The 71,700-nt window shown below is 47.7% G+C and overlaps 1 protein-coding gene and 1 non-coding gene across 2 annotated transcripts; both read right to left on the minus strand.

Moving 5' to 3' along the window:
- Window positions 1-17,770: 17,770 nt before the first annotated feature.
- SLC25A3 (solute carrier family 25 member 3) lies at window positions 17,771-40,693 on the minus strand. Its single transcript, XM_060256032.1, has 8 exons — window positions 40,407-40,693; window positions 40,120-40,311; window positions 34,646-34,770; window positions 32,485-32,664; window positions 32,210-32,391; window positions 27,108-27,280; window positions 18,135-18,245; window positions 17,771-18,053 (listed from the first exon to the last, which is right to left on the minus strand). Exons 2-8 carry the CDS (start codon window positions 40,286-40,288, stop codon window positions 17,893-17,895), a joined length of 1,101 nt encoding a protein of 366 aa, XP_060112015.1. The 5' UTR covers window positions 40,289-40,311; window positions 40,407-40,693; the 3' UTR covers window positions 17,771-17,892.
- Window positions 31,824-32,061, minus strand: LOC132589486 (small nucleolar RNA SNORA53). Its single transcript, XR_009556622.1, has one exon. It is a non-coding gene; the product is annotated as a small nucleolar RNA SNORA53 (small nucleolar RNA).
- Window positions 40,694-71,700: the final 31,007 nt, after the last annotated feature.

The following is a 71,700-nucleotide window of genomic DNA, read 5'->3' on the forward strand; positions in this document are numbered from 1 at the left end:
TTTCTTTAACTGGTTCCTAAGCCTTAACAACTTTCTTCCATCAAAACAAGGTAAGTAGATTTCATTCATAAATTTATCTTGGTATTTATCTTTGTTGGAATGTAATTTCAGCTAAAAAGGTCAAGGTAGCCCCCTGTGCAAGCACCAGTCGTTTTCGACTCTGGGGTGACGTTGCTTTCACAACGTTTTCACGGCAGACTTTTTTTTTTTACGGGGTGGTTTGCCAATGCCTTCCCCAGTCATCTACACTTTCCCCCCCAGCAAGCTGGGTACTCATTTTACCGACCTCGGAAGGATAGAAGGCTGAGTCAACCTGGAGCTGGTTACCTGAACCAGCTTCCGCTGAGATCGAACTCAAGTCATGAGCAGAGGGCTCCGACTGCAGTACTGAAGCTTTACCACCCTGCGCCATGGGTATTAACAGTCTTATAGGAAATGATCGCTTAATTGGATTGCTTGCAAGTCAGTGCACTGCTGTTCTCATTCGCAAAAATTGTATTTTTTCTTTTTTTTACTTTGGGGCTCTTTACTCTTATGTCTGCAAATGGTGTTCTTCTGAAGGATAGAAAAACAGGACCAAAGAGTAAAATAACTAGGAAAAGAAGGGACAAAGCCTCGCCTTTCTTATTTTTTAATATGTTGCAAAAATCATGTAATTCTGTCTGTGTATGAATTTGTCAAAGCTCTATAACGGGGTGGCCAAAATGTGGCTTGGCCAATGAGGTGGTGGGGGTTTGAGAGCCATATTTAAACCTGGATCGAGGTGGCGTGGCGGTGCTGATGTTGTTAGACCTGTTGGCTGCATTTGATACGGTCGACCATCAGTTACTGACCCGCCGCCTCGCCGACGTAGGGGTTAGGGGGTCGGCCTTACAATGGCTTTCCTCCTTCCTCAAGGGACGAGGACAAAGGGTGGCAATCGGGAGCGAGCTGTCCCAGAGCTGCACACTAGATTGTGGGGTGCCGCAGGGAGCAGTTCTTTCTCCGATGTTATTTAACATCTATATGCGCCCCCTTGCCCAGATTGCCCGGAGGTATGGGCTTGGGTGTCATCAATATGCAGATGACACCCAACTCTACCTGCTAATGGATGGCCACTCTAGCTGCGTCCCAGGGAATTTGGACCTGGCATTGCAGGCCGTGGCAAGTTGGCTCAGGCTGAGTGGACTGACTGAATCCGATGAAGACAGAGGTCCTTCGCGTGGGTCGCAGCGCTCTGGGGAGGGAAATTCCTCTCGCGGTTTTTGATGGAGTGCCGCTGAAAGTGGTGCACCTGGTCAGGAACTTGGGGGTTCTACTGGAGCCTTCATTATCAGTGGAGGCTCAGATAGCAGCCACTGCCAAGTCGGCGTTCTTTCATCTGAGGCGGGCAAGGCAGTTGGCTCCCTTCCTAGAGCGTCGGGACCTAGCAACAGTGATTCATGCAACCGTCACCTCAAGACTGGATTACTGTAATGCCCTCTACATGGGGCTGCCTCTGTGCTGAACCTGGAAGCTGCAGCTGGTGCAGAACACGGTGGCTAGGCTCCCTAAGTGGGAGCACATACAGCCGGGGCTGCCCGGACTGCACTGGCTGCCAGTTGTTTTCCGGGTTCGTTACAAAGTGCTGGTTATTACCTTTAAAGCCCTATATGGTCGAGGACCTGCCTACCTGAGGGACCGTCTCTCCCCATATGAACCCCAGAGAGCACTGAGGTCAGCGGGGAAGAACAAACTGGCTATCCCTGGGCCGAAGGAGGAAAAATTACAGAACACCCGTACACGGGCCTTCTCTATTGCAGTTCCACATCTATGGAACCATCTACCGGAAGAAGTGCGGGCCCTGCGGAGCGGAGCCTTGAAAAGTTCCGCAGGGCCTGTAAGACCATCCTTTTTGGGATGGCCTTTCCCTAATTGAACAACTGAAGGGATTCCCCTTAAGTGAGACCGGCCGTTATATATCTATTAGCAAAATAGCACCAGGGGAGGGACGGTGGCTCAGTGGCAGAGCATCTGCTTGGGAAGCAGAAGGCCCCAGGTTCAATCCCCGGCATCTCCAAAAAAGGGTCCAGGCAAATAGGTGTGAAAAACCTCAGCTTGAGACCCTGGAGAGCCGCTGCCAGTCTGAGAAGACAATACTGACTTTGATGGACCGAGGGTCTAATTCAGTATAAGGCAGCTTCATATGTTCATATGTTCACCAGAAATATTTAATGTCTAATTTTAAACTGGAATGTTTTTAAAGTTATATGCTGTTTTTAATACTAATTGTATAATTTATTGTATTACATTGATATGTTGTTAGCCGCCCTGAGCCTGCTTCGGCGGGGAGGGCAGGATATAAATAAAACATTATTATTATGAAATGCATTTAAAGTTGCTTTCTTTCTACTTCTTCCTCCTCCCTCTCTCCCCATCTATTTTCCTTCCTTCCATCCTTCCTCCCTCCCTCCCCTAACCGCAGTGCAGAAGGTCCCAGCAATGCGAAGTTGAAACACTAGTTCTCTGCACTGCTGTTAGTGTATGAAATTAACATTGTCCCCAGGGTGACCTCATTAAACACTGTTTGAAACACTGTGAAGAAGCAGATAATGGCGATTGGTCTATCTTGTGGAAGCCAGCTAATCACATGATCTTCAGTACATCAGTCCAAAGAAGTATATTCCCTTGAAAAAAGACTGGAACAGACTGTTTTGATTTTAATGAAAATATTGGTCATTTAAAAAAAAAACTGACTACTGTTTGGTGGAGTGGTTAAAAGTGTAGACACTACTCTGGGAGAATCGGGTTTGATACCCCACTCCTTCACATGCACCTGCTGGTGTGACCATGGGTCAGTCACAAGTTCTCCTCAGAGCTGTTCTCTCATGAGAAGTTTCTCTCTGAGCTCTCTCAGCCCCACCTGCCTCACAGGGTGTCTGCTGTGGGGAGAGGAAGGGAAGAAGATTGTAAGCCACCCTGAGGCTCCAAGTGAAGGGCAGGATATAAATTCAGGTCTTCTGAGAGTCAGCATGGTGTAGTGGTGAAGTGTGCGGACTCTTATCTGGGAGAACCGGGTTTGATTCCCCACTCCTCCACTTGCAGCTGCTGGAATGGCCTTGGGTTAGTCACAAGTTGTCTCAGAGCTGTTCTATCAGGAGAAGTTTCTCTCTGAGCTCTCTCAGCCCCACCTGCCTCACAGGGTGTCTGCTGTGGGGAGAGGAAGGGAAGAAGATTGTAAGCCACCCTGAGGCTCCAAGTGAAGGGCAGGTTATAAGTTCAGGTCTTCTGAGAGTCAGCTTCGTGTAGTGGTTAAGTGCGTGGACTCTTATCTGGGAGAACCGGGTTGGATTCCCCACTCCTCCACATGGGCCTGCTGGTGTGACCTTGGGTCAGTCACAAGTTGTCTCAGAGCTGTTCTCTCAGGAGCAGTCCTCTCTGAGCTCTCTCAGCCCCCCACCTGCCTCACGGAGTGTCTGCTGTGGGGAGAGGAAGGGAAAGGAGAGATTGTAAGCTGCTCTGAGACTCCCAAGTGAAGGGCAAGGTATAAACCCAATCTCCTCTTCTCCTTAAACAAACTTAAGGGGCCTTTTTTTCTCTTTCAGCCTTTCCTTCCCTTCCAGAATGGGACGTTCCAGAGGTCCGACTATTATCTGCATCCCCTGTGGTTATCCCGAGGGCTGCTGCCGCCCACTGAGCAATTGGTGCCAACCTCGCTGTCGCTGCCCACCTTGCCACAGCTGCCAACCTTCTTGTTACTGCCAGCCGTGCTGTGCCCGGTGCACGAATGCCGGTGGCCGGAACAGGAAAGGCTGTTGCCGGTACAAGGACGGATGTTGCAAGACCAAGAAGGGCCGTTGCTGAACCTTTAGATCTCAGAGCAGCCCCAACCCAACACGGGCAGCCCGAGAACTGACGCAAAACCAGTTTCCCGTGCTCGTCCCGGGCTATGAAACTATTGCGATTTCTTCTACTGCAACGGTTGCATTAGCACAATGCAGGGGTGGCCAACAGTAGCTCTCCAGATGTTTTTTGCCTACAACTCCCATAAGCCCCAGCCAGCATGGCTGATGGCTGGGGCTGATGGGATTTGTAGGCAAAAAAACATCCGGAGAGCTACCTTTGGTCACCCCTGGCATAATGTATTCAGGGGAAAAATGGGGGGAAGAATATTATTTAGGGCTGCCAAGCCCTCGGGCTGGGTGGGGGTTCTCCCGCCCTGGAGGTTCCCAACCCGCAGGCACACATTGGGCCAGTGGGGGGAACTTCTCTCAACGGCACCGGCGCGATGACGTCACCCGAAAATGATGTCATCGCGCCGGCAACATCGCTTGCCAGCCACTCTAGGCATTTCCGGGAAAACTCTATGGCTTTCCCGGATGCTCTCGTGATTTGGGAGGGGAAAACTCTACGGTACCTATTGCGCACACAAAAAAAGTCCCCCATCAGAAGCCGCGGGGGACTTGGGAATCCTAATATCATTTGTTCTGTACAGTTGCATCTGCCATCTTTTTCTTCTGTTGATAAAGTGAGGAAATTGGGGGGGGGGGGAGTCTACCTAAAGGTCCGGGCTGGATTAACAATTAGGGCAAGTAGACAATGGCCTATGGGGCCCTACACATTTAGGGGTCCCCGGGCTGGCTCCCCCCCTAGTTTCCCCCCTGCTTGCAGCCCTCCCAACCTGCACGCACAGCCAGCAACTGAGCTGCTTTTTGCTCAACGTGGCAGATGCGGTTTAATGTGGCCAAGTGCAAAGTAATGCACATTGGGGCCCAGAATCCCAGCTACAAATACAAGTTGATGGGGTGTGAACTGGCAGAGATTAACCAAGAGAGAGATCTTGGGGTCGTGGTAGAGAACTCACTGAAAATGTCAAGACAGTGTGCGATTGCAATAAAAAAGGCCAACGCCATGCTGGGAATTATTAGGAAGGGAATTGAAAACAAATCAGCCAGTATCATAATGCCCCTGTATAAATCGATAGTGCGGTCTCATTTGAAGTACTTTGTGCAGTTCTGGTCACCGCACCTCAAAAAGGATATTATAGCATTGGAGAAAGTCCAGAGAAGGGCAACTAGAATGATTAAAGGGCTGGAACACTTTCCCTATGAAGAAAGGTTGAAACGCTTGGGGCTCTTTAGCTTGGAGAAACGTCGACTGCGGGGTGACATGATAGAAGTTTACAAGATAATGCATGGGATGGAGAAAGTAGAGAAAGAAGTCCTTTTCTCCCTTTGTCACAATACAAGAACTCGTGGGCATTCGATGAAATTGCTGAGCAGATGGGTTAGAACGGGTAAAAGGAGGTGCCTCTTCACCCAAAGGTTGATTAACATGTGGAATTCACTGCCACAGAAGGTGGCGGTGGCCACAAGCATGGCCACCTTCAAGAGGAGGTTAGATAAAAATATAGAGCAGAGGTCCATCAGTGGCTATTAGCCAGTGTGTATATGTGTGTATATATATAGCCACAGTGGCCATATATATAATTTTTTGGAGCCACTGTGTGACACAGAGTGTTGGACTGGATGGGCCATTGGCCTGATCCAGCATGGCTTCTCTTCTGTTCTTATGTGACACAGGGTGTTTTCGCACTCACGTTTTACTGGCGCCACGACCCTCCTGACGCCGGCGAATCTGCATGGATTTCGCAACAGAAGCGCCGGCGCTCCCAGAAGCGCCGGCGCTTTCCGTCGCTAAGCCAGCGCAAACGTTTTCCTGCATCTTTGCGATTTCCGTTTGCGCTGGCTTAGCGATGGAAGTAGCCGGCGCTTCTGGGAGCGCCGGAGCTTCTGGTGCGAAATCCATGCAGATTCGCCGGCGTCAGGATGGTCGTGGCGCCAGTAAAACGTGAGTGCGAAAACGGCCACAGAGTGTTGGACTGGATGGGCCATTGGCCTGATCTAACATGGCTTCTCTTATGTTCTTATGCCTGGTGAGGCTGCTGCTGGCGTCATTGCCAAGTTTGCCTCTCTCTGCCTCTCCCCCGCAGCTTTGCCAAAGGGGCTTTTGAGAAGCTGCCTGCAGGCTGCAGTGGGGGCAACAGGCGGCGGGGCAGGCTTTCTGACTCCGAGATAATTTGCAAGCCCGCCCCCCCCCCCCCCGAGATTTTGACTGCCTAGGGGCCTCCACGGGGTTTAATCCGGCTCTGCTACAGGTAGCCGCTCTCAGTTTGGAAGGTCTGAGAAAGACCTGTTAATGACAGGATGGCTTTGAAGCCATCCATTCATAAGATTGCATTATGTCGGAAGCAGCTTGACAGTACTTAACACGCCCAAAGTCTTGTGCATGGCCCATCACACGGGTGGCCCGGGCTAGCCTGATCTTGGCAGACTTGCCAACACTGTTGATCTCTTGTCATAGAATCACAGAGTTGGAAGGAGTCGTAGAAGCAATCTAGTCCAACCCTCCCCCCCCCAACACTTGTTCAACACTCTAACCCAGGGGTGTCAAACTCATTTATGATGAGGGCCAGAGGTGACATCAATGAGATCTTGTTGGGCCAGACCATATGGACCTATTTCAGATTAGATAAAGATATAAACTTTATAAAGATCACAATTAAAAATTTTTCTTAAAAAAACAAAAACACCCTTAAAACATGTTTAAAACATTAGCACTCGTCGGTCTTAAAGGTGCTTTCTTCTTATTTCTCCCATGGGATCCAGGGGACTGGGCAAAGGAAGCTCTGGCTCTTTCCCTCCCTCCCCCCAGGGGACCAGGAGGCGGAGGAGCCTCAGCCAATAGAAGGCTTGAGTCAGTAGTTTTTCAGCTAATTTTGGTTCTTTAAAAACAAGTGGCCTCACACTTGTGCACTTCAAAATGTCTTTTTTTTTTCGGTTTCAGAATGGGCAGGTCTTTGCTATCCCGGACGTTCAGATATATTGACACTGCTTTGGAAACATGCTTAAGAAGATAAGAGAAGCCATGATGGAAAATAAGAGAACCCGACAAGAATCAATGACAACATGCAAACGGCCTAATACGCAAAGGAGTTCCTATTACCGAAAAAGTCTTGGTTACACACATGAGGTGGAACACTAGCAGGAGCTCCTTTGCATACCGGACCACGCACCTCCGATGTAGCGGATCCTCCAAGAACTTACAAGGCTCTTTTTTCTGCTAAAAATGGCCAATTTGTGGTTCGTTAGGAATCAATTCGGCAACTGCGGCTGCACTCAAAATAAAAACAAAATGGCCTCCAGGCGACATCATTGCGCTGGGCACCTCATGGTGCGCCTGCAGTTTCTAGCCCTCCATGGTGAAATTCCATTGATAATTGATGGTTATAGGGTCCTGCCTAACCCTGGTCTGTGAAGTATCATGGAGTACCCAGCTTTGCTAGTTTGGTGTAGTGGTTACGTGTGTGGACTCTTATCTGGGAGAACCGGGTTGGATTCCCCACTCCTCCACTTGCAGCTGCTGGAATGGCCTTGGGTCAGCCATAGCTCTGGCAGAGGTTGTCCTTGAAAGGGCAGCTGCTGTGAGAGCCCTCTCCAGCCCCACCCACCTCACAGGGTGTCTGTTGTGGGGGAGGAAGGTAAAGGAGATTGTGAGCTGCTCTGAGACTCTTCGGAGTGGAGGGCGGGATATAAATCCAATATCTTCTTCTTATTATTCTTATTCTTTCCCTCCCCCCCTTCTTGCTTTATTGCCTGAATAGTAGAAGTAGTGAGAAATGAAACTAACTTGAGAAGAAGTAATCAGCACCTTCCCATACATTCCTGGTAGGGAGTGCGACACATCTGGGGAAAGCAAGGACAGAGTCCTGATAACACTGTGAGAATGTAGACATTTATGATAGTTTGTGTGTGAGAGCTACCCTGCACCCCCATCCTTTGGAATCCTTCTGAAGTAAGCCTTAAAAGTACTGTATCAATGTGTATGCAGCATTACTCTGAAGAATCTGTTACACAGAAAGTATCGGTCTATCAATAAACGTAGTCTTTGTATCAACTTCGACTCGTCATTGAAACCGTATGCTTGACACTAAGGGCCATTCCATGCTTTCCTGAACCAAACAAACCACAATTTGTTTGGAAAATTAAAAAAAAAATGAACTGATGCACCAAATCAGGGATTGAGCGAACCACAAAATAAAAGTAATCACAAATGTTCTGGTTTGTGCCCATTCCTTGTGCTGAGTAACGTCAACGATACCATGAGTGGCTTGAAAAGCACATAGGGAAAATAAGTTTGGTTCTTCTTGATGCTACTCAAGTGCAGGAGAGGATATAGAATGTCCACTACCATTTCTGAGTGCGGATCATGGTGACAAACAAGTGGAAAATATGCTCCAAAATTACTGATTGCCTCCTTAAGAAAATTAGGATATAAGATTTTGGCACATGCTAGAATGATATTAGACTTATTAACAACACTGCCTTAGACTTATTAACAACACTGCCTTGCATAGATTAATCTCTCTCAACAAAAGGCAGTGGTCCAGAGGAGGGCGAGGGGTCTGGAGACCAAGTCCTATGCAGAAAGGTTGAAGGAGCTGGGCATGTTTAGCCTGGAGAGGAGGTGGCTGAGGTGATATGATCACCATCTTCAAGTACTTGAATGGCTGTCATCTAGGGAATGGTGCAGAATTGTTTTCTGCGGCCACGGAAGGTAGGACCAGAACTAAAGGGGTGAAATTAAATCAAACGTTTCCGGCTCAACATTAGTAAGAAGATATAGGATTTATATCCCGCCCTCCACTCTAAAGAGTCTCAGAGTGGCTCACAATCTCCTTTACCTTCCTCCCCCACAGACACCCTGTGAGGTAGATGAAGATATTGGATTTATATCCCGCCCTCCACTCCGAAGAGTCTCAGAGCGGCTCACAATCTCCTTTACCTTCCTCCCCCACAGACACCCTGTGAGGTGGGTGGGCCTGGAGAGAGCTCTCACAGCAGCTGCCCTTTCAAGGACAACCTCTGCCAGAGCTATGGCTGACCCAAGGCCATGCTAGCAGGTGCAAGTGGAGGAGTGGGGAATTGAACCCGGTTCTCCCAGATAAGAGTCCACACACTTAGTCACTATACCACACACTTAGCCATTACACCAAGCAGATGCTCTACCACTGAGCCACCATCCCTCCTGGCAAGATGTTTGAAAGCCACAAGACAGGAAGTAAGGAGGGAGGGAGGGGAAAGAAGGCAAATAGATGGGGAGGAAGAGAGAGGCGGAAAGAAGAAGAGGATATTGGATTTATATCCCACCTCGGAGCAGCTCACAATCTCCTTTAACTTTCAAACTCCCACAACAGAACCCTGTGAGGTAGATGAAGATATTGGATTTATATCCCACCCTCCACTCCGAAGAGTCCCAGAGCGGCTCACAATCTCCTTTACCTTCCTCCCCCACAACAGACACCCTGTGAGGTGGGTGGGCCTGGAGAGGGCTTTCACAGCAGCTGCCCTTTCAAGGACAACCTCTGCCAGAGCTATGGCTGACCCAAGGCCATGCTAGCAGGTGCAAGTGGAGGAGTGGGGAATCAAACCCGGTTCTCCCAGATAAGAGTCCGCACACTTAACCACTACACCAAACTGGATCTCCACACCAAACCAGCTGTCCTGACCGTTAAATTTGCAGAACTTCCTGACCGTTAAATTTGCAGATGATACTAAATTGGGAGGGGTTGCAAATACATTAGAAGACAGAAACAGGATACAGGATTATATTGACAGGCTGGAAAACTGGGCTAAAACCAATACAATTAATTTTAACAGGGATACATTTAAAGTTCTGCATTTAGGTAGGAAAAATCCAATACATGGTTATAGGATGGGGGAGACTTTTCTTGGCAGTAGTCTGTGCGAAAAGGATCTACAGGTCTTAGCGGACATATGCTGAACATGAGTCAGGAGTGTGATGCATTGGCTAAAATGGCAAATGCAGTTTTGGGTTGTATTAGCAGAAGTATAGTGCCCACATCACATGAACTGATGGTATCACTTTGCTCTGGTAAGAACTCACGTGGAGTATTGTGATCAGTTTGGGGCATCACATTTTAAGATGTATACTGACAAGCTGGTATGGGTTTAGAGGAGGGTGACGAAGGTGGTGAGGGGTCTGGAGACCAAGTCCTGTGAAGAAAGGCTGAAGGAGTTGGATGTTTAGCCTGGAGAGGAGGTGGCTGAGAGGTGATAAGATCACAATCTTCAAGTACTTGAAGGGCTGTCATCTAGAGCAGGGGTCCCCAACCCCTGCTCCGTGGCCTGTTAGCAACCGGGCTGCTGAGTGAGGCAGAGATCTTTACTTACTCCTTATTTAAAGACCCCCATGTGGGGGGCAGGGATGGGGTGTGGGCATGGGGGAAGCAAAACCTCCAGCATCCCCACCCCCACCAGTCCATGGGAAAATTGTCTTCCACAAAACCGGTCCCTGGTGCCGAAAAGGTTGGGGGCCACTGATCTAGAGGATGGTGCGGAATTGTTTTCTGTGACCACAGAAGGTAGGACGAGAACCAATGGGTTGAAATTTAACCAGAAGTTTCCGGCTCAACATTAGGAAGAACTTCCTGACCGTAAGAGCAGTTCCTCAGTCGAACAGGCTTCCTCGGGAGGTGGTGGGCTCTCCTTCCTTGGGAGGCTTTTAAACAGAGGCTAGATGGCCATCTGCCAGCAATGAGGATCCTGTGAATTTAGGGGGAAGAACTTCCTGACCATTAGAGTGGTTCCTCAGTGGAACAGGCTTCCTCGGGAGGTAGTGGGCTCTCCTTCCTTGGAGGTTTTTCAACAGAGGCTAGATGGCCATCTGCCAGCAATGAGGATCCTATGAATTTAGGGGGAAGAACTTCCTGATCATTAGAGCTGTTCCTCAGTGGAAAAGGCTTCCTCAGGAGGTGGTGGGCTCTCCTTCCTTGGAGGTTTTTAAACAGAGGCTGGATGGCCATCTGACAGCAATGAGGATCTGTGAATTTAGGGGGATGAACTTCCTGACCCTTAGAATGGTTCCTCAGTGGAACAGGCTTCCTCGGGAGGGGGTGTGCTCCCCTTCCTTGGGAGGCTTTTAAACAGAGGCTAGACGGCCATCTGACAGCAATGATGATCCTGTGAATTTAGGGGAGGTATTGTGAGTTTCCTGCATTGTGCAGGGGGTTGGCCTAGATGACCCTGGAGGTCCCTTCCAACTCCCATTGAGTCTCACTCCACATAAAATGGTAGATGCTTGCTGCCTATTGGTTCACCCACCCTGAACCTAAAGCAATAAGGGAGAAGATCTGGGGAAATCAAACAAAAATTAAAAAATCAGCTGGCTTCTGATTCTTTTGAATTCTCCCAAATCCTTTAAAACTCTGTTGCCATGAAGGAAGTTAAATCTTAGATTAAGGGTATCATGGAACAAACACTTCCCCCTATTCTTTATTTTGGAGTCTTTAGAAGTCCTGTCCAGGATTATAATGTGCAAAGCATTAGCCCCATATAGGGAAGAGAATATTGACCCATCGCAGCATCCTATGTGGGCATTCGTAAAGCCCAGGGGTGGCCAGACTTAAGGTAAGAGCTACATAGAACAAACATCAGATGTTTGAGAGTTGCAAGGGAGGAAAGCAACTTTAAATGCCTTCTCCAAGCAGGCCAATGGGGCAGTGGAGGCTTTGAGAGCCGCACAACGTGTGAAAGAGCCACACGACTCCTGAGCCACAGTTTGGCCACCCCTGATACAGACAGTCAGTGAAACGCTTTGGGATGATCTTGTAAAATAAGAGCATATCTTGGTCTTAATGTCTTTCCACGCAGCTGAATATTCACCAATGGACAGACCTGGAGAAAGAGAAGCAGTTAGCAAGCCCTCATATTCAAAAGTTAAACGTCAATCTAAAATCAACTCTGCACTTTGACTTCAAAGAGGAGAGGAAATCAAACAAAGAGGGCCACGCTTAGGTCTACCTCCCTTGGCGTTGGGGATAGCAGGACTAAAAAGATGCAAAACCAGACAAACCAACCTTCACACCAAGTCTCTTTAAGCAAGGCAATATTGTGGGGCAACGAATACACTTTTGGACTTTCCAAGCAATGAAGATCGAATATGGTTAAGACGACTTCTTCTGGAACACAAGGGAACGATGCTGAATCTGACATTTTGGGACCAAGAAGCATGGCGTTCATTTCCTGTGTTGTGGTAAGCCAGTCCATGGATGAACATTTAAGTAATCATCTAAGTCAGGATTGTCAAACACGCAGTTCAGGGGCCACAGAGGGCTCCTATCAGGCCCCCGAGCAACCGGCGGTCATCTGCTTCCTTCTCCCTCTCTCTTGCTTCCTTCTGCATCACAGCTTGCTTTACCAGGCTTGCTCAATCGCACAGGAGCTACAGAACAAAACCTCTGCTTTCTCCATTGGCTGAGGCCTTGGGGAGGAAGGGGGGGGGGACATAAGAACATAAGAGAAGCCATGTTGGATCAGGCCAACGGCCCATCAAGTCCAACACTCTGTGTCACAAAGTGGCAAAAAATTTTATATACACACATACACTGTGGCTAATAGCCACTGATGGACCTGTGCTCCATATTTTTATCTAAACCCTTCTTGAAGGTGGCCATACTTGTGGCCGCCACCACCTCCTGTGGCAGTGAATTCCACATGTTAATCACCCTTTGGGTGAAGAAGTACTTCCTTTTATCCGTTTTAACCTGTCCGCTCAGCAATTTCATCGAATGCCCACGAGTTCTTGTATTGTGAGAAAGGGAGAAAAGGACTTCTTTCTCTACTTTCTCCATCCCATGCATTATCTTGTAAACCTGTCACCCCGCAGTCGACGTTTCTCCAAGCTAGAGTCCCAAGCGTTTCAACCTTTCTTCATAGGAAAGTGCTCCAGCCCTTTAATCATTCTAGTTGCCCTTCTCTGGACTTTTTCCAATGCTATAATATCCTTTTTGAGGTGCGGCGACCAGAACTGCACACAGTACTCCAAATGAGACCGCACCATCGATTTATACAGGGGCATTATGATACTGGCTGATTTGTTTTCAATTCCCTTCCTAATAATTCCCAGCATGGTGTTGGCCTTTTTTATTGCAGACGCACACTGTCTTGACATTTTCAGTGAGTTATCTACCACGACCCCAAGATCTCTCTCTTGGTCAGTCTCTGCCAGTTCACACCCCATCAACTTGTATTTGTAGCTGGGATTCTTGGCCCCAATGTGCATTACTTTGCACTTGGCCACATTGAACCGCATCTGCCATGTTGACGCCCACTCACCCAGCCTCAACAGATCCCTTTGGAGTGCCTCACAACCCTCTCCGGTTCTCACCACCCTGAACAATTTAGTGTCATCCGCAAACTTGGCCACTTCACTGCTCACTCCAAACTCTAAATCATTTATGAACAAGTTAAAGAGCATGGGACCCAGTACCGAGCCCTGCGGCACCCCACTGCTTACCGTCCTCCACTGCGAAGACTGCCCATTTATACTGACTCTCTGCTTCCTATTACTAAGCCAGTTTTTGATCCACAAGAGGACCTGTCCTTTTACTCCATGACTCTCAAGTTTAGCTTGCTGTGCCCAACTCTCTCAATTGCACAGCAGAGCTACTGATCCAGAACTTCCTTCTATTGTCTGAGGCTCCCCACCACCACCAGTCCCCTGGGGAAGGAAAGAGCGAGAGCTTCCTTTGCCCAGTTCCCTGGATCCCATGGGAGAAATACAAAGAAAGCATCTTTAAGATCTACAAGTGCTAACATTTTAAGCATGTTTTCACGTTTTTTTTTTAAAATTGTGTTTGTCTGTGTTCTTTATAAAGTTTATAAGTTACTACCTAATCTTAAATAGGTACACACATGGCCCGGCCCAACAAGGGTTCATTTATGTCAGATCTAGCCCTCATAACAAATGAGTTTGACACCCCTGATCTCAGTGCCCTTGAAGCCTGCAAATCAGTTACTTGTAGATCACAGGCTTTGTAAGGGATTGAGTTAATTCTTTTACGGACAATAAGTCCCTAGTGATGAGCATGTGTAAGATGACTGCAGAGTTATACCCCGCCCTACTCTCTGAATCAGAGACTCAGAGCGGCTTACGACCTCCTATATCTTCTCCCCCCACAACACCCTGTGAGGTGGGTGGGGCTGAGAGAGCTCTCCCAGCAGCTGCACTTTCAAGGACAGAGACTCAGAGCGGCTCACAATCTCCTTTCCCTTCCTCCCCCACGACAGACACCCTGTGAGGTGGGTGGGGCTGAGAGAGCTCTCCCAGCAGCTGCACTTTCAAGGACAGAGACTCAGAGCGGCTCACAATCTCCTTTCCCTTCCTCCCCCACGACAGACACCCTGTGAGGTGGGTGGGGCTGAGAGGGCTCTCGCAGCAGCTGCCCTTTCAAGGACAGCTCTGTGAGAGCTACGGCTGACCCAAAGCCATTCCAGCAGGTATATGTGGAGGAGTGGGGAATCAAACCCGAGTCTCCCAGATAAGAGTCCGCAGCCCTGGCTCCACTCAATGCACAGCAGCCAAGAAGGTCTGAGCGCCTGCTCCGGCTGCAACGCCACTGAGGATGTTCTCCGCAGCTGAGAACGAAACGTCTGGAAGGAAAACTTTCTCCAGTAGAACACGGCACTTGATCCCGAAAGATTCTACAAACCCTAAAGAGTCCGCACACTTAACCACTACGCCAAACTGGCTCTCTTAAGACCATGCATTATCCATAATAGTATTTTATTATGTAACAAACAGGTGTGTTTGGCTGGTGATGGTTCACACCCTCTGTGGGAAGTGTGTGGAGCAATATAAAAGGAGATCACAAACGGAGAGCTCTCCACCTACTTACCTAGGTTCATAAGCCTGTGAAGTTTCTCCCAGTGAAAGGAGACAGAATATTTCCAATTTGCCATTGTTAATTTTCTATTGTTATCCGTGCACAATGTATTTTCCCTTCGCTTCTATGGTCAACTGTTGTGTACTTGTAATCACTACATCTACAGAGAAACCATTACTGTAGCTAAAATACTAAGTAAAATGCCTGTTAAGATCCAAAAACATATGAAAAAATAAGCATTAACACCACCATTGTGCCTGTTGACATAAGTATACTCTCACTTCAGCTCAGCCTTTCCAACACAATTATGCCTCATTCATTCCAAGCTGGTAAACAAAATTGTTATTTCTGTTCCAAAGTTATACTGTCTGAAGTGCCATTTGAAAGAGGGAAAAAGCCAGAAGGTTCCTGCTCTCCCAAACCGAGTTCCTGGACTGGGCAAAAAGCCAAATTAGATCCTTGTGATCATGGGACAGACTGACTTTTAGAACAAATATTTCCATGCTACTTGGGACAGCTCAGTCGCCGAGAAAACTAAATTTTGGCAGGAAAATCTGCCTCATAGAGAGGAAGGCGTCAAACAATGCCGGGAGAGTATTTTAACAGGGAGAGTATTTTTTTTGTTCATAGAATCAGAGTTGGAAGGGACCTCCATGGTCATCTAGTCCAACCCCCTGCACAATGCAGGAAATTCACAAATACTTCCCACTAAATTCACAGGATCCTCATTGCTGTTAAATGGCCATCTAGACTGTTTAAAAACCTCCAAGGAAGGAGAGCCCACCACGTCCTGAGGAAGCCTGTTCCACTGAGGAATCTCAAAGCAGCTCACAATCTCCTTCATCTTCCTCCCCAACAGACACCCTGTGAGGTAGGCGAGAATGAGAGAGCTCTTACAGCAGCTGCCCTTTCAAGGACAACTCCCGCAATAGCTATGGCTAACCCAAGGCCATTCCAACAGCTGCAGGAGTGAGGAATCAAACCTGGTTCTCCCAGATAGGAGTCCGCACACTTAACCATTACACCAAACTGGCTCAATAGGAAGAATGGTTGGGGAATCTGCTGGAAAGACAGAAAATTGCTTACCTATATAAGGAACTCTGATTTAACTTCAGAAGAACGTAAGAGAAGCCATGTTGGATCAGGCCAATGGTCCATCCAGTCCAACACTCTAGTGGCCCCAAAAAATTATATACACACACACACACACACACTGTGGCTAATAGCCACTGATAGACCTCGGCTCCATATTTTTATCTAAACCCCTCTTGAAGGTGGCCATGCTTGTGGCCGCCACCACCTCCTGTGGCAGTGAATTCCACGTTAATCACCCTTTGGTGAAGAAGTACTTCTTTTTATCCGTTTTAACCTGTCTGCTCAGCAATTCCATCGAATGCCCATGAAATACTGAAGTTAATATTGTCAACAAAGAAATACTTCACGTTTCAAATTTGAGTTAGCCAGACATCCGGTACATTAAATCTCAGCTATGGTAGCATGAAGCTTGAAAAAAACGGTGTATATACAGTACAAAAAAGCTGATATTAGTCCTCTGCTTTTGCATACAGCAGACAAAACTTACAATAGCGGATAATTTACGTAACTGAATTTATTTGATGAAGAACGCAAAGGCGGTTTTCTTTGGTAAGATTTTTGCCTTGAAGTTAGGAAAGAAAACATAAAAAGCACTTTTGTCAAATATCGCATTTCAATAGAATCTTAAAAATGGTATGGGGGGAAAAGACCCCAAAACGGTGACAGAGTTCAACACAGTGCATCTGTATGTTTTGGGGGGAATCGACCTACAAACGAGTCCCTATGTTAATAAAAGCCAAAGTAATCAGCCGACACGAGTTTGGTTTCGAATAACCACATGCGCGTTTTAGTCTAGCAGCTACATAAATTGTAGCAAGGTGGCACTACTAGCAAACGATCATTATAAGCTTAGCCTGATGCCATTTTGCGCGACTTCTCTTTGGAAAAAGACTCAGATCCTGCTTTAACGATAGATGTATACATTAAAAACAAAATAACTTAGCATCTTTTATGTAGTTCAAGGAAAGTGCAGAAACCATTGCAATGAGCAGTTAACACTAGCATGGGGATGTGCCCATATATCAGGGGTGGCCAACGGTAGCTCTCCAGCTTTTTGCCTACAACTCCCATCAGCCCCAGCCAGCATGGCCATGCTGGCTGGGGCTGATGGGAGTTGTAGGCAAAAAACATCCGGAGGGTTACCTTTGGCCACCCCTGCCATATATACAAATCCTGATTTAGTGTGCGGAATATAGACCCCCCCCCCCGCCAAGCAGCTGTGTGCATCCTTTTATGGGGCAGCTTCCATCCAGTAGAGGAAGGAACGTGCGACTTCTTTCTGTGGGCGTAGCGCCATCATCTTATAGTTTTCAAGAACATCTTACTTGTTCAGGGAAAACCGAGACATTCTGCGCCACCCCAGAGGACAACAGTGCTTACGTGGTGTCGTGTGTGCCTGCTATGCTTTAAATTTTTGACGGCTCCCTAGGTTAATAATAGGCATTGCGCAAAATATACAGATCCTCAGACTCGTCTATTAACCCAGCATTTTTAATACAGAGGTTAAAAAATGCTTTGAATCAAGCACTTATGTGATAACCAGGGCTTTCTTCGTAGCAGGAACTCCTTTGCGTATTAGGCCACATCCACAGGATGTAGCCAATCCTCCAAGAGCTTACAGTAACCCCTGTAAGAAGAGCCCTGTAAGCTCTTAAAGGATTGGCTGCATCAGAGGGGGTGTGGCCTAATATGCAAAGGAGGCCTTGCCACAAAAAAAAGCCCTGATGACAACTGTTCTAACAAGGCAGCCAACTCAGCCCACAATGCACCAAGGGATCTGACCTGTATCGGTAGTGTCAAATTTGCATTATTTATTTGCCTTTACCCATTTTAAAGATGGCTAATAATGTCATCGATTCAGCAGGCAGAATCATTCACAGGAATGGCTCTCTTATCTGCTTCTGCAGCCGTCAGGAAGCCATTTCGTGCCGCCGGAGAAACATCTAGGTGACATATGAAGTACAACGTTAGTCACTCTGGTATGGGTTTATTCTGACCGACGGTGACAGTGAAGTCCCAAGAAAGAAGACTTTATTCTCCGACACATAATACATCTAAAGTTGCTTTGCTATCAAGCCAGTCCATGATCCAATTTATTCAGTCAGCCCGAGCTTTTTCTTCAGAGTTTCTGGCATCTCCGGCGGGGGTGGGCGAGGAAGCCGGAAATACACTTTCACAGAGTCGTAGATGAACCACTGCAACGCCGTCAGGGTGCCTATCATGATGATACGGGCAACCAGACCCTTCCATACGCCTGCGGAACACAACAGAAGAGTTTTAGTAATTTGTAGGGTTCCCGCTTTGGGCTTAGCTCCGCCGTCGTTTGAACCCTCACCTTTGAAGCCAAGCCTTTTCAGCACTTCGACGGCTGAACTGCCCTTTTCTTTGTTCAGTACGGACACGACGGAATCAGCGGGGTGGGAAACGATGGCACAGAAAACACCAGCTAAAAAAAAAGGGGGGGGGGAGAACCACATTTTGATTAATTTGTTATCCATTAATTTTATGATTAATATCTCATTCTAGACGGATACCTCACACCACATGTTAATCACCCTTTGGGTGAAGAAGTACTTCCTTTTATCCGTTTTAACCCGTCTGCTCAGCAATTTCATCGAATGCCCATGAGTTCTTGTATTGTGAGAAAGGGAGAAAAACAGGTTTCCTACCTGTAACTGATGATCTTCGAGTGGTCATCTGTGCAGTCACACTGATGGGATATAGGCGCCCGCGCCGATCTCGATCGGTATTCTTGAAAGCTGCGGATTTCCGCGCCCCAGGCCCAGTGCGCATGCGCAGAAGCCCCACCGCGCATGCTCACAGGGACCGGAGCGGACATCCCGCCAGTTCCTTCTGACCGCTGCGTAAGCCCGTATAGATGGACCGGCAGCGGAGGGGAAGGAGGGCGGGTAGTGTGACTGCACAGATGACCACTCGAAGATCATCAGTTACAGGTAGGAAACCTGTTTATCTTCTTCGTGGTCTCTGTGCATCACACTGATGGGAGATTAGCAAGCCAAAGTCCTACCTGGAGGAGGGTGCAACGGTCCATCAGCGAGAAACCTCTTGAAGCACCGCACGGCCCACTGATGAGCGTCTACGCCAGTTCAGGTCCAGCGCATAATGGTTGATAAACGTATGCGAGGAGGACCAAGTGGCAGCATCACAAATGTCTTTCAGTGGTATTCCTCTCATAAAGGCTGCCGAAGTAGCTAGGGCTCTCGTGGAATGAGCTCTAATCTGTCTTGGCAGAGGTTGCTTGTTCAACAGGTAGCACAGTTTTATAGTCTCGGTTAACCACTTAGAGATTCGCTGCGACGAAACTCTTACACCTTGCGATGTTGTGGAGTACGAGACAAAGAGTCTAGGGTCCCTTCGTCCAGGTCCCACTCTATGCAAGTAGAATGAGAGAGCCCTTTTCACATCCAGTGTATGGAGTCTCCTTTCGGAGTCTGTACTTGGATTAGGAAAGTATGTGGGTAGGCATATTTCTGCATTCAGGTGAAAAGCAGACGTTACTTTCGGAAGAAATGTTACATCAGGACGTAAGCACACTCCTTCCGTACTGAATTTTAAATATGGGTCGTCGCAGCGCAGCGCTGCCAGTTCACCAACCCTGCGAGCAGAGGTAACGGCCACCAAGAAGGCTGTTTTCCAGGACAGTAATTGCAAGGAACATGTCGCCATGGGTTCGAAGGGTTTTCCCGTTAATGCCCGTAGTACCGCTGGGAGGTCCCAAGCAGGGGCTGGGATTCGCACCGCAGGGTACAACTTGGCCAGGCCCTTTAAGAACCGTTTAGTATCAGGGTGTGAGAACACAGAGTGGCCTTCAAGTTGTTCATGGTTAGCCGATATGGCTGCTAAGTACACTCTCACAGATGACACCGTTAGTCCCCTGTCAAGGAGTGAGAGCAGAAAGTCCAGGATTAGTGGGAGGCCTGCTGTCTTGGGTTCCCTGTTAGTTTTGTTCACAAATTGGATAAACCTTGTCCATTTATAATCATATGATTTTCTCGTGGATGATTTTCTACTATTCAACATAACGTCCCGGGCTCTATCGGACAATGTCGTCACACCAGCCTCCATGCCGTGAGTTTCAAGTGAGGCACGTCGTGGTGAATCACTCGTCCCTCGTGTGACAGTAGAAGGTCTGGGCTCATCGGAAATTGGTGGAACATTCCGCGAGACAGCCTCAGTATCGGAGAGAACCACTGCTGTCTGGGCCACCACGGTGTGATGAGAATCCCCTTGGGGTGTTCGAGTTGAATCTTGTGAATCACCCTCGTAATTAGCGGGATTGGTGGAAAGAGGTACACATGCAAGCGAGTCCATGGGATCAGTAACCCATCTCCCAACGACAGAGGGTCTGCACCCCCTCTGCAGCAAAATTTGTCGCATTTTGCGGTGTTGCGTGTGGCAAAGACATCCACTTCCGGTGTGCCCCACTTCTGGAACACCGGTAGGAGGAACTCCCAGTTGAGTTCCCACTCGTGGAGTGAGGCCCCTCCCCGACTGAGGTAATCCGCACAGGCATTCAGATTGCCCGGTAGGTGAGTGGCTACTAGGGTAACGTTCGACTCTCTGCAAATTTCCCAAATCTGTAGCGCTAGAAGGCATAACTTCCTTGAGACTGTGCCGCCTTGTCTGTTTACATAAGATAGGGCTGTGGTGTTGTCTGTCAAGATCGCTACCGTTCTCCCCACAATCTGGTGTCTGAATGAGAGAATGGCATGATGTATGGCCAGCAGCTCTAGGAAATTGATGTGGCAGCGCAGAAGGCCCTGAGGCCATCTGCCCCCCACACACATATCGTTCGCATGTGCTCCCCAGCCCCATAAGGATGCATCCGTCGTTATGGTGAATGTGGGAGTCTGCCTGTGAAATGGGGCTCCCTGGAGGAGGTTCTGCTTTTCCTGCCACCAGTATAGAGTCCAGATTACTGACGTTGGGACCGTCAGTTGGCGTGAGGGGAGGTCTGTCTGACAGTTGAACACGCGCAGAAACCATAACTGTAGCATTCGCATGTGGAATCTGGCGAATTTCAGTACTGCCGTGGTCGCTGCCATTAAGCCCAGGAGGCGTTGGACTTGGAACGCTGTGACTGTATGGTTGACTAAGAACACATGTATTAGGGATTGGATATCCTCCGCTCTTTGTGCTGGGAGGAATGCCCTGCAAACTTGTGAGTCCAGAATGGCCCCTATGAATTGCACCCTCTGAGCGGGTTGCAGTGCCGATTTCTTTAGGTTGACCTGTAGGCCTAAGGTTTGCAGAAGGGTTAAGGTGACTTCTATGTGCTGTAGTAGTAGGGGTTTCGAACTCGCCACCAGCAGCCAATCGTCTATGTAAGGAAAGATAGTGATCCCTTGTAGACGTAGATGAGCTGCCACCACCACCATGGTCTTTGTAAAAACTCTCGGTGCCGTGGAGAGGCCAAAAGGCAAGGCTTTGTATTGGTAGTGGGAGTCTCCAACTGCAAACCTGAGGAACTTCCTGTAGTCGTGGTGTATAGTTACATGAAAGTAGGCATCTTGCAGGTCCAGTGTGGCCATCCAATCCCCTTGGTTCAGTAGGGGTAGGATGTTTTGTAGGGAGACCATTCTGAATTTCTGGTTTGGTATGAAATGGTTCAGGCCTCGTAGGTCCATAATGGGCCGAAGGCCTCCATCTTTTTTGGGGATGGTGAAATATCGGGAGTAAAAACCTTGTCCAATCTGGTTGACTGGTACCCGTTCTATTGCATCTTTCTCGAGCAAGGATTGAACCTCTGTCTGTAGTGTGAGGGACACCCTGGTGTGGATGACGGTGGGAACTGTAGGGTTTTCTCTGAATTCTATTTGATAACCCATCCGGATTATCGACAAGACCCATTTGTCCGTAGTGATTATGGACCATGCCTGGAAATAAGGGAAAAGTCTGGTATGGTCCGGGTCCGAAGGGGAAGGGATAAAACAGGGGGAAGGGCAGTCAAAGACCCTGTTTGGACGGTCTACCCCCCTTTTGTCTGGATGACTGTGATGAAGTAGGTGAGTACTTCGTTTTGGGGGTGTACGGAGGTTTGGAGTAAGGTGTGGAGCCCTTGGGTCTCCATTGTTGTTCTGTAGGCTGCTTGGGGAACTGCTTCTTGTTCCACGGCTTGTTCCAGGAGCGTCTCCCTTGGGGTCTAGATGAGATGGGGACCCCTAAATTGCGTGACGTTTTAATACTTTTATCCATCTCCTGCAGTATGGTATCGGTATTGGAGCTGAATAATCCGCTTCCATCGAATGGGAGATCTTCGATGCAGGATTGTGTATCCTGCTGGAGCGCCGTGGACCGCAACCAAGAGTGACGTCTTAGGGTGATCGCTGAGGTAAGTGTCTTTGCTGCAATGTCACCTGCGTGTTTGGCAGAATTGATTTGCTGTTTTGCTAATGCAATGCCTTCCCTTTGGATTTTCTTCATTGCCTGTTTGGTTTGTTCTGACAGGTCTGGTAGAGCCGACAATTGGTCCCACAGGGCATATTGATAACGGCCCATACACGCTCCATAGTTTGCAACTTTTACTCCTAACGAACCTGCTGTGTAGAACTTTCTGCCTAGGTTGTCTAGTTTCTTCCCTTCTTTGTCTGGGGGAGAAGCATTTGTCTTTCTGGCCTTTGAGGACGATGCCACTACTACAGAGTTTGGTTTCGGGTGGGTAAATAAAAACTCTGCTGTGGATTCCTGGACTCGATACATATGGTCCAGCCTGCGGGAGCTTATTGGTGTTGAAGCTGGTTTGTCCCAGGACGATTTTGTGGTGTGGAGCATGACCGTTGTAAGCGGTAAGGCGATGGCCGTCGAGGTGTCTAGCTGGACGACATCGAACACGTTGTCGGTGACTACCGGTTCTGGTTGGACCGTCGGTAGCGACAGGGTGTGTGCCATCCTTCTAATTAGATCCCCATACGATTTCAAGTCCTCGGATGGGGATATGGGGAGCTCCTCGCCCACTTTACTTGATGGAGCCGGTTCCTCTGGGGAGGAGATGTCTTGGTCTTCCCGGGGAGAACCTTCCTCAGATCTGGGGGAGCCTTCTACCGAGCCCGAGTGCTGCGAGGAATGTTTGGGCGTCTCTGGAGCCTTTGGTGACTCAGGGGTCTTTCGACTCTCCGAACTTCGCCGTCGTGGGGAAGTCTTTTGTGTCCTTGGCGGTGTCGTGTCAGGTGGTTTTGACACCGACGCCGACGGAGTGTGCCTCGGCTTGTACGACGTCCGGGATCGTACTGATGCTTCAGACTGCTGGTCCCAATCCAGAGGTCTGGGTGTGAACCAGGGGAACATGGAGGGCATAGGGCACGACCCGTATAGGTATTGCCACTGCCGCTGATCCCATGACATTGGGGGCGGTGGTTTCCGAGGAGATCGATCTCTGACGCGGGATCTCTCCTCTGAATCTCGGGATCGATGTCGACCCCGGGGACTACGCCGAGGGCTGGTTGAGTAGTCGCGCCCGCCGTCTTCTCTAGGTGTAGTGGGTCGATCCTTTTTGGGGCTTCGGTTCCGCCGATGATCGGGGCTGACCGATGTGTCTCGGGTCGGTGTTCGGGATTGAACAGTGTCCTCCACCATATGTGTATCTGGTGGACTACCTTCTGCCCCCGATCGTTGCGATAGATCAAAGTCGCGGTCCGAGTCGGAGGATATGGCGATTTGCGTCGACATCGATGCCAATACCGGGGGGCTTGAACGGCGGCGAGGGGAGGTGAATAGCTTCAACGGTGGAACTCTCGCTGCCGATTCCGATGGCGATGGCGATGTCGGGAGCGAAGTCGCGGACGACCGATGCTTATCCGACTTTTTCTTCTTCGCTTCCGGCTGAGGTCCCTTCTCCTCCCTTGGCCGTTTTGCAGGAGTGGAGGAGGCGGACCTTGATGCCGAGCCCGACTTCGTGGGGCGATCGGCGTCGGGGGCGCTCTTGTCGGTGCCGAGCGACTCCGACGTTGACGGCTTGTGCTGCGCCGTCGACATCTTCTTAGGCGACAGAGCTTTTTCCATCAGTGCCGCCGCTAAACGTCCCGCGCGGTTTTTCTTCGTTTGGCGGGAAAACTTCGCGCAGTGAACACACGCGTCAGGGATGTGTGTCTCTCCCAGGCAAAAAAGACAAAGAGCGTGCCCGTCTGGGGGAGCGATTTTGCTACCGCAGTTCCTGCACCTCTTGAAAAATCCCCACCGCTTTTCCATGCGGGGGGGAGGGGGGGGGGAAAGGGCGGGAAGAGAGAACTGAGGAGAAAAGTCCCGAAACAAAATGTTTCTTTCCGCCTCTTAGTCTTTAAAAAGACTGTTGTGTGGACTAAGCCAAATAAAATATCTGATAAATCCAACGATAGCAACTTCCAAGAAAGGATTCCTACCGACCGTAGCGAGAGATCGACTGATCCAAGCGGCGGTCAGAAGAGAACTGGCGGGATGTCCGCTCCGGTCCCTGTGAGCATGCGCGGTGGGGCTTCTGCGCATGCGCACTGGGCCTGGGGCGCGGAAATCCGCAGCTTTCAAGAATACCGATCGAGATCGGCGCGGGCGCCTATATCCCATCAGTGTGATGCACAGAGACCACGAAGAAGATAAGGACTTCTTTCTCTACTTTCTCCATCCCATGCATTATCTTGTAAACCTCCATCATGTCACCCCGCAGTTGACGTTTCTCCAAGCTAAAGAGCCCCAAGCGTTTCAACCGTTCTTCATAGGGAAAGTGTTCCAGCCCTTTAATCATTCTAGTTGCCCCTTTCTGGACTTTCTCCAATGCTATAATATCCTTTTTGAGGTGCGGCGACCAGAACTGCACACAGTACTCCAAATGAGACCGCACCATCAATTTATACAGGGGCATTATGATACTGGGTGACGGCCACAAGCATGGCCACCTTCAAGAGGGGTTTAGATAAAAATATGGAGCAGAGGTCCATCAGTGGCTATTAGCCACAGTGTGTGTGTGTGTGTGTGTGTGTGTATATATATATATATATATATATATATATATATATATATATATATATATATATATATATATATATATATATATATATATATATATATATATATAAATTTTTGGCCACTGTGTGACACAGAGTGTTGGACTGGCTGGGCCACTGGCCTGATCCAACATGGCTTCTCTTCTGTTCTTATGTGACACAGAGTGTTGGACTGGATGGGCCACTGGCCTGATCCAACAGGGCTTCTCTTATGTTAACCTATGTTCCCTCTAAGCTGCAGTGTCTTGTGAGCAAAAATTCTACTTAGCGAGCTACCGGTATTAAAATTTATCTCATTACATATACTACCCCATCTTCCACTATATTTTTATTCTTTTTTTCCAACGGCAAACTAGAATAATTTTTGTGTGTGTGTTACAAGTTTAAGTCAACCCCCTGAGAAACTTACGCCCTCATTTTAACCCAGAGCTAACATTACCACAGACTCTCATTTATTGCACTTCACACCCAGGATACTTAATGGGTTTAGTACATGCACATAAATCTGCTTTGTTATTACCCTTCGTTGCTGTTCCAGCTCAGTTAACACTAAAACACACACACATGACCCCAACTTGTGATTCCTTTAATCTGCTAAAAAACATCTCAATGACTCTGCATACTAACTCACTGCCCGCTTTCTCTATATTTAGGACTGCTTGCCATTCCATGCTATGGTCTGATGAAGTGTGCTTAGAGCACACGAAAGCTTACATTCGGAATAAAACTTTGGTCTTAAAACGCAACTTGACTCTTGCTTCGCTCTACCGCTTCAAAGCAATATGGCTGCCCACCCGTATCTATCAGTATTAAAGTTGTGAGCTACTGCATAAATTAAGTGTGCTCAGGGGTCATCCTTCCTGAGCGAAGACAAAAAAATCTGTCAGCTGGAGGCTAAAAATCTGTGAACTAGCACACGCTAACTCAGCTTAGAGGGAACACTGCTCACAACTGCTGAGGACTGAGACGAGACAAATACTTGTTCCAAAAGCCACAGAAGTATTTTCTTAAAGTATGTTAACGGTTTACATATCTGAAAGCATACAAAGTACATTTCTCAAGGACTGAGACGAGACAAATACTTGTTCCAAAAGCCACAGAAGTATTTCCTTAAGTATGTTAACAGTTTACATATCTGAAAGCATACAAAGTACGTGTCTCAAGATTTGGTTTCCCCCAAACAGAATAGGCAAAGCGAATGCCCGTCCGATGTAGGGATTTTCGCCCTACAGCGGGAACACCTTTTAAAGGTTATTTTACTGTCTCTTCCTTCCATACGCCCGGGGAGGGGGGGTGGGGGAAGGGAGGTCTGAGGTAAAAGCGGGGAAGATATTTATATATATATATATTTTTTTTTTTAAGAAGATAAGAATATAAGGAGATAGTGAAGGATGAAATAAAGAGGATACTGAAGAAACGGGAGGCTAGATATCTGAGGTAAGTGAGGAGCGCAGCGAGGTAAGACTATCCCGGGCGGCGGTTGGAAAGAAACTGAGTGGGTGGGGCGCCTCCCTCGCGCTACAGGCATGCGCAGTGGATGCCTGCTCCCCAGAGCGAGAGGGAGTGCGCGCCAAAAATAACGCCTAGGCTAGCTTTTAAAATCTCCGAGGTAGGGTTCGTCCTGACGGGAAAACCCATGTGTGGGACTGCACAGAGACCACGAAGAAGATCTGTGAGCTAGCACACGCCAACTCAGCTCGGAAAGAACACTGGTCTTTGTCGCAAGCTTTCGATCCAGAGGGAACTATGTAAAAACAGAATGCCGTATACCAATCCTTGGACAGAAATGCAAAACTCCTGTTATTTAAATCACTTGTATCACTACCTTTTTTGCCATCTCATGCAACAAGAAGTAGTTCAATAAGCACATTCCTTTGAGGTATTACTGCAACAGATTTCTAAAGTTTATTTAGTTATTAAATTCGGCTTTTATATTCCCCCCCCCTCGCAAGCAGGCTCAGGGTGAACATAAGAGACACCATGTTGGATCAGACCAGTCCTCCATCCAGTCCAACACACTGTGTCACACAGCGGCCAAACCAACCCCAGGTGCCATCAGGAGGTCCATCAGTGGGGCCAGGAGACTAAAAACCCTCCCACTCTTTCCCCCCACAAGCACCAATACAGAGCATTACTGCCCCAGTAAGAGAGTTCCAACAATATGCTGTGGCCACTGATGGACCTCTGCTCCACAGGTTTATCCAATCCCCTCTTGAAGCTGTCTATGCTTGTAGCCGCCGCCACCTCCTGTGGCAATGAATCTGCAGACAACAGAAGTTGTGGAGTACAACAAAAGTTGCTAAATGTTTCCTTACCGATGTAGCCTGCTACAAATGTAACCACCAGCTGCTCTGCCTTTGAACATTCACTTCTTGGTTTGGGAACCACGTATTTGTACAGAGCTTCCACGGTTCGTTCAAAACAGGCAAATTTCATCATTGTGTATGGGATCTGTCTCATCCACAAGGGAGCAACACCTTTATAGAAACTTTAAAAGAGGAAAAAACCACCATTACTTTTTGTTCTTCTGCTCTAGAATTAAACAGACAAGGGGGGAGGGAGTCTGTGTTTGCCAATAAGCACCTCACCAGGTGAACAACCAAATCCACACATTTAGCATGAAATGTGCATACCGGAAAAAGCCAGCATCAGTACCTCATGCTTGTCTAAAATATTAAACAAATATATGTGCGAATTTCTTTCTAGATTGCCAGAGATTGGAAGCAACCCACAAGTCCTTGGGGAACTTTATGTCTGTGACTGAAGGGCAGACGTCCTGTCCCCCTCCAACCCACCTTAATACCTGTTTTGAGAGTGTGCAGAGCAGTTAATAACCAATCAAGGCCTACAGATGGCTGGAGAAATGAGACAGGTCAGATAGAGTCTGCATTTCCAAGGTGCTAGCTGAGAGAATATGACTCAGGAAACCATCTAGCTTTCAGCGGCTGCCTTGTATTTTTATTTTGATTATTTTTTTAATTTTGTCTGTAAACAAGCTAGATCAGTAAATGCTTGTAGACAAGAGCCTGACGTGGAAGGCTGGCAGTCCTCTCACAAGAAACTCTGGAAGACTTTGACTTTTTACAATGAATGTGTTGGGAATAAGACTGAAATTGCCCCATTTATAAAGGAAACAGTCCAATAATCTGCAGTTTCTGAGAGGACTGCACAGCTACACTGTAAGAATCCCGAGTTAAAGAGAGGCTAGTCCTTACTTCAAGTATAAAAAGCTTGGCTGTTCAACCAAGGAGAAGACACTGAAATGTTTTAACTTGATGGGCCTAGCAAGAAGCTGTGTTATTTAAACAGAAGAAGAAGAAGATATTGGATTTATATCCCGCCCTCCACTCCGAAGAGTCTCAGAGCGGCTCACAATCTCCTTTACCTTCCTCCCCACAACAGACACCCTGTGAGGTAGATGAAGACATTGGATTTATATCCCACCCTCCACTCCGAAGAGTCTCAGAGCGGCTCACAATCTCCTTTCCCTTCCTCCCCCACAACAGACACCCTGTGAGGTAGATGAAGATATTGGATTTATATCCCGCCCTCCACTCCGAAGAGTCCCAGAGTGGCTCACAATCTCCTTCCCCTTCCTCCCCCACAGCAGACACCCTGTGAGGTAGATGAAGATATTGGATTTATATCCCGCCCTCCACTCCGAAGAGTCTCAGAGCGGCTCACAATCTCCTTCCCCTTCCTCCCCCACAACAGACACCCTGTGAGGTGGGTGGGGCTGGAGAGGGCTGTCACAGCAGCTGCCCTTTAAAGGACAACCTCTGCCAGAGCTATGGCTGACCCAAGGCCATGCTAGCAGGTGCAAGTGGAGGAGTGGGGAATCAAACCCGGTTCTCCCAGATAAGAGTCCGCACACTTAACCACTACACCAAACTGGCTACACCAAAACAGATTTAAGCCTCATTACTCAAACACTTTATTTCTCCTCTCATGGTAGTGAATAAAAATGGTTGCTTAAAAGAACTATTCCCTGATGTCTTATAGTGTATATACTTCAAAAGAAGGCAATCCTGAATCTAAGATGACCCTATTAAAGTGTTATGCGCCGAAACATTATCGGCCATACCTGTAACTTGTACATGAGTGCAATAATTGCATTTATAACGTCACTTGGGTTCAGTCGGTCAGTAGAGGTTTGCAAAGACCACTCTGATTGAACTACGCAGCATTCTACTGCTTCTTAAATGGCATTTAAAACTCCGACCTTCAACCTTCAAAGCATCCAGCTTTGTTAACTGCACAACAGACCTTTCAGAGGCCATCCCAGCTTAGTCTTTCAAGAAGACGACTGCAGATTTACACCCCGCCCTTCTCTCTGAATCAGACTCAGAGCGGCTTACAATCTCCTTTATCTTCTCTCCCCACAACAGACACCCTGTGAGGTGGGTGGGGCTGAGAGAGCTCTCCCAGAAGCTGCCCTTTCAAGGACAACCAGGATGGGCAGTGTGGCATCTATGACAGATAAACACTTTCTGCATGGCCAAAAAGAATATAATTACAGATCATAGAATCATAGAGAAGACTGACTGAAGAAGAACTGCAGATTTATATCCCACTCTTCTCTCTGAATTAGAAACTCAGAGTGGCTCACAATCTCCTATGTCTTCTCCCCCCACAACAGACACCCTGTGAGGTGGGTGGGGCTGAGAGGACTCTGACAGAAGCTGCCCTTTCAAGGACAATTCCTGCGAGAGCTATGGCTGACCCAAGGCCATTCCAGCAGGTGCAAGTGGAGGAGGGGGGAATCAAGCCCAGTTTTCTCAGATAAGAGAGCTCTGGCTGACGCAAGGCCATTCCAGCAGGTGCAAGTGGAGGAGGGGGGAATCAAGCTCAGTTCTCCCAGATAAGAGAGCTCTGGCTGACCCAAGGCCATTCCAGCAGGTGCAAGTGGAGGAGGGGGGAATCAAGGTCAGCTCTCCCAGATAAGAGAGCTCTGGCTGACCCAAGGCCATTCCAGCAGGTGCAAGTGGAGGAGGGGGGAATCAAGCCAAGTTCTCTCAGATAAGATAGCTATGGCTGACCCAAGGCCATTCCAGCAGGTGCAAGTGGAGGAGGGGGGAATCAAGCCCAGTTCTCCCAAATAAGAGAGCTCTAGCTGACCCAAGGCCATTCCAGCAGGTGCAAGAGGAGGAGGGGGGAATCAAGCTCAGTTCTCCCAGATAAGAGAGCTCTGGCTGACCCAAGGCCATTCCAGCAGGTGCAAGAGGAGGAGGGGGGAATCAAGCTCAGTTCTCCCAGATAGGAGAGCTCTGGCTGACCCAAGGCCATTCCAGCAGGTGCAAGTGGAGGAGGGGGGGATCCAACCCGGTTCTCTCAGATAAGATAGCTCTGGCTGACCCAAGGCCATTCCAGCAGGTGCACGTGGAGGAGGGGGGAATCAAGCCCAGTTCTCTCAGATAAGGGAGCTATGGCTGACCCAAGGCCATTCCAGCAGCTGCAAGTGGAGGAGGGGGGAATCAAGCCAAGTTCTCTCAGATAAGATAGCTCTGGCTGACCCAAGGCCATTCCAGCAGGTGCAAGTGGAGGAGGGGGGAATCAAGGCAAGTTCTCTCAGATAAGATAGCTCTGGCTGACGCAAGGCCATTCCAGCAGGTGCAAGTGGAGGAGGGGGGAATCAAGCCCAGTTCTCCCAGATAAGAGAGCTCTGGCTGACCCAAGGCCATTCCAGCAGGTCCAAGTGGAGGAGGGGGGAATCAAGCTCAGTTCTCCCAAATAAGAGAGCTCTGGCTGACCCAAGGCCATTCCAGCAGGTGCAAGTGGAGGAGGGGGGAATCAAGCCAAGTTCTCTCAGATAAGATAGCTCTGGCTGACCCAAGGCCATTCCAGCAGGTGCAAGTGGAGGAGGGGGGAATCAAGCCCAGTTTTCTCAGATAAGAGAGCTCTGGCTGACGCAAGGCCATTCCAGCAGGTGCAAGAGGAGGAGGGGGGAATCAAGCCCAGTTCTCCCAAATAAGAGAGCTCTGGCTGACCCAAGGCCATTCCAGCAGGTCCAAGTGGAGGAGGGGGGAATCAAGCCCAGTTTTCTCAGATAAGAGAGCTCTGGCTGACGCAAGGCCATTCCAGCAGGTGCAAGAGGAGGAGGGGGGAATCAAGCCCAGTTCTCCCAGATAAGAGAGCTCTGGCTGACCCAAGGCCATTCCAGCAGGTCCAAGTGGAGGAGGGGGGAATCAAGCCCAGTTCTCCCAAATAAGAGAGCTCTGGCTGACCCAAGGCCATTCCAGCAGGTCCAAGTGGAGGAGGGGGGAATCAAGCCCAGTTTTCTCAGATAAGAGAGCTCTGGCTGACGCAAGGCCATTCCAGCAGGTGCAAGAGGAGGAGGGGGGAATCAAGCCCAGTTCTCCCAGATAAGAGAGCTCTGGCTGACCCAAGGCCATTCCAGCAGGTCCAAGTGGAGGAGGGGGGAATCAAGCCCAGTTCTCCCAAATAAGAGAGCTCTGGCTGACCCAAGGCCATTCCAGCAGGTCCAAGTGGAGGAGGGGGGAATCAAGCCCAGTTCTCCCAAATAAGAGAGCTCTGGCTGACCCAAGGCCATTCCAGCAGGTGCAAGTGGAGGAGGGGGGAATCAAGCCAAGTTCTCTCAGATAAGATAGCTCTGGCTGACCCAAGGCCATTCCAGCAGGTGCAAGTGGAGGAGGGGGGAATCAAGCCCAGTTTTCTCAGATAAGAGAGCTCTGGCTGACGCAAGGCCATTCCAGCAGGTGCAAGAGGAGGAGGGGGGAATCAAGCCCAGTTCTCCCAAATAAGAGAGCTCTGGCTGACCCAAGGCCATTCCAGCAGGTGCAAGTGGAGGAGGGGGGAATCAAGCTCAGTTCTCTCAGATAAGATAGCTATGGCTGACCCAAGGCCATTCCAGCAGGTGCAAGTGGAGGAGGGGGGAATCAAGCCCAGTTCTCTCAGATAAGGGAGCTATGGCTGACCCAAGGCCATTCCAGCAGCTGCAAGTGGAGGAGGGGGGGATCCAACCCGGTTCTCCCAGATAAGAGTCCGCGCCCTTAACCACTACACCAAACAAAAGTGTCCGCACTTCAGCCAAATCCTGATAGCAGAGATGGCATGCATACGCCACATCTATCAGAACGTAAAAAGCCAAGAGTGCAGGTGTATTATTCTCACATGCCAATGACTCAAGCATCTTTGACTGTACAACAAGAAAGTTGCCGATACCTCTCTGCTGGAGCTGCTCAGAGCCAAGGCTACAAGCAGAACTCAGCACAAAAGGCATCAACAAAGATGGATCTAAGGGAGCATGTTGGCCTCAGGAGCGCTTCCGTTTCGACAGCCTTCCACAATTTAACTCATCTCGGGAAGCAAAGCCGGCGTCAGCTATCGAAAACGGATCGCCCGCTCGATCTCCGCGCAGCAGAGTTCTAGAGCACACATGAACTTCGGCTTCACTTACGCCCAAACGCCTTCTTCTGCAAACATTTTGGGAGCCGCTTGCCTCAACGTGTTCGCATAGCCGGGCTGGGTCTGAATGCGAACCTTAGCGGCTTCCATGGGAGACAGGGCGATATCGGCAAAGAATTCCGCGCTGGCGGACGCGGCCAAGTACAAGGATGTGCGCCACAAGTATGCGTTTTCCTAGGTAAAAAAAGAGAAATATTAAAAGCGGCCGTTTGATCCTCGCTAAACTATGAGCTGAGGCGGGCGGCCCCGAAGGCTACAAGAGCTTACCTCCCCCAACAGGTTGCCGTATAAGATTTTAAAGACTTCATAGAACCCAAACTTGCAGAGCCCTTGCATGGAGTATCCGATAAAGGTCGGGGCCCATCCCTTTGCCAAACCACGGACACCGTCTTCCTTGACAGTGACTGAAAAGCCGTTGAAAATGCTTTTGTATTTCTGCGGATCCACCTAGATGAATTCGAAAGCCAAGAGTTAGTATGCCACCTTACAGAAGCCGTGATACGCCAGAGTTAGTAACAGATTTCCGCAAGTACACAGAAACTGTTACAAACTGTTCAGTTTTTTTTACATAAAGCGCATCATATTGACTCGGTGTTTCATTACAAGCATTTAAACTTAAAGCGACAGTAACTGCTTTAGTACAAGCAAAAGAGAATATGGACTTAGCATTTTTTTTTAAAAAAAATCTTAGTGCGTAAAAGGAAACAGATATATCCAGAATGAAGGCAAGTCCAAAACTTCAGCACATCAGTACAAGGCATTGCTCCGTAAGGCTATATTTCACACACTTACAAAGAATGGTACAGAACAATTAAAGTAGTAAAACGGAGTTTCAGTTTAGTGTCCATAAACATTCAGTCTCGGGGAGGGGGAGCAGTTCGCTAATTCTAAAATATCTTATGCAAAACAAAAAGATAACACTGGCATAACATAAGAAAACATATTTGTCCAGATCTTAGCACAGACTTTCAGTACATTTCGGTCCTACCTTCCTACCTCCCGTGGCCCTCCACTGCCTACTGACTTGTTCCATTTCACATTTCCTCTTACTCTGGTGTCTTTCTGACTTCAGTCTGAGCAGATTAAATTTTCTGTAATGCATATTTGGATCACATAAAGGTCAAAAACATATCCTCAACACTTTCAGCTGCTTTACAATCTAAATCTTATATATAATCTTAGCTTAGAAGTCAGGCGCTGCTTTCAATGGAACTTACTCCCACTTAAAATGCGATTGCATTGCAGTCTTAGATTAACGCAGCTTTTCTAAAGACAGCTTCTTGAATGAGACAGCACTAGTCGTACGGTCTTTAATCCGCGTTTAAGGTTTTGAACAATGACTTTTGCGCCGTCGTATCCTTCAGTTACACTATCAAATGCGCAAACTGTTCACTCGCAATTGGAAGAGCTGAGTGTTTAGCATCTCATCCAATCCTGCACCCTTTATTTGCGTAATTGGTTTACCATTTTCATACATACTCCTTTAGTTCTCCAAGGATGTAATCCTGTGCACGCTTTGCTGGGAAATAACCCCCGCAACCCACTGAAACTTACTTCTATGTAAATATATTCAGAATGCTTCCATTAATGGTAACCTAGCCAGTAACACAGATATCCAAATGACTTAATCTTAAATGTAAGTGAAAGCTTTCAAGTTTATTATTATTGGCCAGTCTTTTAAAATTCCACATCAGTTAAAAAGCCTTAATGTGCATACAATTACCATCAAACTTTTTACACATGCACTGAATACATTTAAATAAAACTACCTAGGTTAAAATTCTTTCTAAACTTTTCTGGCAGGAAAAGTTTTATCAACCACGCTAGTCTCTGTGGATGATTAAGATTCCAACTGGTTAGAAACATTCCAAAGCATGTTATCACTTATTAGTATTAACTTTTCATATCATCCCAGTCACTTTCTATCATTTCATTATCTCCTTGGTTACATTTTTGATTTATAACAGGTTAGTATGACGGGATTTCCCACAAGCTATTTACTCATAATTGGGAAAGAAGGAAGGTTAAGAGTCTGTGGCTTTTCAGTCCAGAAAAAGACTAATGGGGGACATGGCAGAAGTCTATAGAATTATGTACAGTGGAGAAAAATAAAGGGAGAACTTTCCCTCCCTCTCCATAATACTAGTGCTTGGGTTAGGGGTGGAATTCTAGCAGGAGCTCCTTTGCATATTAGGTCACACCCCCTGATGTAGCCAATCCTCCAAGAGCTTACAAAAAAAAGCCTTGTAAGCTCTTGAAGGATTGGCTACATCAGGGGGGTTTGGCCTAATAAGCAAAGGAGCTCCTGCTAGAATTCCACCCCTGGCTTGGGTGATAGTTACTCAATAGTATTTTATTACCAACACACATTTCCAAGACTATTCCAGAAACAGAACGTGAAGCTGCTAATATTTGGTGGCTTACAAACCTGTATACGGCACTTCACTAAATCCAACGGTACGACTGCTGTGTGCGTCAGACCACAACTTAGGACCCCACCAAAGCCACAGAGAGCATAAAACTTGAGTGAGCCATATTCACAACTGTATTCTTCTGTATCAGAAAAAAAAAAAGACACACCATGCTGTTAACATAACCCACACGCCAAGAGCATATAACCCGTGAGGCGGGAATCCAAGTCTCGCTCCATTTCCGTTAGTAGGATTATCACACTGCAACGTTCATTCTACTTCAACGTAATACCGGACCTGAATTCGGCACTTAACGAGATCTAAGGGGACCAAAGCTGTGTGTGTTGTACCGCAACTAATGATCCCACCAAAGCCGCAAAGGAGAAAGAATCTGCCCGAGCCGTATTCACAGCTATAGCCTTCTGTGTAAGTGAAAAAGAAAGAAGAAAAGGTTGCAATAAACACACGTGCCATTTTATTATCCAAATTAAGTAATCTTTTAGCAGTCCTGAGTAGGTCTCACTTTCCCCCTGAACCGTGTCTGAGTTCCTGAAATCCATGAAATTAAGTAAGGGATGGGTGTTTTGTTTGCAGATATTGTTATATGCTTCTCAGTTCTCACAAATAAAAACATCCATGTGTGGCAGAATTTATTCTGGGTTGGCCCTCTTCATGATCTTAACCATATTCTTTATGAACTTGGCTACAAGAACTTTCTGTAAGTAGCCATACTCTTACGAAATGGGCGCCAAGAGCTCTTCAAACACCGCAAGCCTCTAGATTTCTCTGAGAAATCTAGGTTAGTGGGGGAACGTTCATAAGCTGTCTCGAGGCCAGAAAGGCCTTATTTGGTATTTGCAGGAAGCATGGCTCAAGCCATCTGTGAGAGCAGGTGAAAGGTAAAAGTGAACTGAGGGCAATGTTGTTACTTGGCAAGTATTATTATTTATATTAAAATGCAGCTGGGGAGTTTTTGGAATTCCTAACATCAGATGCTATCTGGTAAGGTGGAGATAGTCCAAGCCTTTATAAGCTCTGGACTATTGGACACAAGGTGTTGATCTGCACCAGAGTTTGCTGCACTAGCCTCTGTGTTAGATCATGCCAAGCTAACTGCAACTTAAGACTCTGGGCTGCCCTGCAGAGACAGTTTCTCTGCCGGACAACCTAAGAGGATACAGCCTTTGCTGACTTTAAGTTATCTCCTGTTTGAGGCCTCAAACATAGCCTAAATTCTGCTCAACCTTAGCATACAAAGCATGGCTCTAACATAAACCGGAACTTAGGTTTTCATTGAATTAACTCTTTTAACAGGTATTAAATAATGACCAGAATAAGCTTAGCTAATGAGAATGTGGATACAGTTCATCTGATTATTAAATGCATGACCTTCTATTGTATCCGGAACTGAGCTACTGATATTTTTTGTTATGCCTTCTGATTTTGCGTGTCCTTAAGCCTTCCGTTTGGAGTCGAGTGGAATAAAGTTTATCTGCATTGTTTGTATCTGGGTTATTTGAATCCTACTTCACAGTGCTATGACGAGATTTTAGTATTTCTTTACAAAAGATTTCCAGTCTTCTATCAGAACTGCAATAACTTCCAGTGGGGTTGGGCAGCAATTTTGCTCCAGGTCAGTGACCCTGGAGAGGTTTTTTGCCAACTTCTGGACATGGAGTAGGGGGTCACTGTGTGTGTGCGGCAGGGTAATTTGTGAATTTTCTGTACTGTGCAGGAGAGGTTGGACTACATCAGGGGTGGCCAATGGTAGCTCTCCAGATGTTTTTTTGCCTACAACTCCCATCAGCCCCAGCCATTGGTCATGCTGGCTGGGTCTGATGGGAGTTGTAGGCAAAAAACATCTGGAGAGCTACCGTTGGCCACCCCTGGACTACATGATCCTGGAGATGCCTTCCAACTCTATGATTCAATGACAAAGAAGGAGGCTCCATCGACTTTTCATTACTGCTATGGCCACCAATGAAAGACCTTTAACTGGCAGCAGCCAAAGCCATCAAGTTTCGTATCAAGAAACATTTTCCATGATAATGATGGTAAACGTTTCGTACAGGTACTGTATTCTATTGGTACAACAGCAATTTTGTTAAACACCTTAAACTTAGCAGCTGAGAAGCAAGTGGGAAAACACCCAAACAAATACTCATGCCCAATCAGGTCAAAATAGAACAGTTCATGTAGGACAAAACCTCATAGTGGTGCTTATGCAATTATAACATGATACATTAATTACTTTAAAAAAAACCTGAGTTTAGGTTTTATATTTAAGAACAAATCTGTAACAATGTAGAGAAAAATGTTTTGGCAATTATTTGCATATTTTTATGAATAGGTGCAAATAAGCTCATTCTATGGACCCCAAGTAACTTAACACCATTAAGAAAATAATGCATCCTGTAGATTTAAAAGGTATTACCTAAATGGAAGTATTAGTTACACACTGAGCTCAAGAGCTGTTGTACCAAGACTACACACATTAACCCCTAATAAAAATGTGGGGACCCAACAGCTGCTGCTGTAACAGTGCAAGGTGCTATGCAACTGCAATGCTTCTGAACGTTGTCAATTTTTTAGTTTGTAAATTTTAGTTAATTGCAAATGCATAAGGCTAATTTCTGCAATAACTTCCAGTGGGGTTGGGCCGCTAATAAATTAATGAGTCTTACTTTCATCGATCCAAATTACGTACTTCCCCATAAATGCAATGAGGATTGAGACACTGTAGAGACTAAACCAGTCACTGAAACACAGAACTACAAAGCAAGGAAGTCCCAGTTCTTTGCTTTAGTGTCATTGTCTGTGACCTTGTACTAACTCCTGACCTTGTGCAACTCTTTCACCTGGACACACGTGCTGCCCATGAGCCAAGTAACTGACACGCTAACCAGTTACTACGGAAACAAGCGTCTTTCTTCCCGCCTACGGCATCCATAACCTACTTTGCCAATGGCACAAAGGCACCAGCTGGGGCCTGAAATGGGACCATCTCTTACTTGAAGCTGAGATCCTCAGCCAGATCCAAAGCAGAGGCCCAAGCAAGGCCTTCAAGCCTCAAGGTTACAGAGATAACCATTGAGTCCTGCAGAACTAGCCTCTTTCTAGACCTCCCCCATGGCTTCAGGTGAAACTAGGGCACAGAAGGGATTCATGAGGCCCACCCCTAGAGCTGATTAAAGCAGGGTTGCCAACCTCCAGGTGGCACCTGGAGACCTCCCACTTTTCACTCCAAGTGGCCGAGATCAGTTCCCTTAGCGAAAACAGCTGCTTGGGAGGACAGACTTTACGGCAGGGGTGGCCAAACTGTGGCTCGGGAGCCACATGTAGCTCTCTCACAAATTGTTGTGTAGCTCTTGGAGCCCCCACTGCCCAGTCAGCCAGCTTGGAGAGCGCATGCAAAGTTAAAGCTGCTTTCTTTCCACTTCTCCATCCCTCCCTCCATCTATTTGTCTTCCTTCCTTCCTTTTTGCAGCTCTCAAAGGTCTGACGTTGATTCTCCGTGGCTCTTACATTAAGCAAGTTTGGCCAACCCTGCTCTGTGGCACTGTAGCCTGCTGAGGCCCCTCCCTTCCACAAATGCCAACCTCGCCAGGCTCCACACCCAAAACATTGCAAGTATTTCCCAACCCTAAATCAAAGGCGTTTCGACTGATGCTCCCTCTAAGCTTGTGGGGTCTTGTGAGCAAAAATCCTACTTTGTGAGCTACTGGCAGGCCTTGAATTCAGTAGGAGTTCACAGGAGTGCAGTTCCTGAACCTATCTGAGGGCTCCCCCTCTTCCTCCTCACCTACCTACCTTGCCCACTGAATAGTAGGTGCAGCTGCATAACAATCCCTGGATGAGGTCCACCGAATATTTTTCTACAAAATGACCCCTGGCTACTGGTATTAAAGTTCTGGGCTACTGGCTACTGCTGCATAAATTAATGTGCTCTGGGGCCATTTTTCCTGAGCTAAGACAAAAATGTGTGCGCTGGAGGTGAAGACACTGTGAGCTAGCTCATGCAAACTCAGCTTAGAGGCACCGCTGGTTTCGACCAATGTTCCCTCCAAGTTGAGTTAGTGTAAGCTATCTCACAGATTTTTAGCCTCCAACTCACACGTTTTTGTCTTCGCTGCGGAAGGATGACCCCAGAGCACACCAATTGATGCAGCAGCTCACAAGTTGAATGCCAGCAGCTCATAAAGAAGAATTTTTGGCTCACAAGACTCTGCAGTTTAGAGGACACGTTTGTGTTGTGAGCAGGGTTCCCTCTAAGCTGAGTTGGCGTGAGCTAGGTCACAGATTTTTAGCCTCCAGCTTACAATTTTTTTGCCTAAGCTCAGGAAAAAAGGCCCCAGAGCACACGAATTGATGCAACAGCTCACAACTTGAACGCCAAGAGCTCACAAGACAGCAGCATAGCTCTACGCTGTGGTCTTCTGAGCAGAAATTCTACTTTGTGAGCTACTGGCATTAAAACTGTTAGCCATTAACATTAAAGTTGTGAGCTGCTGCATAAATCAGTGTGCTCTGGAGCCATTCTTCCTGAGCTAAGACAAAAAATGCATGTGCCAGAGGTTAAGACACTGTGAGCTAGCTCACATGAACTCAGGTTAAAGGGAACACTGTTTTCAAATTATTGTGCTCTGGAGCCATCCTTCCTGAGCTTAGACAAAAATGTGTGAGCTGGAGGCTAAGACACTGTGAGCTAGCTCACATGAAGTCAGCTTAGAGGGAACTCTGGTTTCAAATTATTGTGCTCTGGAGCTATCCTTCCTGAGCTAAGACAAAAATGTGTGAGCTGGAGGCTAAGACACTGTGAGCTAGCTCACATGAAGTCAGCTTAGAGGGAACACTGGTTTCAAATTATTGTGCTCTGGAGCCATCCTTCCTGAGCTAAGACAAAACTGTGTGAGCTGGAGGCTAAGACAGTAAGCTAGCTCACACGAACTCAGTTTAGAGGGAACACTGGTTAAGAACATAAGAGGAGCCATGTTGGATCAGGCCAGCGGCCCATCCAGTCCAACACTCTGTCTCACATAAGAGGAGCCATGTTGGATCAGGCCAGCGGCCCATCCAGTCCAACACTCTGCGTCACACAGTGACCAAATATATATATATATATAAATACACACGCTGCGGCTAATAGCCACCGATGGACCTCTGCTCCGTATCTTTATTCAATCCCCTCTTGAAGCTGGCTATGCTTGCAGCCGCCACTGTTCCCTCTAAGCTGAATTGGCCTGAGCTAGCTCACAGGTTTTTTTTTTGTCTTCAGCTCACAACTTCTAACGCCAGCCGCTCACAAAAGGAGGCTTTTTTTTGCTCAGAAGCCTTAGAGAGAGCAGGGTGGTTATGCACCCTGGCCGGCCCAAGGTGACCTTCCCTTCGTCCTACAAGGAAGCCCCGTCGGCTGCAGCCTCGAAGGGAGAGGCCCCAAAGACCACAGCTGAAGCAGAAGGGGTGTTGTCTTTCTCCTCGACCCCCGCAGTACCATCGACGGAGGCGGCTGTCAGGGCCCGCCGAGCGCATGTCGGCTCCGGGGCCGGGCGCTTCCTCAGGCCGCCGGTTGCTGCTTCTTCCTCTGGCGGCTGCTGCTGCAGCTGGAGGCGAGGCGCGTGGAAGGGGTTGAGGCGCGCGAGCGGCGCGATGGACGAGAACATGGCGGCGGCGCCGGCCGGATGACCTACGAGAGGGGAAGAGGGAAGCGAAGAAGGGATTAGAAGCGGGACCCCTTGAGGGGAAAGGGAACCCCGCGGCGGATTCCTCGGACGGATCTACCTCAGGGAGGGGTTTTCTAAGATGGCGGCCCCCGCTCCTCGCCGGCGGCTCCGCTTCAGAGAGGCCGAGTCTCCCCTTCGCTCAATGACTTTGTCCTTCTCTGACGCAAGGGGCGGGGCGCTCGCCTGCCAAGGCGGGCTGCGATTGGCTGCTCGGCTTTACGGCTTTGCGTCAGACGCAAGGGGCGCAGCGCGCGGCGGCATGCTGCGTCCCGATTGGCTACCCCGCCTCACGGGTTTCTTTGCGTCATTTGACTGACATGCCTCGAGGAGCTCTCCCGCTCCCCCAGCCGGCGACTTGGCTGAGATTTTGTCCTTCTCTGACGCAAGGGGCGGGGCGCTCGCCTGCCAAGGCGGGCTGCGATTGGCTGCTCGGCTTTACGGCTTTGCGTCAGACGCATGGGGCGCAGCGCGCGCCAGCATGCTGGGTCTCGATTGGCTACCCCGCCTCACGGGTTTCTTTGCGTCATTTGACTGACGTGCCTCGAGGAGCTCTCCCGCTCCCCCAGCCGGCGACTTGGCTGAGATTTTTGTCCTTCTCTGACGCAAGGGGCGGGGCGCTCGCCTGCCAAGGCGGGCTGCGATTGGCAGCTCGGCTTTACGGCTTTGCGTCAGACGCAAGGGGCGCAGAGCGCGGCGGCGATGCCGAGCTCCGATTGGCTACCCCACCTCACGGGTTTCTTTGCGTCACTTGACTGACGTGCTTCAAGGAGCTTTCCCGCTCCCCCAGCCAGCGACTCGGCTGAGATTTTGTCCTACTCAGACGCAAGGGGCGGGGCGCTCGCCTACCAAGGCGTTGGCTGCTCGGCTTTACGGCTTTGCGTCAGACGCAAGGGCCGCAGCGCGCGGAGGCGATGCCGGGCCCTGATTGGCTACCCCGCCTCACGGGTTCCTTGCGTCACTTCTGCTTTCAAGGATTTTGTCCTTCTCGGACGCAAGGGGCGGGGCGCTCCCCTACCAAGGCGGGCTGCGATTGGATGCTTGGCTTCACGGCCTTGCGTCACTGATGCAAAAAGGCACAGGAAAGACGGGCTGCGATTGGCCGCTCCGCCTCACGGGTCCCTTGCGTCATTTGACCGACGTCCTCAAGGACCTCTCCAGCCCAGCTGAGTCTGCCCTTCCCTTAATTACTTTTGTCCTTCTCTGACAAAAGAGGCGGGCCACGATTGGCAGCTCGGCTTCACGGACGCAAACGGCGGAGCACGCGGCAGCGAAGGCGAGCTGCGATTGGCCGCCCGGTCCCTCGAGTCCCTTGCGTCATTTGCCTGACGCTCCGAAGAACCTATCCAGCCAGGGACTTCGCCGCGAGGCCGGCTAGCGTCTCCCCTTAACGACTTTGTCCTCTTCTGACGCATGGGGGCGGAGCGCTCGCCTGCGAACGAGGGTTGTGATTGGTCGCTCAGCCTGAGGAGCTTGACTGACGTTACTCAGAACCTATCCAGCTCCTTCTAGCTTCCCCGCTGCTATATATTTCCCCACCTGGGTCTTGTCTTTTCTGCTGAGGGGAATTGTGGGGAAGGAGAGTTTGGGAGGTGGAGCGTTTCCTGGGGCAGGGGCTTGGCCAAACTGTGGCTCTTTCGCACATATTGTGAGACTCTCAAAGCTCCCATTGGCCAGCTTGGAGAACCCATTTCTATCTTTAAACTAGGGTTGCCAAGTCCAATTCAAGAAATATTTGGGGACCTTGGGGGTGGAGCCAGGAGACATTAGGAGTGGAGCCAAGATCAAGGCTGTGACAAACATAATTGAACTCCAAAGGGAGTTCTGGCCATCCGACGAGGAGTCCGGCACAGTGAGCAAAGCCATACATAGCTGAGCAGAGTCATACATAGCTGGTAGGCAGTGGCCCAGAATGCAACATGGTACAAATTTAAGAACCAATGACAGTGAAGTAAAATTATCTGGCAGGCAGTGGTTTAGAATGTAAAATGGTACAATGACAGAATAGTAAAGTTAACAAATTGAGCAAACCTTTGCTATGTATGGCTATGCTCACTGTCCTGGATTCCTCGTCTGATGAAGTGTGCTTAAGAGTACATGAAATCTTACATTCTAAATAAAAAAACGGGTGGTCTTAAGGGTGCACTTGACTCCTGCTTTGTTCAATGGCTTCAGACCAACACGGCTGCCTGCTTGCATCTATCTATGAGGCTCTTAGGTGAAGCGAGTTTGGCCACCCCTGTCAAGGGGTGAAAGCATTTGTAGGACGGCTCATCTCGGCTTGACTTCGCGAACGAAGATTTAAGAAGGGTGCAGTAGTCCACGTCTGCTGCAGGCTCGCTGGTGGCTGACAAGACCAATGCAGGACAGGCAGATCCGGCCACAGTGGCTGCAGGGAAAAGTCTGATTTGGGGTTGGTGCTGTAGCAGTGCGATTCTTCCTTAATCTCCTTTTGTCCTCAAGACCAGCTATGCGTGCGTTCTCAAAGGAAGAGACAGCCTGGTGGATGGTGTGCCTCCATGCTTTGCGATCTGAGGCTAGGTCAGACCACTGGTGATGGTTGATGCGACAGGTGCCAAGGGATTTCTTCAAGGAGTCCTTGTACCTCTTCTTTGGTGCCCCTCTATTTCGATGGCCGGTGGAAAGTACAGAGCTATCTTGGGAAGGCGGTGGTTTTCCATCCTAGAAATATGCCCTGCCCAGCGCAGCTGCGTCTTCAACAGCAGTGCCTCGATGCTTGTAGCCTCCGCCCTCTTGAGGACTTCAGTGTTGGTCACAAAGTCACTCCAGTGGATGTTGAGGATGGTGCGAAGGCAGCGCTGATGAAAGCGCTCGAGGAGTCGCAGGTGATGACGGTATAAAACCCACGATTCGGAGCCGTAGATGAGGGTTGTCATCACAACCGCTTTGTAAACATTGATCTTTGTGCCTTTTTTCAGATGCTTGTTGCTCCACACTCTTTTGTGCAGTCGGCCAAATGCACGGTTTGCCTTTGCCAGCCTGTTGTCAATCTCCTTGTCGATCTTGGCATCTGAGGAGATGATGCACCCCAGGTAGCTGAACTGCTGGACTGTCTTCAGAACTGATTCACCCACAGTGATGCAGGGAGGGTGATAATCTTCCTGGGGTGCAGGCTGGTGGAGAACTTCTGTCTTCTTCAGACTAACTTCTAGGCCGAATAGCTTGGCAGCCTCTGCAAAGCAGGACGTCATATGCTGCAGAGATGATACCGAGTGGGAGACGAGTGCAGCATCATCAGCAAACAGTAGCTCTCGGATAAGTTTTTCCATTGTCTTGGAGTGAGCCTTTAGTCGCCTCAGGTTGAACAGGCTGCCATCGGTGCGATAGCGGATGTAGACACCATCGTCATCATCTAGATCTACTGCGGCTCTTTGAACCATCATGCTAAAGAAGATCGTAAAGAGAGTTGGCGCGAGAACGCAGCCTTGCTTTACACCTGTGCCTATTGGGAAGGGCTCCGAGAGGTCGTTGCAGTGTCTGACTTGGCCTCGCTGGTCTTCATGTAGCTGGATCATCATGCTGAGGAACCTTGGGGGACATCCTAAATGTTCCAAGATTTGCCGCAGGCCTTTCCTGCTAACGGTATTGAAAGCTTTGGTAAGGTCGACAAAAGTCACATATAGACCCTTGTTCTGTTCCCTGCATTTCTCTTGGAGCTGCCTGAGAACAAATACCATGTCGGTGGTGCTCCTGTTAGCTCTGAAGCCGCACTGGCTCTCTGGGAGGAGTTCTTCTGCAATGGTGGGCACCAGTCTGTTCAGGAGTATTCTGGCAAGGATTTTGCCTGCAGTGGAGAGCAGGGTTATCCCCCGGTAGTTGGAGCAGTCTGACTTTTCTCCTTTGTTCTTGTGTAGAGTGATGATGATTGCATCGCGAATGACCTGTGGTAGTTTGCCTTGTTCCCAGCAGGTGACAAGTACTTTGTGAAGTGTGCTATGTAGTACTGTGCCCTCATGCTTCCAGATCTCTGGTGGGATTCCATCAACTCCCGCTGCCTTGCCACTTTTCAGTTGCTTGATGGCTTTAACAGTCTCCTCTAGGGTGGGGATCTCATCCAACTCTGTTTTCACTGGTTGAAGTGGGGTGAGGTGGATTGCTGAATCTTGAACTATGCAGTTGGCACTGAAGAGAACCTGAAAATACTCCGACCACCGGTTCAGTATGGATGCCTTGTCTGTGAGGAGCACTTGGCCGTCTGCACTACGCAAGGGACTCTGAGCCTGATATGATGGGCCATATACTGCCTTCAGGGCTTCGTAGAACCCTCTTAAATCACCAGTGTCTGCACACAGCTGGGTTCTCTCTGCAAGCTTGGTCCACCACTCGTTCTGAATGTCTCGAAGCTTGCGCTGGAGGTTGCTACATGCAGCGCGAAAGATTGCTTTTTTCCCGGGACAGGAGGGCTGAGCAAGATGTGCTTGGTAGGCAGATCTCTTTTTCGCTAGTAATTCTTGGGTCTCTTGATTGTTCTTGTCAAACCAGTCCTTGTTCTTCCTTGTGGAGAACCCGAGGACTTCTTCAGAGATCGACAGGATGGTAGTTTTTAGGTGTTCCCAGAGTGCTTCTGGAGAAGGGTCTGTGGGGCAACTGGGGTCCTCAATTCTTGACTGGAGTTTTGCCTGGAAGGCAGCTTTAACTTTGGCTGACTGAAGGCTGCCAACCTGAAGCTTCCTCCGAGGGATACCTCCTCTCCTGGGTGTGGGTTTAAAGTGAAGACGGAGATTGCAGTGTACAAGATGATGATCTGTATGACATTCCGCACTGGGCATTACTTGGGTGTGTAAGACATCTCGAAGGTCTCTGTGGCGCACCAGAATGTAGTCGATAAGGTGCCAGTGCTTGGACTGTGGGTGCATCCAGGTTGTCTTCAGGCTGTTCTGCTGAAAGATAGTGTTGGTGATGGTGAGCTGGTGCTCCATTCAGAATTCTAGCAGGAGGCGCCCGTTATCATTGCAGTTGCCAATGCCGTGTTTGCCAAGTACTCCTTTCCAGGCTTCCGAGTCTTTACCTACTCTGGCATTGAAGTCGCCAAGGATGATCACCTTGTCCTCTGTAGGGGTCTTCCGTACGAGGTTGCGTAGATCAGCATAGAGCTTGTTCTGTGGCTCATAATGGCATGGAAATAGAGTGGTCTAGTCCAGCAGACCTGCAGATGCTGACGGAAGCCATGAAATGTTCAATGTGGTGAACCTAGGCCATATAATAAAAAGCAGAGACGTCACCCTGCCAACAAAAGTCCGTATAGTCAAAGCGATGGTATTCCCAGTAGTAATGTATGGTTGTGAGCAGGGCTTTTTAAAACTGGGAAATACATCTGTTGATCTCCTGCACCGAGTTGACTGAAGAGTGTGACCAGGACTTTTTTTTGTAAAAAAAGCCCAGCAGGAACTCATTTGCATATTAGGCCACGCCCCTGATGTCACCGTTGTTTCACACGGGACTTTTTGTAGAAAAAGCCTGGCAGGAACTCATTTGGATATTAGACCACACCCCTGATGTCAACATTGTTTCACACAGGGTTTTTTTTGTAGAAACAGCCCAGCAGGAACTCATTTGCATATTAGGCCACACCCCCTGATACCATGCCAGCCGGAATTGCGTTCCTGTGCATTCTCGCTTTAAAAAACCCCCTAGTTTTAAGAGTTGGAAGATCAAATCAGTCAGTCCTAAGGGAAATCAACCCTGACTGTTCTCTAGAAGGTCAGATGCTGAAGCTGAAGCTCAAAACCTTTGGCCACCAAAGGAGAAGGGAGCACTCACCGGAGAAGACCCTGATGCTGGGAAAGACAGAAGGCAAAAGAGGAAGGGGATGGCAAAAGATGCGATGGCTGGACAGCATTACTGATGTAACTAACACGAATTTGAGCAGACTTTGGAGAATGGTGGAAGACAGGAGGGCCTGGTGTGACTTTGCCCATGGGGTCGCAAAGAGTCTGACGCGACTGTGAGACTGAACAGCAACAACAACTCCAAAAGAGGCCACACCTCCGATTTACCTATTATACCCTATGAGAATCTGTCTCCATAGGGAATAATGAAGTGCCTAACTTTCTGATGACCCTGAAGCGGGGGGAAATCCTCCAAACTGGGGGATCCCCTGCTCCCACCTGGGGATTGGCAACCCCATCTATTCATCATGCTGCCATGTGTTTTCTCCAAAGAAGTTGCCTGGGATCGAGGAACCCGGTATTGAATCTGGGTCTATTCATAGTCCGAGCACAGAAGAACAGATGCTTTTGATCTGTGGTGCTGGAGATGAATCTTGAGAGTCCCTTGGACTGCAAGAAGATCAGATCAGTCAGTCCTAAGGGAAATCCACCCTGACTGTTCCACGGAAGGTCAGATGCTGAAGCTGAAGCTCAAATACTTTGGCCACCAAATGAGAAGGTAGCCCTCCCTGGAGAAGACTCTTGAGAGTCCCTTGGACTGCAAGAAGATGCAATCAGTCAGTCCTAAGGGAAATCAACCCAGACTGTTCCCTGGAAGGTCAGATGGTGAAGCTGAAGCTCAAATACTTTGGCCACCCAATGAGACGGGAGCACTCCCTAGAGAAGACCCTGATGCTGGGAAAGACAGAAGGCAAAAGAAGAAGGGGACGGCAAAAGATGAGATGACTGAACTGTGTAACTGATGTAAAAAACACGAATTTGAGCAGACTTTGGAGGATGGTGGAAGACAGGAGGGCCTGATGTGACTTTGTCCATGGGCTCGCACAGAGTCGGACTCAACTGTGTGACTGAACAACAGAAGAAAGAAAGGCTGCATTACCTCCTCCCCCCCACTAAATAATTCACTTTTTTTGCATTTTCTTTCTTTATTAAAGGAAGCATTTAAAAAGTAACAATGCCAACAAAATCTTTTACATTATACAAACTTAATATTACTTAAACATCATGTCTTCATCATCTTCCTTCATTCTTCTCTCAAAGGTTAAATGGTAAGGTTTACAAGATTCACTAGTGAATTTTAGCTCCTTATATTAACTTTACGTTATACATTTCCAATTCATTTTTTTGAGCTAAGTGATTCTACAAATAAGATAATGTAGCTCAGGTCTTGGAGACCTTAAAAATTAAGGACTGAGGGAGAACAAAACTCTCCCTTCCATGGGCTGGTTATACCTTGGGGGACCATACTCAAATGGTTACAACAGTCCCACCACTCTTATCAGAAAGTTATACTTCTGTTATAAATTACTCCATATCCTCATTTTTAAAAAGAGTCCACAGTCTCCTCACAATCTCCATGAGCTTTAGAAATACAAATACGACTTGCTTTTACTGGAGTAAAAAGAGCACTGTTTCATCTTGTTTAACTGCAGGATTTTGTCAGTCCACACAGTAAATGAGAGTCAGTTTGGTGTAGTGGTTAAGTGCGTGGACTCTTCTCTGGGAGAACCGGGTTTGATCCCCGACTCCTCCACTTGCAGCTGCTGGAGTGACCTTGAGTCAGTCACAAGTTCTTGCAGAGCTGTTCCTCTCAAGAGCAGTTTTTGTCAGAGCTCTCTCAGCCCCTTAGAGTGTCTGTTGTGGGGGAGGAAGGTAGTGGAGATTGTGAGCCACTCTGCAATTCAGAGTGAATGGCGGGATATAAATCCAATTTCATGAGCTTCTAAAATCAGTTGGAAAGTGCATTGGAAGTGAATTATTGGAAATGGATTCTCTCTCTCTCTGTCTCACACACACACACACACACACATACAATCACACTCCAGCAGGCCATGTGGGGGATCCCTGCCCCCAAAGAGCCCCATCAATAAGTGCCATTCCCGGCACAATGATGTTACCCAGAAGTGACTTCATCGTGCCGGGGATGCTCTAGGACTCGCACTAAAAATTCTATGGTACCATAGAGTTTTTAGCGCAAGTCCCAGAGCGTTCCCAGCATGATGACATCACTTCTGGATGATGTCTACAGTGGTGGAGGGACTTGGCAACCTTCCTTTAGACAATACTCCTAAGCTATAGAGTCTTGTGAGCAAAAATTCTATTTTGTGAGCTTCTGCAGAAATTGGTTTGCTTTGAGACCATTTTTTCCTGAGCTAAGACAAAAATGTATGAGCCAAAGGCTAAAAAAAACCTGTGAGCTAGCTCACACTAACCCAGCATAGAGGGAACACCGCCTGTAGATGCTCACCGAAACATAGAGAGGGACATATTGTTGGTTTGTTCAAGAGGGTTAACCTAGAAATCCCCATCTATGATCTCAACAGGTGGCTTTTGACCTAGTCTCAACTCCACAAGAGTAATTGGGGGATATCAATTTTTTATATTTGTGAACGTATAAATTTTATTTATTTATTTAAGTTATACTTATACCCCACCCATTCTATGCAGACTCAAGGTGGCTAACAGCATAAAATACGCAATAAACAATAAGCAATATTAAAAGAATAAAACAATCAAAAAATTGCAATGGTGAAATTTTCTTCTTTCTTCCAAAGCTCTTAAGAAAGGAAAGGTCCCCTGTGCAAGCACCAGTCGTTTCTGACTCTGGAGTGATGTTGCTTTCACAACGTTTTCACGGCAGACTTTTCACGGGGTGGTTTGCCATTGCCTTCCCCAATCATCTACGCTTTCCCCCCAGCAAGCTGGGGACTCATTTGACTGACCTCAGAAGGATGGAAGGCTGGGTCAACCTCAAGCCGGCGACGTGAAAACCCAGCTTCCACCAGGGATCGAACTTAGGTCATGAGCAGAGCTTAGGACTGCAGTACTGCAGCTTTAACACTAAAGAGTACCATAAATGGAGCTACACATTAATTGGCTGGACTAAGACAAAGTGACTTGCCCCAAGGCAAAACAAGGAGATTGATAATTGTGCATTCAGTACAATATATACAGGGCTTTTATTTATTTTTTTAGCAGGAACTCATTTGCATATTAGGCCACACACCCCTGATGTAGCCAATCCTCCAAGAGCTTACAGAGCTCTTAGTACAGGACCTACTGTAAACTCCAGGAGGATTGGCTACATCAGGGATGTGTGGCCTAATATGCAAAGGAGTTTCTGCTACAAAACAGGCCCTGTTTATACAGAGTTACCTCAACTTGTTTTGAACACTGAAAGAGCATTATATTGATGTTAAGTACTACTAGTCTTGTAATAGCCACAATATGAAACCATAGATTTACCTTTGTTAACCGGTTTTTGGGGGCAATGCCCCTTCTCCCAGATACCAATTACCAGGCAGGAGACATTGTTGTTCAGAGAAAACCACTTTATTTTCACTTCTGCAGGAGAGAGACATAGAAATCAAGGCTGCCTCTCTATCTGATTTGGCCAAGCCGTCGCCTTTTATAGGGTTACCGACGTCAGTCCCTATCTTGCTCTGTGGCAATCTGCCATTGGATGCAGAGCTCACAATCTAGTTTCCACGACCGGTTGGGCTGAGGCTATGACCATATAAGGTAAAAGTTACAAATATCTCCGCCCAGCAACACTTCCTCTTGTCAGAACTTGCAACCCCATCTACATGCTTAGCTAAAATGGTACTCAGCTAGCACAACCGACTCCATATTGTGAACTTTACTAACCCTGTGATTCTGCATTTCAAACAAACACTAACCACTGAAGGGTGACGGATAACCACTCACAAACATCTGCAGGTGCCCTTTGATGTTCCCAGTTCTGACACTTCTTATCTATGCAGTAACAGTGCGCATGACTCAACTGAGTATACAGCTCTAAAACTAATTTTGCCCTAGTGGTTGATTAATTCTTTGTTGTGCACTCTACTCACTATTTATGCTGAATATTATAAACCACTATACTTATAACAGTTGTCTTGTTAGCATATAAAAAAAGAAAGAAACATTTTACTTTTGCAGGCTTAAGAGGCTAATGTATAGGAAAATGGTGAGGGAGGGGGAGTGGGTCCAATACTAGCAAGCTGTTGAGAAGCTGCAGTAGGAAATGGCCTAACCACCAAGCCACATCAGGAAGCTAGCACATAACAGTTCGACTGTCAGCAGCTGGGAAAAGGTGGGGGCCTTCTGACTTTTATTTTCTATTGAATAAATGAATGTTATTTCTTCCTAACACCTTTCCATACTGAATGAATCAACCCCTTCAAACTGCCTAGGGTTGTTGGGTCCACCTCAAGAAGTATCTGGGGACTTTGGGGGTGGAGCCAGGAGCAAGGGTATGACAAGCATGATTGAACTCCAAAGGGAGTTCTGGCCATCACATTTAAAAAGACTGTGTGCCTTTTAAATGGCTTCCCTCCATTTGGAAATAATGAAGGATAGGGGCACCTTCTTTTGGGGTTCATAGAATTGGACCCCCTGGTCCAATCTGTTTGAAACTTGAGAAGTGTTTTGAGGAGAGGCACTGGATGCTATGATGAAACTTTGGTGCCTCAGCCTCAACACCGCACCCCCCCTCTCCCTGAGCCCAAGATACCCACTGATCAATTCTCCATTATACTTTAAGAAGAACTAGAAGATATTGGCTTTATATCCTGCCCTATACTTTGAACCTTGTGAGGCGTGTGGGGCTGAGAGAGCTCTCACAGCAGCTGCCCTTTCAAGGACAACTACAAGAGCTACGGCTGACCCAAGACCGCTCCAGCAGCTACAAGTGGAGGCATGGGGAATCAAACCTGGTTCTGCCAGATAAGAGTCTGTGCACTTAACCACTACACCAAACTGGCTTTCTATGGAAATTGGTCTCCATAAGGTATAATGAGTGCCCAGCAGACATTTCCTTGTCCCCACTCTGCCTTCTGATAACTCTGAAGCTGGGGGAGGACCTCCAAACTGAGGGATCCCCTGCCCCCATCTGGGGATTGGCAACCCTAAAACTGACTGAGAGATGACTTGCCGAGCAGAAGTACTGAAACTCGAAAAACTGGATTGTCTTGCAATTATCATGCAAAAACCTTAGCAAATTTTGTCTTTTTCTTCTAGTACTATTCCCTGTAGCCTAACCAGCAGCACCATGCCCTTCTTCCTTAATCATTTTGACTTGTTCCTGGTATGCTGGAATGCAGCGTCATTCTTTGAATACTTCTGAGAAGTGATAAGCTGGCACATGAGTCTTATCTTCGGGTTTAAAATAGCAGGCTCCTATTTATCTCATGCCTCACCATAAATCATGCATCCTTGTTTATAATTGTGAAACATGAAAAATAAATTCTGAAAATATGAATTAATGCTTTGTTTCTGATCTCTTAGAGGTGTTTTGAAGTCTACCATTAAAAGGGTGTTGTAATAAGGAGAAAAAAAACTGATCTACTTCCAGACACTTCTAAATTTTTAGGGTACTATTGGTTGCTTCAGTCCTTTACAATCCATTTTCTCCCTTTCTCATAATACGAGAACTCGTGGGCATTCAATGAAATTGCTGATTAAAAGGCAGGTTAAAAATGATAAAAGGAAGTACTTCTTCACCCAAAGGGTGATTAACACGTGGAATTCACTGCCACAGGAGGTGGTTGCGGCTACAAGCATAGACAGCTTCAAGAGAGAACTAGATAAGCACATAGAGCAGAGGTCCATCAGTGGCTATTGTCCACTGTGTGACACAGAGTGTTGGAATGGATGGGCCATTGGCCTGATACAGCATGGCTTCTCTGATGTTCTTATAGCCAGCTTCAAGAGGGGATTGGATTTGCATATGGACCAGAGGTCCATCAGTGGTTATTAGCCACAGCATATTGCTGGAACTCTCTGTTCAGGGCAGTGATGCTCTGTATTCTTGGTGCTTGGAGGGTGGAGGAACAGTGGGAGGGCTTCTAGCCCCACTGGTGGACCTCCTGATAGCCCTTGTTTTTTTTGGCCACTGTGTGACACAGAGTGTTGGACTGGAGGGGCCATTGGTCTGATCCAACACGGCTTACATAAGAACATAAGAGAAGCCATGTTAGATCAGGCCAATGGCCCATCCAGTCCAACATTCTGTGTCACACAGCGGCCAAATATATATATATATATATATATATATATATATATATATATATATATATATATATATATATATATATACATACATACACACACACACACACACACACTGTGGCTAATAGCCACTGATGGACCTCTGCTCCATATTTTTATCTAACCCCTTCTTGAAGGTGGCTATGCTTGTGGACGCCACCACCTCCTGTGGCAGTGAATTCCACATGTTAATCACCCTTTGGGTGAAGAAGTACTTCCTTTTATCCGTTTTAACCTGTCTGCTCAGCAATTTCATCGAATGCCCACGAGTTCTTGTATTGTGAGAAAGGGAGAAAAGTACTTCTTTCTCTACTTTCTCCATCCCATGCATTATCTTGTAAACTTCTATCATGTCACCCCTCAGTCGACGTTTCTCCAAGCTAAAGAGCCCTAAGCGTTTCAACCTTTCTTCATAGGGAAGGTGTTCCAGCCCTTTAATCATTTTAGTTGCCCTTTTCTGAACTTTCTCCAATGCTATAATATCCTTTTTGAGGTGCGGCGACCAGAACTGCACACAGTACTCCAAATGAGACCGCACCATCGCTTCTCTTCTATTCTTATGTGACACAGAGTGTTGGACTGGAGGGGCCACTGGCCTGATCCAACAGGGCTTCTCTTATGTTCATTGTAAAAAAAAATTCACCTGAAAGCCAGCACCCGAAGTTATAATGACACCCCCGCCCCCCGCCCTGTAACAACTGTCAGTTAGCTAGGGTCCTGAATACACAACTGGAAGGAAAACCAGGTGAAGTCCAAGGAAGATATAGTGATGCTGGTAAAGTTTGAATAATTTTGCAGACTTGTGCCTAAAGGATATGTACGAAGTATCAAAGATAACCTGGCTCAGTGGGTTAAGGCCACAGAGATATTATGGACTGCCCTAAGGAAGAAATAGGCAATTATATTTTTTTTCTCTCAGGAACTGATCAAAAGCAGACATTGAAAACACTGGAAAACATGATCCCTCAAAAGTCCAATACTGAGAGGCATGAACATTGTGAGGAGCCTGTAAATGCTTACTACTGATCCTGGACATTGCTAGGATTTTTCAGAACTATTTTTTCCCACAGTGTCCTAAAAGAAAATTGGAAATATGGTGAATATATCCAAAAATACTAAAGCTTTTTTAGATATCATTTCCTCAAATATGTTTTAGAACAGGGGTGTCAAACATGCAGTTCAGGGGCCGAATCCAGCCCCCAGAGGGCTCCTATCAGGCCCCCAAGGAACTGGCTGTCATTTGCTTCCTTCTCCCTATATCTTGCTTTCTTCTGCATCACAGCTTGCTTGGCAAGGCTTGCTCAGTCGCACAGGTGTCAAGCATGTGGGTTCAATGACAAGTCGAAGATTATACAAAGACTACGTTTATTGATAGACCGATACTTTGGTGTAACAAGTTCTTGAGAGTAATACTGCCAATGCATTGATACAATACTTTTAAGGCTTACTTCAAGAGGATTCCAAGGGAGGGGGTTGCGGGGTAGCTTTCACACATAAACTATCATAAATGTCTACATTCCCATAGTGTTATCAGGACTTCGTCCTTGTTCTCCCAGATGTCTCGAACTCCCTTGCAAGAATGTATGGGAAGGTGCTGATTACTTGGTTTCGTTCTCACTACTTCTAATTACAAGCCATAAAGCAAGATGGAGGAAGGGAAAAGATAACAAACTAACAATATTGGGTCCTCCATGACACTTCACAGACCAGGTTTAGGCAGGACCCTAAAACAATCAATTATGAATGGAATTTTACCATGCTTGACAACAGGAGCTACAGAGCAAAACCTCCATTTTCTCCACTGGCTGCGGCTCCTCCCTTGGGGAGGAAGTGGAGGAGGCAGAGCTTGTTTTTCCAGGCTCTCTCAATCGCACAGCAGAGCTACTCTCTTCTTTCTATTAGCTGAGGCTTCTCCCCCTCCCAGTCCCCTGGGGAAGGAAGGAAAGAGGCAGAGCTTCCTTTGCACAGTTCCCTGGATGCCAAGAAAGCATCCTTAAGACCAATGAGTGCTAATGTTTTAAGCATGTTTTAAGTTTTTTAAAACATATATTTGTGTTTGTGTTCTTTATCAAATTTATATCTCTGCTACCTAATCTTAAATAGGTACATACACGGCCCGACCCGACATGGCCCGGCCTCTCAAGGTCTCATTTATGTCAGATCCGGCCCTCATAACAAATGAGTTTGACACCCCTGTTTTAGAGCATTTCCCCTGCTATAAGCCGCTCTGAGCCCTGTGTGAAAGGAAGGGTGGCCTAGAAGTCTAAATAACAAGCAAATGAACAACTAACTAAATAAATTGGGGGTGGGGGGTATTTTTTTCAGCTCTCCTTTGCCCAAATGCGCACTTCAAACTGGTTGAGCATCTGACATATACACTACATTTTATAGTGACTAGAGAAACTTTGGCTGTAATCAAAAGGCATTTGAAAATTGGACACCAAATACAGAGTAAGTGGGGACCCACAAGAAACTTGTGGCAAGGGTGCATCTCTTCCCCCCTCGCTTCCTCCTCTTCCCCCCTTGCTTCCTTTCTTTTTCAGCCCCTTTCCTAATTAACATAAGAGCCTAAGAGAAGCCATGTTGGATCAGGCCAATGGCCCATCCATTCCAACACTCTGTGTCACACAGTGGCCAATATATATATATATACACTGTGGCTAATAGCCACTGATGGACCTCTGCTCCATATTTTTTATCCAATCCCCTCTTGAAGCTGGCTATGCTTGTAGCCACTACCACCTCCTGCGGCAGTGAGTTCCACATGTTAATCACCCTTTGGGTGAAGAAGTACTTCCTTTTATCTGTTGCAACCTGAGTCAACCCACCCCATCTTTAGTCAACCCACCCTATCCCTTTTGCCTAGGGTTGTCAAATCGAATTCAAGAAATATCTGGGGACTTTGGGGGGTGGGGCCAGGAGGCATTGGGGTGGAGCCATGAGCAAGGTTGGGACAAGTGCAATTGAACTACAAAGGGAGTTCTGGCCATCACATTGAAAGGGACTGCACACCTTTTCAATGCCTCCCTTCCATTAAAAATAATGAGGGATAGGGGCATCTTCCTTGGGGGCTCATAGAATCCCCCCCCCAGTCCAATCCTTTTGAAACTTGGAGGGTGTTTTGAGGAAGGGCATCAGATGCTATGCTGCAAATTTGGTGCCTGTACCTCAAAGAACACCCGACCCTGCAGACACCCGCGGATCAATTTCCCATTATTTCCTATGGGAATCGTTCTCCATAGGGAATAATAGAGTGCCCAGTAGACATTTTCCTCCTCCTCTGCATGCTTTCTAAACTGGGGGGAGGGCCTCCAAACTGGGGAATCCCCTGCCCCCACCTGGGGATTGGCAACCTTCCCTCTCTCTCACACACACACTTACTGGGTTTGGTTACTTGTTCTGAAAACGAAAGCAAAACAAACTGAAGCTGCTGCTGACCCTTCCCCATGAAGTGCTTCCTGCTCAACTTTAAAGGCACACAAATAACAGAAACACACACACATGTTTTAAAATGGGACCTGTTTGCAGGTTTCTAAACCTGCCGGCGCTCTAAAGGTACATGGTGGCTGTGGGGGCGGGGCTTCCTCCCGCCAGCCAGCTGGGGGATCCCCCGCTGGGACCTGGGGATTGGGAAGCCTACCTTTGCCCCTCACCCCTTCTCCATCAACCTACCCCTCCCCTGATCGGTCAACATATCCCCAACCTCTTGCCTCAAACATATCTCTCTCAGTTTACCCCTCCTCTGATCTAGCAACCCTACCCAATTCTTTTTGCCCCCACTCATCCCTCCCCCAGATTTTTCTGTAAACACGGGGTCACCCAAGTTTACAGAAAAAAACTGTTTGGGATAAGTGTGGCCCTAATCCACAGATTTAGACGCCCGCAGATAGAGAGCACACTTGGGAAACAGATATACACGGGGCTTTTTTGGTAGAAAAAGTCCAGCAGCAACTCTTTTGCATATTAGGCCACACCCCCTGACATCACCATTGTTTCACACAGGGCTTTTTTGGTCGAAAAGCCCAGCTGGAACTCATTTGTATATTAGACCACACACCCCTGACACCAAGCCAGCCAGAACTGCATTCCCGTGTGTTCCTGCTCAAAAAAAGCCCTGGGAGTTTAACCAGATCTCCAGTCTGTCATGGAAACTTGTTGGGTTATCTTGGGCTTGTCACACAATTTCAGTGTATGCTCTCTTTTAGGCTTTTTGCAGGATCAAATGGAGGAAAGGTACATGTTGCAAGCCATTATGAGTCTTCAGTGGCATAGAAAGTAAGGTATAATAAAGTAAATTCCTCTCCAATTTGCACGGATGTGACTGATGTCTGTTATGTAACTCACTGGAAAATGTCTGAGATCAGCAAGCTACTGGTCAAGCAAAATGGTCATCTATGTGGATGGTCTGGTGGAAACCTGAGATCTGACTTGCACACTACAGCAACATGTATAAAGACATGACTGTGTTCACCTCTCCACCACGGGATGTGACATCTTGACACATCTTCATCACGCTTGTATGACATTATATTCAGCTGGAGGCCAAGTGGTTGTTAAGGTTAGTTAATCTCTAGTTGAAGCAATAAGTGAGTGGTTTACTCAAGTAAGGGCAGGGTGAATTGGCAGTGCCCCGAGACCCTGAAGGAAGGAGAGTCATCCCCAAAATAGCCCGGCATTTATGACTCGGCAGGGTGAATTGGGGTTAGAACACTTATCGCCGAGTAAAGTCAACCAAATCATGAGTTTCTTGGAAAGCATGTCGGGGTCGATTGAAGAGGCTTGATACATGTGCGGGAGAAGATACATACGGTCCAATACCACTGCTGACAATGGTAGAGATTGTTCATATTTTGGTAACGACTAGGCTGCCAAGGGCTTACCTGTCCCTAAAAAAATTAGGAGAATGAATCTAGCATTTTTTGGGGGGGTAAGAAGTACAGATTTCACTTCCTGGGCTTTGGTAAGCCAGTCCATAGATCCAAATGAAAGTACTCTTCTAAACACCCTCTGGTCATATCTGGGAGTCACAGAGTTATTTGTAGATCACAGGTGTTGTGATGCAAGACCTGGCTTAATTCTCTCATCGACAGTATGCCCCTAGTTGACAAACAGGCACAAGCAGAGTAGCATGTTGTTTACAATGATGCTTCGATGTCTAACGTGCAGTAAACCATTTTGTTGGCGACGTGTCACTTCCTCTGGCGAAAATGCATGGAGCGGTATAAAAGGGGGTCAGCAACCGAGAGCTCTTCATTCACTGCACTAGGTTCATAAGCCGAACAAGTTTCTTCTGTTGAAAGAAGGTATGTTCCATTTCGTTTGCCGCTGTTCATTTTCTGTATTTCTCTCTTCAGGTCTAATAGCTGCAGTCCTATAGCGAACTGTTGCTTCATAGGGTAGACAATTGGGTAGACAATAGACAAGCTGGAACACGTCTAGAGGACGGCAATGAAGATGGCGAGGGGTCTGGAGGCCAAGCCCTACGAGAAAAGTCTGAAGGAGCTGGATATGTTTAGCCTGGAGAGGAGACAACTGGGAGGTGATATGATCACCATCTTTAAGTACTTAAATGGCTGTCATATAGAGGGTGGTTGTTTTCTATGGTCCCAGAAGGTAGGACCAGAACCAATAGGTTGAAATTAAATCAGAAGAGTTTTTGATACATTAGGAAACATTAGGAAGAACTTCTTGACAGAGCGGTTCCTCAGTGGAACAGGCTTCCTCAGGAGGTGGTGGGCTCTCCTGCCTTGGAGGTTTTTCAACAGAGACTAGATGGCCATCTGACAGCAATGAAGATCCTGTGAATTTAGGGGGAAGAACTTCCTGACCATTAGAATGGTCCCTCAGTGGAACAGGCTTCCTCGGGAGGTGGTGGGCTCTCCTGCCTTGGAGGTTTTTAAACAGAGACTAGATGGCCACCTGACAGCAATGAAGATCCTGTGAATTTAGGGGGAGGTCTTTGTGAATTTCCTGCATTGTGCAGGAGGTTGGACTAGATGACCCTGGCGGTCCCTTCCAACTCTATGATTCTATGGGCTGCTTGCTACAAACCAATTTAACGCCAGCATGTTTCTGCCCTCATAGGCCAAATTTGGACTGTTAAAGATGGCAGCTAGAACAGCATGTGCCAACATAGAAGTAAAAACGGAATATTGGTTATTGACTGGAATAGTTTGGAAATAGCGGATACTTTGGAATAAAATTAAACCCTTGGTCCACTGCCTCTATATATTCCCAGTATGCCAGCATTGAGTATCAGCTGTTAGTACTATTCATAATAATACATTTTAAATGCAACTTAATAATAATTAGGGGAGGGACAGTGGCTCAGTGGTAGAGCATCTGCTTGGGAAGCAGAAGGTCCCAGGTTCAATCCCTGGCATCTCCAAAAAAGGGCCCAGGCAAAGAGGTGTGGAAAACCTTAGCTTGAGACCCTGGAGAGCCGCTGCCAGTCTGAGAAGACAAGACTGACTTTGATGGACCAAAGGTCTGATTCAGTATAAGGCAGCATCATATGTTCATATGTTCATTACATTTTAAATTAGATAGCTATATTATTGGAAAGCACTCCAGGTCTTTTAACTGGAGACTGCAGGGCCGTTTGAGCATTAACAATTTGAAGAAGAGGGGGATATCTTTTTTCAATGGCCGTTGCTTCTTCTTCTCCTCATTTTTCTCCCATAAAAGTGGAGGTTCTCTTTGAAAAGAAATCATCGCACCTTTTTGTAAGTTTGGAACTCAGACTTTTTAAAAACATCCCAAGGCACCGCTCTAACAGGAGGGTCTGATGTTCAGAAAGGTCTCTTTCTTCCAAAGAGGTTTCAAAGTCCTAAGAAAAGAAAACAAGTTGTTGGATTATATGGCGGAAATGTATTTATTTTTGTTTCTATTTTTATTGCACCCTTCCAGGAAGCTGGCTCAGGGCAGATCACAACAAAGTTTGTAACAATCAGGGCTATTTTTTTTTTGTAGCAGGGACTCCTTTGCATATTAGGCCACACACCCCTGATGTAGCCAATCCTCCTGGAGTTTACAGCAGGCCCTGTACAAAGAGCCCTGTAAGGAATTCTAGCAGGACCTCCTTTGCCTATTAGGCCACACACCCCTGATGTAGCCAATCCTCCTGGAGCTCTCAGTAGGCCCTGTAAGAAGAGCCTTCTAAGCTCTTGGAGGACTGGCTACATCAGGCGTGTGTGGCCTAATATGCAAAGCAGTCCCTGCTACAAAAAAAAAAAAGCCCTGGCGACATATGAATATATGAAGCTGCCATATACAGAACCAGACCCTCGGTCCATCCAAGTCAGTTTTGTCTACTCAGACTGGCAGCGGCTCTCCAGGGTCTCAAGCTGAGGTTTTTCACGCCTACTTGCCTGGACCCTTTTTAGTTGGGGATGCCGGGGATTGAACCTGGGACCTTCTGCTTACCAAGCAGATGCTCTACCAGTGAGCCACCATCCCTCCCCTGCTCTCCAGGGTCTCAAGCTGAGGCTTTTCACACCTATTACCAGGACCCTTTTTAGTTGGAGATGCCGGGGATTGAACCTGGGACCTTCTGCTTACCAAGCAGATGCTCTACCACTGAGCCACCGTCCATCCCCCAATAAACCAATAATTCAATAACGAAAACAGTTAAGACCAATATAGTTTTAAAACAGGTAGCCGCCACCTGGCTTGGCTTGGAGAAGAGATTTAAAGAGAGAAATGCCTTCTCCAAGCTGGCTGATAGGGTGGTGGGGGCTTCGAGAGCCACACAATAGGTGTGAACGAGCCACATATAGCTCCCAAGACAATAAAAAATAATTCGGCATTAATCGGATTCGGAAATATACCAGGCCAAAATAATCAGAATACCGTATATTTCCGAATACTGGTAATCGGAATAACCATATATACAGGAGATATACGACTATTTCCGAATACACGGACCCATTATACCCTATGGGCCATTGAAATCAATGGCAAAATAGGGTATATTGGAAGCCGCCTGGAGGGGAGGGGGTTTGAGGGAGAGCCCCCAATTTTGCAGGGGACTCTCCCTTACAAACCCCCCAAGTCCCAAAAAGATTGGGCCAGGGAGTCCCATTCCAGGGGCACCCAAAGAGGGTGCCCCTATCCCACCATTATACCCTATGGGGCATTGAAATCAATGGCAACATAGGGCATAATTAGAGGCTACGGGGGGGCAGGGGGTTTGAGGGAGAGCCCCCAAAACTGCAGGGATCTCACATGGGACTCTCTCCTACAAAACCCCCAAGTCCCCAAAAGATTGGCCCAGGGGATCCCTGTCTTTGGGCTCCCCAAAAGGCCCATTGCCATCAATGCTGGGGAAAGCCCAATTAGCCACTTCCTCCAATTTAATTGCTGTGGGGAAAGTGGCTCTGGCCAAAGGGGGGGGTTTAAAGGAGAGGCCCCAAAACTGCAGGGCAGTTTCAGGGGACTCCCCCACATGCAACCCCCCAGCCTCAAAAGACTGCACCCATCTGTGGGCACCCCAAAAGGAACACTTCTCCCAATGGTGAGAAAAAAACAATTAGAGCCACTTCCCCCCACTGTAATTATCCTGGCTGGGCCTGTGGGTGCTGTCAGTTACAGTTGGGGGCTGCAATGGCCCTTTTAGTATTATTAGGCATGTGTGGATGGGGACTGGGGAAATTTGGATTGCTTTGCAGATTTTAAATCAGAATGTTAATTGGATTCGGAAGTATTCGACGCCGTATACTTCCGAATCAGGGGGTATTCGGAGGTCTATTCGGTTCAGCCGAACCAAATGCACACCCCTACCCCTGATCTAGCTTTTAAAGAGACTCAAGATGCCTTTGATCCGTTTCAGTCTTCCCCTCCCTTCCGCCATGACAAGCCCTTGTGATGGATCTTTCGACCCCATGTTCGAGGACGCCTTCTGTTGCTGCCGACCTTGCTGCTGCTGCCGACACTGCTGCTGCTGCCGACCTTGCTGCTGTTGCCGACCTTGCTGCTGCTGTTGCCGACATTGCTGCTGTTCTTGCCGACCTTGCTGCTGTTGCCAACCTTGCTGCTGCTGCCGACCTTGCTGCTGTTGCCGACCTTGCTGCTGCTGTTGCCGACCTTGCTGCTGTTGCTGCCGACCTTGTTGTTGTTGCCGACCTTGCTGTTGCTGTTAGCCATGCTGTTGTCATTGCTGTGGCTAGCCAGGCGTTTATGCTGCAGACGCTGTTGAGAAACCTCTGGAGCTCAGAGCAGTCCTGAAACAATATAGGCAGAATTGGCACAAACTCAGTTTTCTGAGCTTCATCGAGAAGAAAGACCTGACCTGCTGCAATTCTGAGCCACTTCCTTTTAGTCAAAGCTTTGCACCTGCCTCCGTTCCTGTTTTCCAATTCCTTTCTTCCCTTCCTGAAAATTCTGTTGTGAGCCAGTTTGGTGCAGTGGCTAAGCGTGCGGACTCTTATCTGGGAGAACCGGGTTTGATCCCCTGCTCCTCCACTTGCAGCTGCTGGAATGGCCTTGGGTCAGCCATAGCTCTCGCAGAGGTTGTTCTTGAAAGGGCAGCTGCTGGGAGAGCTCTCTCAGCCCCACCCACCTCCCAGGGTGTCTGTTGTGGGGGAAGAAGATAAAGGAGATTGTGAGCCGCTCTGAGACTTTGATTCAGAGAGAATTGCAGGATATACATCCACGTTCTTCTTCTTCTCCTTTTCCTACCATGAGAAGGAGGCATGACTATTTTGTAGGATACGTGTTGCTTTCCCATTCTTCTCATTCTCTTCCTGGGTTATAAAATGACTGTGCTTACTTCTTCTTCAACTGTGTGTTAATAAACTTTATTTTCAAAATATTGTCGGTGGATTATCATACGTTCTAGACAGATACACCAGCTGTCTGCCCTCTTTTGACGATCCTCTTGAAATGTTATCCTGAAACCAAAGAAAGGACTGTCATATAGCAAAAGGACTCCATCTGAGGTCAAGCAATTTTAATGGACTCATCTAAGAAAAATGACAGTGGAGTAATCAGGGAAATAAATCTACTCAGGGCTCTCTTTTTTTGTAGAAAAAGCCCAGCAGGAACTCATTTGCATATTAGGCTGCACCCCCTGACAGCAGCATTACATAAGAACATAAGAGAAGCCATGTTGGATCAGGCCAACGGCCCATCCAGTCCAACACTCTGTGTCACACAGTGGCAAAAAAGTTTATATATACACACATACTGTAGCTAATAGCCACTGATGGACCTGTGCTCCATATTTTTATCTAAACCCCTCTTGAAGGTGGCTATACTTGTAGCCGCCACCACCTCCTGTGGCAGTGAATTCCACATGTTAATCACCCTTTGGGTGAAGAAGTACTTCCTTTTATCCGTTTTAACCTGTCTGCTCATCAATTTCATTGTTTTGCACAGGACTTCTTTGTAGAAAAAGCCTAGTGGGAACTCATTTACATATTAGGCCACACCCCCTGACATCACCATTATTTCACACAGGGCCTTTTTTGTAGAAAACCCCCCAGCAGGAACTCATTTGTGGGGGGGAAGGAAATTGTGGGGAAGGAGATTGTTAGGTTCCTCTGAGACTCTGAGTGAAGGGCAGGGTATAAATCCATCTCTTTTTTTGGGCAGGCGTGTGACATAGAATAATTCATAAAAGAATTGCAGCCTAGCGTCATTATAAAAACCCTTGTCTGAAAGAGACAATGAAATCATTATTGCATCATTGAAATTAGGTGTTTGAATAAGCCAAACAAAGGGGTGGGAGGAGGCTGGGGGAGAGGAAGGTATAAAGGGCCTCCTGGAACCTGAACTGCCACCTATAGGTCCTCGCACTCATTTTAGCCAGGTATCCAGCTATCATAATATTTGGATTTAGCTTTATTGACCAAAAGAGCCCCGTGGCGCAGAGTGCTAAAGCTGCAGTACTGCAGTCCGAAGCTCTGCTCACGACCTGAGTTCTATCCCAGCGGAAGCTGGTTCAGGTAGCCGGCCCATGGCTGACTCAGCCTTCCATCCTTCTGAGGTCGGTCAAATGAGTCCCCAGCTTGCTGGGGGCGGGGGGGGGGAGTGTAAAAGACTGGGGAAGGCAATGGCAAACCACCCCGTAAAAAGTCTGCCGTGAAAACGTTGTGAAAGCAACGTCACCCCAGAGTCGGAAACGACGGGTGCTTGCACAGGGGACCTTTCCTTTTCACTCACCACTGAAGGGGCGGGGCCACAAGAGGAGGCAGGGTGAAACAAGGGGGAATAGAAAATACGTTATGCAGACTGAGAGAGGTAATTGGAGATTTTATTTTTTAAAAAATGATTTTTGTTAATTTGTATCCCGCCCTTTCCCGCAAGTGGGCTCAAGGCGGATAACAACAGAAGTTACAATTGAAAACGACAAGCGAAAACCATAACATGCAATAAAACAAATAACAGATATACAGTGGCGGAATTCTAGCAGGAGCTCCTTTGCATATTAGGCCACACCCCCTGATGTAGCCAATCCTCCAAGAACTTCCGGGGGTCTTAGTACAGGACCTACCGTAAGCTCCAGCAGCATTGGCTACATCAGGGGTGCGTGGTCTAATATGCAAAGGAGCCCCTGCTAGAATTCCACCCCTGCATATATATGTCACAGGCGGTGGTGGGGTGAGATCCTGCACTGGTTCTACATCGTTCAGTTCAGCAAAGCTCATTAACATGGGAAAGACTGATGTGTTGCATTTCATATCAGTATGAGTGAGCCCTGAAGTATAATCCCAGCAGCCACGTGGATTAGATGGGTGTGCTGAATGAACACTGAGTGAATTCAGTGTCCTTGGCTGTTGTTCTGTCTATGTGTAATCATCAGAGTGTGTACAGTAAATCTTATTAGGGCTTGAAGCTTGTGTGCATAGGCCATAAATCTGTTCAGCCAAAGAGAGGACAAGATTTCTTTGCCTCTAAGAGTCCATGCAGCCCGATCAACCTTGAAGAGCTTCTGAGAAGGACTTCACTGTATCTTGCTCTGAGAGTGTGTATGTGTGTGTGTGTGTGTGTGTGCAAGAAGCCCAGCAGGAACTTATTTGCATATCAGGCCACACTCCGATGTCACCATTGTGACATTGTAAAAAAAGCCCATCAGGAACTCATTTGCATATATTATTTATTAGACCAGCAGGAACTCATGTGCATATATTATTCGCATATTGGTGTGTATAGCTTGTAGGGGGTCCACTCTATATACTTTCGAACCTCTGCCTGACATTTTTTCCTGGGGGCACCTTCTTTGGAGAGCCGCAACTCAGACCTCCTAGGTCCAATCTGCGGGGTGACATGATAGGGGTTTACAAGATTATGCATGGGATGGAGAAAGTAGAGAAAGAAGTCCTTTTCTCCTTTTCTCACAATACAAGAACTCGTGGGCATTCCATGAAATTGCAGAGCAGTCAGGTTAAAATGGATAGAAGGAAGTCCTTCTTCACCCAAAGGGTGATTAACATGTGGAATTCACTGCCACAGGAGGTGGTGGCGGCTACAAGCATAGCCAGCTTCAAGAGGGGGTTAGATAAAAATATGGAGCGGAGGTCCATCAGTGGCTATTAGCCACAGTGTGTGTGTGTGTGTGTGTGTATATATATATATATATATATAGCCACTGTGTGACACAGAGGCCGTTTTCCCACTCACGTTTTACTGGCGCCACGACCATCCTGACGCCGGCGAATCTGCCTGGATTTCGCAACAGAAGCGCCGGCGCTCCCAGAAGCGCCGGCGCTTTCCGTCGCTAAGCCAGCGCAAACGTTTTCCTGCATCTTTGCGATTTCCGTTTGCGCTGGCTTAGCGACGGAAGTAGCCGGCGCTTCTGGGAGCGCCGGAGCTTCTGATGCGAAATCAAGGCAGATTCGCCGGCGTCAGGATGGTCGTGGCGCCAGTAAAACGTGAGTGGGAAAACGGCCAGAGTGTTGGACTGGATGGGCCATTGGCCTGATCCAACATGCCTCCTCTTATGTTCATAATTAGGAGGGGGTGTAGGGGATAGGCTTCCCAATCCCCAGGACCCAGCGGGGGATCCCCTGGTTTTACAGGCATCCCCCCTCCCCCAGCCAGCTGGCCAGCGGGGGAAGCTCCACCCCCACAGCCATTATGCACCTCCAGGAACGATTCCCATAGGGAATGATGGGGAATTGATCCACGGGTATCAGGGGCTCTGGAGGGGCTGTTTTTTTAGGTAGAGGTGCCAAATTTTCTGTATAGCATCTAGTGCCTCTCCCCAAAATACCTCCCAAGTTTCAAAAGGATTGGACCAGGGGGTCCAATTCTATGAGCCCCCAAAGAAGGTGCCCCTATCCTTCATTATTTTCTATGGAAGGAAGGCATTCTAAAAGGTGTGCTGTCCCTTTAAATGTGATGGCCAGAACTCCCTTGGAGTTCAATTATGCTTGTCACACCCTTGCTCCTGGCTCCTCCCCCAATGTCTCCTGGCTCCACCCCCAAAGTCTCCTGGCTCCACCCCCAAAGTCCCCAGATATTTCTCGAATTGGACTTGGCAACCCTAGTAGGGGAGCATCAGGGGGAGGTGCATTTGATGCCTGCAGCTTGCACAGGGCCCATTCTGTTCACTCCTGAGCCTGTTGTCTCTCATTTCCCAAGAAAGCACTATCCTGCATTGTGCAGGGGGTTGGACTAGATGACCCTGGAGGTCGTTTCCAATTCTGTGATTCTATGGCTCTAGGCCACACCCCCTGGTGCCAAGCTAGCCGGAAGTGCATTCTGGTGTGTTCCTGCTCAAAAAATAATTTTAAAAAGCCCTGTTAGAGAGTATACCTTCCCCAAACTGGGAGATTTTAGAGCGTCTAGGTTTTGCATCTAAAAAAGAAGCATAATACTGAACTGCAATGGCTGAAAAGTGAGGCATCAGATCTGCTCTTTCTGTTTCTACTTACTGATTTCCCAATAAAGATTTGCATTTTCGGCTACTTTCTGCCTAATAATTTCTGTGAAACCTCTCTATCCCCATTGCAGTACCAAAGCATGATAGAGGTTACATGGTAGAGGTTTACAAGATTACGCATGGGATGGAGAAAGTAGAGAAAGAAGTCCTTTCCCCCCTTTCTCACAATACAAGAGCTCGTGGGCAATTGATGAAATTGCTGAGCAGTCAGGTAAAAACGGATAAAAGGAAGTACTTCTTCACCCAAAGGGTGATTAACATGTGGAATTCAATGCCACAGGAGGTGGTGGCGGCTACAAGCATAGCCAGTTTCAAGAGGGGGTTAGATAAAAAATATGGAGCAGAGGTCCATCAGTGGCTATTAGCCACAGTGTGTGTGTGTGTGTGTGTATATATATATATATATATATATATATATATATATATATATATATATATATATATATATATATATATATATATATATATATTTGGCCACTGTGTGACACAGAGTGTTGGACTGGATGGGCCATTGGCCTGATCCAACATGGCTTCTCTTATGTTCTTATGTGACACAGAATGTTGGACTGGATGGGCCATTGGCCTGATCCAACATGGCTTCTCTTATGTGACACAGAGTGTTGGGCTGGATGGGCCATTGGCCTGATCCAACATGGCTTCTCTTATGTTCTTATGTGACACAGAGTGTTGGACTGGATGGGCCATTGGCCTGATCCAACATGGCTTCACTTATGTTCTTAAAGATTTACTAAAAAAGACACCCCAGTATGCACTAGACAGTGACCCCTTTATAAAGATATTCCCATAAGTGCACTGTTGATGAGCCTACACGTGTACCCCAGTTAGGTAACAAGTAAGGGTGTGCATGATGAAATACCTGAAGAGAAGATATATGCAGTCATTACTGTGATGTCCTGGAATGGGAATCCAACATTCTTAAATGAAATTACACTCCCCAAAGAAATAGGTGTTTCTTTTCTTTTTTCTTTTTACTTTGGGTCCTGAAGTGCTTGCAGGCAACACAGGCTCATGTTCTTTCTTGATTCTACTGATTTCTCAAGCAATGGCCTTTCTTCCTTCCAACTAGAACATGCCACAGAGCACTTCTAATTGATCACCTCTGGAGATAAGCCATAGAGGCCTGGAATTCTCTTTCCCCTTCCTTTGGTGGTGTAGAGCCCAAAGGTTATTCTATGGCTGGATCAATAGCAACCTGGGGCAGGATGTACTGAACCAAATGTCTTCTTCTTCTTTTTCTAGGCTCCTTCTCCCCCAGGCTCTGGGCGATGTACAATGTAAGAATAAAATACATATATAAACACCAATGGCATCTCATTTAAAATGCTATTGTTCAATTTCCATTCGTTACATCGGGGGTGGGGAGAAGAAAGGGCCAGCGTGGCAACCGTCACTGTCCTTATGCAATGGCTTGGCAGAAGAATTAGAGACACCTGAAGGACCATTTAGGGTTGCCAGGTCCAACTCAGGAAATACATGAGGACTTTGGGGGGTGGAGCCTGGAGACTTTCCCAGAGGTGTTCACACACAGGAGGGATGGGAGGGAATAAATGTGGGAGAGCTTCTTTGGGAGCTCCATAACTGGGAACCCTAAAATATAATTCACCCTTGTCCACCTTGGAGAGATTGTAGAGGCATGGGTGCCAGGTGGAGGATCCATGTGTGTTTGGTGTGTTCAGGGGTGGACTTCTAGTAGGAGCTTATTAGGCCACACCTCCCTGATGTAGCCAATCCTCCAAGAGCTTACATGGCTCATTTTAGTAGGCTCTTGGAGGATTGGCTACATCAGGGGTGTGTGACCTAATATGCAAAGGAACCCCTGCTAAAATTCCATCCCTGGGTGTGTATAGCTTGCAGGGGATCCATTCTATACACTTTTGAACCTCTGCCTGACATTTTTTCCTGGGGGGCAACTTCTTTGGAGGGCCACAACTCAGATCTCCTTGGTCCAATCTGCAGATAATTAGGAGGGGATGCAGAGGAGTATCAGGGTTAGGTGTGTTTGATGCCTCCAGCTTGCACAGGGTCCGTTCTATTCAATCCTGAGCCTGTTGTCTCTCATACATGACTGGTGCATAGAAGTAGGCTACATAGGCGGCCGCCTAGGGTGCCACCTGGCCTAGGGGGTGCCGCCAGGTCCCCCCTCTCCCCACGAACAGCATGTTTGCTCCTTGGAGCTTGCTTTCCCCAGTGGAAAGCAGACTCCATGGAGCGCAGACATTGCCTGGCCGGTTTTGTGTTCCCCAGGTTAAAGACCCAGGAAATGCCAAAATGGACAGTGCCTGCACAGTGCGCTCTCAGAGCCCGACAGGGATAAATTAACCATGTGGAGGTCTTGTCCCTGGCACCTCCAACTAAAAGGATGAAGTAGAAATGGCCATTTGGAGGACTTGGACTTGGCACCTCCACCTAAAAGGATGAAGTAGAAATGGCCATGTGAAGGTCTTGGCCCTGGCACCTCCACCTAAAAGGATGAAGTAGAAATGGCCATTTGGAGGACTTGGCCCTGGCACCTCCACCTAAAAGGATGAAGAAGAAATGGCCATGTGAAGGTCTTGGCCCTGGCACCTCCACCTAAAAGGATGAAGTAGAATTGGCCATTTGGAGGACTTGGCCCTGGCACCTCCACCTAAAAGGATGAAGTAGAAATGGCCATGTGAAGGTCTTGTCCCTGGCACCTCCGTCTAAAAGGGTCATGTACAAAATGGTAATGTGAAGGTCTTGTCCCTGGCACCTCCAATTAAAAGAATCAAATAGAAATGGTCATGTGAAGGTCTTGTCTCTGGCACCTCCAACTAAAAGGATCAAGTAGAAATGGTCATTGAAGGTCTTGGCCCTGGCACCTCCAACTAAAAGGATCAAGTAGAAATGGTCATTGAAGGTCTTGTCCCTGGCACCTCCAGCTAAAAGGATCAAGTAGAAATGTCATGTGGAGATCTTGTCCCTGGAACCTGCAACTAAAAGGGTCATGCGCAAAATGGTAATGTTAAGGTCTTGTCCGTGGCATCTCTAACTAAAAGGATCAAGTAGAAATGGTCATGTGGAGGTCTTGTCCCTGGTACCTCCAATTAAAAGAATTCAGTAGAAATGGTCATGTGAAGGTCTTGGCCCTGGCACCTCCAACTAAAAGGATCAAGTAGAAATGGTCATGTGGAAATCTTGTCCCTGCAACCTCCTTCTAAAGGGGTCACGTACAAAAGGGTAATGTGAAGGTCTTGTCCATTTAATATTAAGTAAACAACAACAATAAAGATTTCCTGTGTAAGAAAGTAGATTGACTAAAGTCCCATCTAAATGCTGAAGACTGCTCTTATATGCTATGGACATGCATGAATGGGAGAAATTAAAGTAATTAGCACTCTTTTCTTTATACTTGCTCAGAGGCAGCCTTACATGGTTCCCCAAGACAGTGGTTACGTGACAGGCATAGGTGGTGGCACTAAGAACATAGGGGAGAGCCCTGCTGGATCAGACCAATGATGGTCCATCTAGTCAAGGCTCCTATCCGTCTCAGTGGCCGACCAGTTCCTCTGGAGGGCCAGAAACAGGTCTGAGAGGCCGAGGCCTTCTCCTGAGAAAAACATCAGAAGAGCCCTGCTGAGTCAGACCAGGGAGGGTCCATCTAGTCCAGCCTCCTGTCTCACATAGTGGCCAACCAGTTCCTCTGGAGGGCCAAAAACAGGGCAGAGAGGCTGAGGCTTTCCCCTGAGAAGAACATCAGAAGAGCCCTGCTGGGTCAGACCAGGGAGGGTCCATCTAGTTCAGCCTCCTGTCTCACACAGGGGCCAACCAGTTCCTCTGGAAGGCCAAAAACAGGGCAGAGAGGCTGAGGCTTTTCCCTGAGAAGAATATCAGAAGAGCCCTGCTGGGTCAGACCAGGGAGGGTCCATCTAGTTCAGCATCCTGTCTCACACAGGGGCCAACCAGTTCCTCTGGAAGGCCAAGAACAGGGCAGAGAGGCCGAGGCCTTCCCCTGAGAAGAATATCAGAAGAGCCCTGCTGGATTAGACCAGTGAGGGTCCATACAGTCCAGCCTCCTGTCTCACTCAGTGGCCAACTAGTTCCTCTGGAGGGCCAAAAACAGGGCAGAGAGGTTGAGGCTTTCCCCTGAGAAGAATATCAGAAGAGCCCTGCTGGATCAGACCAGTGAGAGTTCATACAGTCCAGCCTCCTGTCTCACACAGAGGCCAATCAGTTCCTCTGGAGGGCCAAGAACTGGGCAGAGAGGCTGAGGCCCTGAGAAGAATATCAGAAGAGGCCTGCTGGATCAGACCAATGAGGGTCCATCTAGTCCAAAATCCTGCCTCACACAGTGGCCAACTAGTTCCTCTGGACGATCATCAACAGGGCAGAGAGGCTGAGGCCTTCACCGGAGAATAACTTCATAGGAGCCCTGCTGGATCAGACCAGTGAGGGTCCATACAGTCCAGCCTCCTGTCTCACACAGGGGCCAACCAGTTCCTTTGGAGGGCCAAGAACAGGGCAGAGAGGCTGAGGCCTTCCCCTGAGAAGAATATCAGAAGAGCCCTGCTGGATCAGGCCAATGAGGGTCCATCTAGTCCAGTATCATGTCTCACACTAGTTCCTCTGGACGGACATCAACAGGGCAGAGAGGCTGAGGCTTTCTGGTGATGTTGCTCCTGGCTCTTTGGGTTCAGATGATTAGTGCTTTTGAATCTGGTGGTTCCCCTCAGGCACCATGGCTAATATTCACTGATGGACTTGTTCTTCTTGAATCTATCTAATCCCTTTTCAAAGCTGTCTATTCCTATGGCCAACACTACATCCTCTGGCAGCAAATCACACAGTTTAATCACTCTTCTGTGTAAAATAGTATTTCATCCTCCCTGAAGAGGAACGCTGAAGAATAACATGCTTTTGCATGCAGGCAACACACAATGTGTATGTGAGAACAAGCAGATCCAAGGTAGATTTATCACATGGTGTTAGCGGTGGGATAGAGTTAGGGATTCGTCACAGTCTGGAATACTAGTCAGAGCACAACTGATGGGAATATAGATAATGGTTCTGGTGGATATTTTTGATTTCTTAAGGCTGCTTGGTTAAAGAACCACTGCTGGACCTCCTGATAGCATCTAGGTTTTGCCCACTGTGTGACATCGAGCGCTAGATTGAATGGGCCATTGGCCTGATCCAACATGGCTTCTCTTATATTCTTATGTGGAACAGAGGTCCATGAATGGCAAACAAAATGTACAGATGGAACACTGTTTGGGGTAGTGTTGCTCTGTATTTTTTAATGCCTAGGGAGCAAGAGTGGGAGAGCTTCTAGAGTTCTAGCCTTACTGCTGGGCCTCCTGATGGCACCTGCGTTTTGGCCACTGTAGGACACAGAGTGTTGAACTGGATGGGCCATTGGCCTAATCCAACATGGCTTCTCATATGTTCTTATGCTTGGGGGCCGACAGTGGGAGGGCTTCTGGACTTCTGACCCCACTGGTGGACCTCCTAATGGCACTTGGGTTTTGGCC

Source organism: Heteronotia binoei, chromosome 1 (genome assembly GCF_032191835.1).
Source record: "Heteronotia binoei isolate CCM8104 ecotype False Entrance Well chromosome 1, APGP_CSIRO_Hbin_v1, whole genome shotgun sequence".
Taxonomy (NCBI): Eukaryota; Metazoa; Chordata; class Lepidosauria; order Squamata; family Gekkonidae; genus Heteronotia; species Heteronotia binoei.

Bases quoted from the DNA above. Each gene is read 5' to 3' on its own strand.
- SLC25A3 (XM_060256032.1), bottom strand. From the start codon at position 40,288: ATGTTCTCGTCCATCGCGCCGCTCGCGCGCCTCAACCCCTTCCACGCG. The intron at 32,665-34,645 runs GTTTGTAAGCCA...GAATTCATCTAG, and splicing joins TAGTGAAGTGCCGTATACAG to GTGGATCCGCAGAAATACAA. The intron at 32,392-32,484 runs GTAAGCTCTTGT...TTTTTTACCTAG, and splicing joins ACGGCAACCTGTTGGGGGAG to GAAAACGCATACTTGTGGCG.